The following is a 72,089-nucleotide window of genomic DNA, read 5'->3' as shown; positions in this document are numbered from 1 at the left end:
ACAGCAACGTCTAAACTGTTGTTTGACCAGACACCTGGGCTCCATGGCCCAGCCAAGATGACACAAAAAATTAACCTTCAGAGCCAATAAAAAGTATCCCTTGTTCAAACACTTTTGTTGAGAGGCTATTCAGCTCAATGTCATCACCTTGGACTGGTATCAGGCATCAGAGTAATGTGGGCTTCATAAGAGGAGAGCTATAAGTCAAAGTGAATTTTACTTTGGGCTATGTTCAGTTTTATCACTACATAGATGAAAAAGGCAGTTCAGAGAAGTATTACTAGAGAAGGAAACAAAAAGAATAAAAATATCCTATTATAACACTGCATAGGAAGAAACATATTATTGCTATTTTTTTATTAAATATAGGTGATATCTACTTAATTAGGCCTTTTGTGTTTGTTTTCCTTTCCTTTAAAAGTTTTACATTTATATACCTTAATATAGCCTACGAGATTTAAATATCCAATAAAGAGCTGAAATATATTGCTCTATCAGAGGACCAAAAGAAACATTACAAAATAGTTTTATTTTCTCACATATATTATTTGTTTAATTAGTGCACCTACTAATTACAGTCAGCCCTCCACATCTGTGGGTTGTGCAGCTGCGGATTCAACCAACAGTGCAGATTGAAAATATTTTTTTTAAAATTCCAGAAAGTTTCAAAAAGCAAAACCTGAATTTGCTGCACTCAGGCAACTATTCACATAGCATTTACATTACGTTTACAACTGCTTACATAGCATTTACATTGTATTAGGTATAATAAGTAATCTAGAGATGATTTAAAGTAGACAGGAGGAGGGAATTCCCTAGCGATCCAGTGGTTAGGACTCAGTGCTTTCACTGCCATGGCCTGAGTTCAATCCCTGGTTGAGGAACTAAGATCCCACAGGGCTCGGCCAAAGAAAATAAATTAATTAATTAATTAAATTAAAATAAAATAAAGTACACAAGAGGATATGTATAGGTTATATGCAAATATGACACCATTTTATATAATGGGCTTGGGCATCAGAGCATTTTGGTAAGGGGCGGGGGTCCCCCCATGCATATCAAGTGACAGCCGTACTACTAATTGCCATTGTTAACTAGTCCTAGTGCTATTTTGTTTAAATAATAGCATTTATATAGCAGAGAAGTAAGTAATATAGAATAATATATCATTTTGGATAAATACCTATTTTTCATATTTTCCTGTTAAAGGAATAAAACACATGTATCTGAGTATTGATTATATATTATATTACTACAGGTAGTGGTGGTTGTTTTTTAGTCTTATATGGCCATGTCTCAGGTCAACTTTCAAAAAAGTTGGTCACCCTGCCCATTGACCAAGCACTGCCAGGACCCAGAGGGCAGGGGAGCCTGTGGATGTAACCCCCACCAATCCAGGGCCCAGAGCAGAGTAGAGGTGATTGGGGGGTGGATTTGGAGGAGGAAACAGACACCCTCCCAGTTTCCCAGAGTGTATTGTTGAGGTACATGATGCTGGGGTACTCTCAAGCACCCAAGACCACCAGTAGCATAGCTACATTGACAGCCATGTAACAACTAGGAAATGGACAATGCTGATTTCCATGAAGGAAACAGGGTTTTCTTAGGGCTGCTTCCTAATCTCTTTTCAAGAAATGATGGCACTGCTGGTGCCCCAGAGCATCAACTGAGTGTGACTTTTCATTCACGTGCCTATGGTCAGTCAGAAGGGTACAGCGATCCTGTGGTTCAATTTTCTCATCCATAAAATGGGAAAAACAAAGCACAGATTTGTCTTGGGACTATGGTTAATAGATAGGAAAGCACCTCGACAAATTTAGTGATTCAATCATTTCTTGGCATTTAGCTCTTCTGCCTTTCAGGCCACTGGAGCTTTTCAAAAAATAATAATTCTCTGAATTGACTAAGGAATAATAACCACCATAATAATAGCAGACATTTACTGAGGGCTGACTATGTGCCAGAATCTGTGGGAAGTGCTTTTACACAGATTATCTTATTTAATCCTCATAATATCCTTAGGAAGTTGGACTACTGATGTATTTCACAGAAGAGGCTTAAAGCATTAAACAACTTGGCCCAAGTTTCCAAAACTAGTAAATAGTAGATCTAAGGTTTGAACCCAGGCAGTCCGACTCAGCCCCTACTTTTGACTACTAATACAGTGCTTTGTAAAGCCAAGATAACAATCAGGAACTATTCCCTGTAGAGAGATTTTTGATAAAGTATTGCAGAATGGTGATGAGATGTGTGTACTGAAGAGAGTATTAAACTCCATCAAGATTCAGGCTTTGAGCCTTCCATCGGCACCAACACAGAGTAATGATAGATTTTAAAAATTGCCATGCTCAAAAAAAGATAACATCTTCATCAGCCAGCGAACCTAAAGTGAAAGCAGGACTGAAGCTACCAGCCTCCTGGACTGTGGGCCTGGAAGCAGTTAAAGGAAGCAGGGAGCTTGTTTCCTACACAGTGGTTGAGACTACAAATGGCTCATACAAGGCAGGGAACAGAGCCAAGGATGGGCTGCAGCTCCCTCCTTATAAAGAGGATAAAAGTGCTTCTATCAACCACTGCCTAGACTCAAGATACATACCTATTAAGATGAGGAAAAGCATATAACAACTTGAAGCCAAGAAAGATCTGGTCAACTTATCAAATGGCTCAGTGACTGGGATTGCAATATTCCCAGTTACCTCCTTAGGATGAACACTCTGAAAACCCACTATAAGATGTGATTCTGGCGCTTCCCTGGTGGCACAGTGGTTGAGAGTCTGCCTGCCGATGCAGGGGACACAGGTTCGTGCCCCCGTCCAGGAAGATCCCACATGCCGCGGAGCGGCTGGGCCCGTGAGCCATGGCCGCTGAGCCTGCGTGTCCGGAGCCTGTGCTCCACAATGGGAAAGGCCACAACAGTGAGAGGTTCACGTACCTCAAAAAAAAAAAAAAAAGATGTGGTTCTGAACTGGAGACTCTAAGGGGGCTGATAGAGACAACAAAACCCCCAGAAAGGGAATGGTGAGTACAGAGCCATGCAACTACAACAAAATGAAACAGAACAAAAATAAACTAACTCTTTTTTTTTTTTGGAATACTTACACCTGGAAATGTTTTTTTTAAAAAAATATTTATTTATTTATTTGGTTATGCCAGGTCTTAGCTGTGGTACGTGAGCTCCTTAGTTGTGGCACGTGAACACTTAGTTGCAGCATGCATGTGGGATCTAGTTCCCTGACCCTGACCAGGGATCGAACCTGGGCCCCCTGCATTGGGAGCGCGGAGTCTTAACCACTGTGCCACCAAGGAAATAACAAAATAAACTAACTCTTGATGAACTCACACTAAATCAACAAAATCAGCAATCAGGAGATGAAATCACTTTAGAGAAAAATTTACTATGCTGAGTATCTTCTAAGAGTTAAAGGCAGGAGTAATAGAGATTTAAAAAAAAAAGAGTAAAAAAAACACAACTAAGGAGTTGAACCCGGTGGAGATGAAAAAAAGAAGAGATGGGTCTGAAAAAGAACCACTTAGAAATCCTGGAGATAAAGCAGCTTATCACTAAGATTTACAAAGCTTGATAGAATTGATCAAAGTTTAAATTGGAAGGCTAAAGAGAGAATTGATGGGCTGGAAGATCATTAGGGAGGAATTCATCTAGAATGTAGCACAGAGTGATAAGTTATCCAAATGACCAACAACATGAGCAAGTATTTGACATCAATATTCTCAGATTGCATTTTTAAAAATAGCTAGATATTGGTTACAAGTCCTAAAACAAAATGAAACAGAAATGTTGAAAATATGAGACATAAAAATTTACCATGTATAAAAGCTAAATGAACTGCTATATTAGTCAGGATTCTCCAGAGAAACAGAACCAGTAGGATGTAATGTACAAAGAGATTTATTATAAGGAACGAGCTCACATGATTATGGAGGCTGACAAGTCTCAAGATCTGCAGAGTGTGTTGGCAAGTTGGAGACACAGGAGAGCCAGCAGTATTGTTCCAATCTGACGGTTTGTGCAATCTGAAAATGAGACCCAGGAAGAGCCAGCATTTCAGTTTGAGTCCAAAGACAGGAAAAAGCCAATGTCCCAGTTCCAAGGCCATCAGGCAGGAAGAATCCTCTCTTACTTGGGGGAGGCTCAGCTTTTTATTCTATTCATACCTTCAACTGACTGGGTGAGGCCCACCCACATTAGGGAGGGCAATCTGCTTTACTCAGTCTACAGATTCAAATGTTAATCTCATCCAGAAACACCTGCACAGACATACCCAGAATAATGTTGACCAAATATCTAGGCATTCTGTTGCCCAGTCATGTTGACCTATAAAATGAACCATCACATGTGCCCATGGGAAACTTACCAGGCACAGCACCCTGGTCAGCCAGGGAGATAAAGGGAGGAATTGCCCCTTCTTTTTGGAAAGAGAGGTGAATGGATCATAAGGCTGGGGATCTCTGGGTGCAGATGTCTGGGATTCTGGGTGCTATTGTAGAAAACACATGTACTTTGAAACTAGAGAGACCTGGGTGAGACTCTCTCCCCCCCACTAGCTGTGTGACCTTGGACATGTTACTTAATTCCTCTGAGCCTCATTTTCCTCATCTCTTAAAAGAGAGCAATAATAGTACCTACCTCAAAGGGATATTGAGAAGATTTTACAAGATGATATGTAAAACCCTTAGCAAAATATTTCAATCTACAATAGCTCTGCAATGGTCAGCACTGGGGATGTGGACAGCAGACCCACCTCTGGTCACAGCCAGATCCATCCTTATCGTGACCAGGGAGGACTGTGCAAAGGAATGAGATCTGATGGACTTGCGTCTAAATCCCGCTCTGCCTGCTCTGTACTACCTGCAAGAGTTTGAGTTCTCCCTTTATGCTCTGTTTGCTTCTCATCTACAAACTGCGGGTGGCACACCTGTCTCTAGAGCAGTGTTTCTGAACTGGGGACCACTTTTCCCCCAGGAGACTTTTTTTTTTTTTTTTTTTGGTACGTGGGCCTCTCACTGTTGTGGCCTCTCCCGTTGCTCCGGACGCGCAGGCTCAGTGGCCATGGCTCACCGGCCTAGCCCCTCCGTGGCATGTGGAATCTTCCCAGACCGGGGCATGAACCTGTGTCCCTTGCATTGGCAGGCAGATTCTCAACCACTGCGCCACCAGGGAAGCCCCCCAGGAGACATTTTTGACTCTCACAATTGGGTGGGGGTTGCTTCTGGAGTCTAGGGGGTGGAGCCTAGGGATGCTGCTCAACATCCTACCATGCATAGGACAGGCCCCCACCCATCTGATCTGGCCCCAGATGTCAACTGTGTTGAAGTTGAAAAACCCTAGGAGAGAAAACTTAAGTGAGATCATCTTTATAAAAGGCTTGACTTAAGAAATACAGATAAAGGCTGTCATCATCATCATCACCATGATCCTCATCACATGAAGTGGGCAGATAGACAGTGGGTGGGTTTCTGCTCTTCTTGCCCTCCCTCCCCCAGCCCTCCCCTATGGCTGGGGGCACTAACGAGGAGAGGAAGTGTGACTGCTCAGCTGGCGGCATTCCCCCTGCTCAGCACCTACTTGCGACCTCCCATAGAGAAAGCCTGCCGGCTGCAGGTTCTATGTGCCAAGTTCTGGAATGCGGCTTCCGGGCAGCCGCATCTGCAATGCTTTCTGGCTCACTCTGCAGACCTCCAGCCTCCTGCAGCTCCTCCGCTGACTCAGGGGGAGCCTCAGGCCAGGCAGGACCCTGCAGCTCACCCCAGCCCCTAGATGAGCCTCTTCTCCAAGGGCTCCCACACACCTCCCAGCTGCTTTGGGGGATTTGGGCTGACTCTGCCCAGCCCTTAGCTGCGATCCTTTCCTGAAATCTTAAAGAAGCCTTTTCTTTATGATCCTGTTTGTGCTTGTTTTGTGTGCAGGCATCGAAGGAAGATACAGCTAGGGAGAAAAGCAGAGGGGATAGAAGAGCCATGGGCAGCCCGTCTGCAGGAGCGCCGTGCCCGCGCTCCAGACTCAGTGCCCTGAAATTTCCCAGAACGGAAGTTCTTCCTCCCACCTCTGCAAGGGAGTCCAGGCGGAAAGACCCAACCCCGCACTCCCAGACGAAAAACATAAACAAAAGCAGCGTCCCCCTGCCAACGTGCATATGAGAGCTCTGGCCGTCCCTCCGAGCCTTCCCAGGGAGCCCAGCGTCCCCAGGTCTGTCCTCAGCTGGCTTCAAAAGACAGGGACAACAGACCACACTCAAATCCCTCCAGTGGAGCATTGCTGCTTCTCATCTGTTTAGCCACAGTCGAGAAAAGTCTAGTCGCAAAACCTTCCCCCCAGGCTGCAGAAGATTTCTCCTTTGAGGTAGTTCCCAGCGATAACACTGTAATGGAAACAAAGCCTGCTTTCCTGGAGAACCACAACTGGGATTACAGGGAGAGAACAAGCCTTCTTCCCCAGAACATGCTTTCCTGGCCCGCGATGGGTCCAACTTTTTTCTCTTTTTCCACAAGAGAGCCATAAACACAGAGATACCAAAGAGTTAATTTGCGTTTTTTAAACCTCCTTCCCAATGCCCGCTCTCATTCCTGCATAAAATCCTCATGTCCAGACATCAAATCAGTAAGCCCTGTTGCCTGTCAGAGAATACAATGTCAGGCCATTAGTATGTTAATAAGTCCGGAGGGCGACAGGTGGCCTACTAGACAGCTCAATTAAGCTGCTCATTAAACACACGCTAACGAACAGCCCAGGCAGGGCCTGAACAGCACCATTCTGTAATGACATGATGTCAGAGTGAACAAATGAGGAAAAATAACAAAAACATTACAGCAGGGACAGACGCCACTAATAAGGACCCCTCGCACTACATCAGCCCGCAAATCAATGAGCCACAGGGATCAAAAAACTCGACCCAACATTCTCAGGAGACTGAATGCAGCAAGATTTTTTTTGGTCAGTGCTGAAAAAAAAATCCAACCCCCCAGCGGAAAATTATCGCAGAATATCCCAAATTAGCTGCTAAAAAAAATTAAAAAGAGCAAAAGTTTGACACGGAGCTAATCACAAAGTCTGAGAAATTTGTATTGTTGAGTTTGAATGAAAATCATTATTTAATGGGATCATCATTTACATTTGATTGGCATCTTTTTTTTTTTTTTTAAAGCCCACAGGTTGGAACCATTTGCCTGTTCTTCTCCTCGGCCAGCATAAGGGCGCAGCGGAATGTAAAAGAGCATGGAGCCAAGTTTCTTAGGTGAAGATCCTACTTGTTATTATTTGAAAGGAAGAGATTTCCAGAGGTTGCTAGAGGTTTTTCTCATTTTCAAGTAAGGGGCTTCCTGAATAATAAAAAACCAAATCTCCACCAGACATGGCTCTGACGTTGGAGACACATATTGCTAAACTAATAGGCTGGTTCACCATTAGAAGGTCATGACCTTGGCTCTTATCTTTGTCAAGTTAGCAGCTGACGCCTCCTCTGTGAGTAGCTTTCTTCAGGCCTCAGGGAGGTGCTGCTCCTCTCAAGGGCGAGGATGGTAAGCCGAAGACAGGCAGGAAACTCCTAACCATGGCTGTCGGGTTTGCTTTTGTGAGCTGGAGCAGGGATCCTTGGAAGCATAGTCCTTTCCACGTTGGTTGAACTTCCTCTGCGCAAATTTATGGTCCCAATCTATGATGGGGCTGGCAAAGCTCTCGCCTAGGAGTAGGTCACTTTGCCTCCCTGACTCTATTTATCTCCGTTATTTATAAAATGCAATTAGATTGGGTGTTCTCTCTGCCCTTCCGCTCTAAGAGGGTCTTTAGTACAAAATAACTGTAAGATGTTCACGGAATTGGCCATTTGGTTGGAAAGACAAAGCTAGTACAGTAACTGAAAATAATCCAAATTCAAGAACAAAGTGCAGTGTGTTACCTGAAGATACACTAAGAATTTAAAACTAGAAGACACCAGCAGTTCGTAAGGCTCTATGTCAATTCCCTGAAAATCAGCTGGGCCTCAGTAGACTCAGAGGATACAGGGGGTAGGGGTTCTGCTCACTCCTCAGACACAAGCAGGACCAGAAATTGGAAGGGCAGGAGGTATTCCAAGGCAATGCCTTTTTCACACGTACTCCTATCAATAAAAATAAGTTAGAGTACACCTCAAATATGTGCATTTAATCTATAAATAAGCATCTATTACTATACTAATATATTATTAAAATATTAAAACATACAGCAGAACAAGATAATTTTTCTTTTTTTGGCCACACCACGCGGCTTGTGGGGTCTTAGCTCCCTGACCAGGGATTGAACCCAGGGCCCCACCAGTGAGGGTGACAAGCCCTAACCTCTGGACCACCAGGGAATTCCCCAAACAAGACAATTTTAAAAGATGAGATTAAAAAAAAACCCAGGGGCTTCCCTGGTGGCGCAGTGGTTGAGAGTGTGCCTGCCGATGCAGGGGACACGGGTTTGTGCCCCGGTCCGGGAAGATCCCACATGCCGCGTAGCGGCTGGGCCCGTGAGCCATGGCCGCTGAGCCTGCGTGTCTGGAGCCTGTGCTCCACAATGGGAGAGGACACAACAGTGAGAGGCCCGCGTATCATGAAAAAAAAAAAAAAAAAAAAAAACCCAAACAGGGAATTCCCTGGTGGTCCAGTGGTTAGGACTGGGCACTTTCACTGCCAAAGGCGCAGGTGCCCAACATTGAGGCAGGACAACAACGTGCCTGTTCCCGATTTGCATATTAGATAAAACCCCCCGAGCAGAAGTCCAAACATTTCCTCTCTATACTCCAGAAGATCATAGTGGGCAACTCCTGGGGATGCACACACCCCAATTTAGAGACCACTCTTCCAGGTGCGAGGAGGGAGGACAAAGGATGTCAAAGAACAAGCATGGAGGGCATGTGTGTGTGTGTGTGTGTCTGTGTGTGTGAGTGTGTCTGTGTGTGTGTGTAAGGTGTGTAGGGATGATGGTGACCAGACCTCATGGGGAAGCAACGAGAAAGTAGGCGGGATGTGGCAAAGCCTCAGGAGACATTATGTGTGAGGACAGAGGTGAGGGGGAGTTTGGTGAGTCTGGGGAGCACAGCAGTCCAGCTTTTTGTCGTAGTGGGTGCTAAGTCCGTCCTCAGGCTGACAGTGCTCAGAGCATGTGACAATCCAGCAGACATTTACTACGGTTCCTCCTCTGCTCAAGGAACTGTGGGGAACACAAAAATGAGAACATTTCATTCCTGCCCTCAGGAAGTTTATAATCAAGCCACTCATTCAGCTAACATTTATTCAGGAACTTCGCTTTGCCTGTTTCTACTCTGGGGGTTGGGAATAATAGCAGATGGCACAAGCTTGGTCCCAGCCCTCATGAGCTTATTATGGTCAAGTGGGAGAGACAGGCGTATTATCTAACTAACTCCATTTCAAGTCGGATTGTAGTAGATGTGGCGGCAGAGGTGGGAACAAAGACTTGTAGGAACATGGGTGAGGTTGTGGTAGATTCTGTCTGTGAGAATCGTCCAGGTACCAGTAGGAGCTCTGGGTCAGTGCTGTCCAATAGAACTTTCTGCAGCAAAGGAAAGGTTCTCCATCTGTGCTGTGTGATATGGTAGTCACATGTGGCTATCAAGCACCTGATATGTGGCTAGAGTGACTGAGAAACTGAATTTCTAATTTTAATAAATTGACCTTTAAACAGTCACACATGGCTAGTGGCTACCGTATTGGACAACGCAGCTGCAGAAGATCGTGGGGTGAAATGACTGGAGGTGAGTTTCATGTGGATGACATGTCTTCTTTCTTAAAACTTGTACTTTTCCTTTTGTACAGGGTAGTGACAGCCTAGAAGTCAGGAAAATAGTTTTCCCACCATAATGCTAAATCCCCAGTGATAGTTACAAGGCCACAGACAGTGGGTGTACTGATTGATGCTGGCCTGGACATACTGATTGATAAGAAATGAAAAAGAAGTTTCAATTTAGAACACATTTTCCCCTCTTCTCTTCTGGTCTGAGTTCAAATCTCACCTCCTCTGGCAGTAGTATCTTGACCTCACATCATCATCTTGGAAAGAATGGAGAGGACCTGAAAAGCAGTACCAGCTTGCCCACCAGGAGGCAGTGCATGTGCATCAAGATCACACAGATCAAGATCTCTTGGACCTTTAGACAATTGTTTTCCAGAAAATGGGGAGAACTACTTAAGTCCAATTTTAGATATTTTTTCTCTCTTCTCTATTGTGTTAGGTGCTCTAACAAGCACAAGTGGAGAAGTAGAGAAATAAATTTCTGCTCATATGTTAAAGCAAAGTTAATCAGAAGGCAATGGATACTGGAATGGGCTTTTGTTTTCTTACTTGATTGTTGCTATGATAAAGACAGGAAAAGTTCCAAAGCCAAGGCCATTGAGAGGAGATTGGGGGAACCTCTATTCAAAGGTGGTAAGTTGAATGCAAGGGTTATTCTCCAGTCCCTCCTGAAACCCCACTACAACAACAGCAGAGGAGATATTTTGGAGAACACACAAACCTACAGGCTGAAGAGAACAAGAGTGCGATAATAACAATAAACTTTGGAAGCTGGAAAGTAAATGTATGTTTGGTAACTGATGTAACAGAACTGAGAAAGCTGAATCATAGCCGCCAAGGGGGGAAGCCAAAAGCAACCCAACTGCTCAGGAGTTGGTGGCATTAGGGATGAATGGAAGTGGGAATAAAGGTGACTCTATAAGCAGGATGACTGACTAACAGTCCTTTTGAGAAGTGGTTAGATCTCCTACCTTCCTTTCCTATTCTTCAAAACCAGGCCAGACAAATGTTCACATTCTGAATGTTGACATCTCCAGCCAGGTTCTCCATCTTGTTTCCAGAATAATGATAGTAAGGACTATAGCTTCCACATGAGAGATAGTAAGAGCTGTCACTACAGTTCTTCTAAAAATGCAAGAGAAAAGACTTAAAAATAGTGATACCCAGGGTTCCCCAAGAAAATGACCCAAGAAGGTCACCCTACTGAATCCCGTAGTTGCCAACCCTATGCATGTGCACAGAGCTTACCATCAGCTCTTAGCGTCCCATTTGTAAATATAGAGAGACACTTAAGGATCACTTGACATTTGAGAATGGCCTCTAACAGAAAAGGCAGAACCAAAGAGGAGGGGGAGTCATTTGGAGGCAACAGAAGCTATAGAAGTTATATAGGGAGAAGAAAAAGTTTAAAAATCATTATTAATATTCTCAGAGAGCAAGAAGAAAATGTTGTTTTCATGAAATAAGAATACAATTCTATTATGCTATATACCTTAAACTTATATAGTGATGTATATCAATTCAATCTCAATAAAACTAGAAAAAAAGAAAATAGGATTCTAATTTTTTAAAAAAATTCAGAGAAAAAACAAAAGTGCTTGGAAAGAGCAGAAATGAAAAAGGCAAGGATAGCAATCAGAATGCGTAGCAAAAACACAAAGAAAAAAATAGAGAGAAGTAATGCAATTATAGAATGTCTAAACCCGAATTTGGAAAGCAGATCCAGAGACAATGAGAGAAAATTCTCAAAGAAATAATTCATGAAAACTTCCCAGATATCAAGAGCCTAAATTTCCCAATTATACCCAGCAACATGGATGAAAATTGATTCACCAAGACATATCATCATGCAATTTCATCACACTGGGTCAGAGAGAAGATACTAAGCGTTTCCAGGAAGAAAAAAGAAAACATGCTTTATGCAAAGGGTCAAGAATCAGAATGGCTTTGGACTTCTCAACAACAATATTATAGAAAACAATGGATAAATGTTTCAATATCCTGGAGGAAAGTATTTCCAAAGGTAGAATTCTATACCCAGCAAAACTATTAATTAAAAATGAGGGTATAATAAATATGTTTTCAGATATGCAAGGCCTTATTGAGGAAGCTGCTGGAAATATTTTTACTTTAAAAGGATTAAAATTTTTAAAAATTTTAAAAAAGGAAGATGTGGGGTCTGGGAAACAGGGGCTCCATCACAAAAGAGAAGTAAAGGTACCTCTAATACAACAGCTGCTAGTAGACGTAGAGGGTAACCAATCCAGAAGGTTCTGGAAAAGACTTCTTCAAAAAGATGGAATTAGTGTGTGAACACATTGAAAGGAGGGCAGAGTTTCATGATAAATTATTAAAACTGATCAAAAATATAAGAAAATTGTTAACTTCAGGAAAAGCATAAGTTGTTGAGGAATACAAAAAGAAACATAATATTTAGGGTTCCACTATTCACAGCATTTACAGAATTATAATAATGTAAAAGCTTAGTATCAGTCTCCAAAATTTCAGTGAAACTATAGAGGGAGAATGGAGGAAAGGCATCTGTGTGTGTGTGCACGTGTGTGCATGTGTGTGTACGTGTGCTCTATGTGAAAGAGTAAAATCCTTTTCTTCTGTAGAGAAGTTAGTAGGCAATGCCTAAAACCAAAAAACCAAGAAATAGCAATAAAATCATGTTATTACAGATATATAGGATGTAAGTATCAAAAGAATCTGTTAAAATGAAAGTGATTGCCTCGGATTAGGACATGGTAGAGGGGAAACGGAGAGTTGAGGAACTCCATTTTATTATAAGCTTTTCAAACCTACTTGACTCTCTAAATTCTGTGAATTTATAACTTTGATTTTAAAAAACCAAATTACAATAAATTTGACATAAAAGAAAGAGATAAAAGGCCCAGAGCAGGGAACAGAGTAGGTTTTTCTGGAGACCTCTCATTCTGGATCAACACACTGGTTCTGGGAGGAGATCACACCCACCTCCATGCTGCCAGGCTGCTTGCGTGGGGTACAGGGGAACAACTCTGGTGCTGCACGGCCTGCGTTTAAATCTCCATGCTGTGACATCACAGCTGTGTAACCTTGGGCAAGTCCCTTAACCTCTTTGTGCCTTGGTTTCCTCATTCATAAAATAGGTAGAATGATAATCGTACCTAGTTCTCAGGGCAATATTTGGAACATCCTTCTCTAAAAAATTATTCATTGTCCAAAATTCAAATTTAACCAAGCTTCCTGTATTTATCTGGTACTTCCCCAAGGGAAGGTAGACCCTTGAAGAACCCAGCTCAGGGGCTGTTGTCTGTGCCGGCACCAAGTTTGCCTGGGTCAGCTCATTCCACGTGGTTCCTCCGGTCCTGGGCTCCAAGGCAGTATCGGGGGATGCAATGGCCTCTGGGCTCCAGGTAGGCACAGACATGCTTGCTTTGATCACCAAGGTGCCCAAGCACTCTGCGTAGAGTAGCACACAGACCAGGCGCTTTATAAAGAATTGACAAATATGCAATTAATGAATCTAGATAGACTCTTAGAAAAATAAACTGGAAAGAAAAAAGTCAAGTATTTTCTCGGGTATAAGCCTTTCTTAGAGGGTGTTTTCCTAAAATCCTATTTTAGAAACTGTCATAGAAAAATTAATTTCACCCAGAAATGATTGTAAATTGTGTGCTTTGTCAGGAATTTAATTGCAAGAGGAAATTTGGGGTAGACACTTGTTTCATCAGGCAATGTTCCCCCAGGGAGTTGTTGGGGATCAACTCTGTGCCCGAAAAAGGTGCTAAGACAGCCTCTGCAATGGGAAAGGCCAGAGCTCATGCAAAGCAGAAACCGGGCCCCAGGATTCCCATCAACCAAGTCCTCCTGCTCATTCAGCTGGGCTTCAGAACATTTACAAGAAGATTAATTCTATGGGTCCCTGAGCCTGGGCCTTAATCTTTCTATACCTTTGTGAGGCTCCTGAATGGAATAATCTAGACAAAGGATAGTTTGCACCATTTTGTAAAGGTGGTAATGATTTTATGCAGATTAAGATGCTATAAGTCTGGGACAAGGCAAGACAAAAAGGGATCAGAAGCCAAAGGTCTAAAAGAGTAGCCTTCACACTTTGGTGAGCTTTTAAATTACTTGGACTTTACCTGAAACCTAGTGTATCCAACACCAGAGGATGGGTCCATGGATCTGTCCTGGGCTACTGCCCTAGAGTAATCTGAGGCAGCTCATGGTATTTATATTCCAGACAGAAGTGTGGGTCTTCAGGCTTGGTTTCCTGAGACAACCAGAGGCATCCTATCTCTGTCTGTCTCTGTCTCTCCTTTCAAATGTGAATGTCATATGATATTTGTCTTTCTCTATCTGAGATCACTTATATGTGGAATCTAACAAAACAGGAACAGACTCACAGGCATAGAAAACTTACGGTTACCAAAGGGAAAAGTGGCAGGGAGGGATAAATTAGGAATTTGGGATTGGCAGATACAAACTACTATATATAAAACAGGTAAACAGGGCTTCCCTGGTGGCGCAGTGGTTGAGCGTTCACCTGCCGATGCAGGGGACACGGGTTCGTGCCCCGGTCTGGGAGGATCCCACATGCCGCGGAGCGGCTGGGCCCGTGAGCCATGGCCGCTGAGCCTGCACGTCCGGAGCCTGTGCTCCGCAACAGGAGAGGCCACAACAGTGAGAGGCCCGCATACCACACACACACACAAAAAAAAACCCAAAACAAAACAGGTAAACAACAAGGTCTTACTGTGTAGTACAGGGAACTATATTCAATCTCTTGTAATAACCTATAATGCAAAAGAACCTGAAAAAGAATAGACATACATGTATATGTATAACTGAATCACTTTGCTGTACACCTGAGACATTGTAAATCAACTATATTTCAACTAGAAAAAAAGTGACTGTCCCCTTTCACATCCAATGCTTGATTGCTACCTGGGCTGAACCAGAAAAGTAAAGTCTAGTTAGTCTGGGTGTAGGTGGAACCATAAAACATTAGAGCTGGAAAGAGTATTAGAGGTAACTGATCCAACCAGATGAAGAACCAGAGACCTGGAGACGGAATGTGCCTTGCCCAGATCTCCAACCTCACACCCAGGCGCCATCCCATCCACCCATCTCTCAGGGCAGCATCCTGTTAAAGGAGATTCCAGGCCCTGTGGCACGGGCTGTGGCCAAGAGGGTGCTGTTCATTCCACCTGACGTGACCACGCTCAAGATGCTTGTGTTTGTGGTTGTAGCATTTTGCCTTTGCCTGCTTTGGGGGATCCCCAAATCCCACTTCCTTCCACCTTCACACCCTTATCAGTAATAAAGAAGTGAAGGGACTCATGGTCTGCTCAGCATCTGCAGCACTGGGCCTTGGGAATGCTAGGTTTCCTCATGGTGTCGGGTGGGCTGAACCCTTGCCGTGACCTCTCAGAGCAGGCTGCCCCCAAGGGGCAGGAATCCAGCCCACAGCAGGGTACTCTCGCAGGCTCTGTGGCCCCTCTTCTTTGCCCCCGTCAGGTGGTGCCATGTGTGGGTTTGCTGGCCTTGCTTCTAGTCTCCAGCCTTGCAAGGAAGTGGGTGAGGATGGTGTAAAAATCCAGACCCCTTTGCAGGCCCACAGGGAGAACTCTGTGGCTACATGAAAGCGCCTGCTTCCTTCTGAAAAAGGATTAGGTGCGACAAAGTGCTTGAGCCCTCAGCTCTTTTGAAAAGAAACTCAGTCTTAAGTGCTAAGCTCAGATTCCGGGAAACCAGGCCTGTGGCCTCTGCAGCTGCTCAGATTCCAGCGCCACCGGCTCCCGCATGGGGGGATTTGCACCAGCTCTTGGGGGGGGGGAGGGGGCAGACCAGATGTTTTAAGGGGATTATTGACTGAAAGAAAAGTCCAGATTTCCTGTATGTCACCCACTTCTTAAAGGCGCTTTTTCCACTTAGTGCCACCAAAGTGGGAGGGAATGGAAAATAAGGGTTTGCAACTCCTGATCTCATCCAACACCCTCAGCGTCATGTGTCTTATCTTATTAATCCTCACGATGACCATATTACCTCCATTAAGGGCTGAATTGTGGGCCTCCCCAAATTCCTCTGTTGAAGTCCTAAACCCCCAGGACCTCAGAATGGGCCTGTATTTGGACATTGGGCCTTTAAAGAGGTAATTAAGTTAAAATGAGATTATTGGGGTGGGCCCTAATCCAATATGACTGGTTTCCTCATAGGAAAAGGAAACTAAGACACAGACACATGCAGAGGGGAGACCATATGAGGACACAGGGAGAAGGCAGGTAGCTATAATCCAAGGAGGGAGGCCTCAGCAGAAACTAACCTTGCCAACACCTTGATCTTGGACTTCTGGCTTCCAGGACTGTCGGAAAATAAATTTCTGCGGTTTAAGTCATTCAGTCTGCGGTATTTTATTATGGCAACCCTAGCAAACTAATACAAGCCCCATTTTACAGAAGGGGAAAGCAAGGCGTAGCCAGGTTCAATAACTGGCCCAAAGGTAGATAGCTCCTAAGTAGCCCATCTTGGGCCCAGATTTGGTTTCTAAACTTATTTTCAAATTAAAATCTTGGGAGCAGTTTGAAAAAACAAGAACCACCTTTCTGGGCTTGGCTAAGAGCCACTTGAGGTGAGCACCTGAAATCGGCATTTTTGACAGATTTCCAAGATGATTCTAATGTATAGTCTAGTTGGAGAATCAGTTCAGGAGAGAAAGTGCTCACAAGGCATAGCTCCTGGTGGAGAATGATTTTCATATGTGAAGGACCATTTATTTAAGACAATTTCACAGCCATGTCCCCTCCCCCATGACTGTGGAGGGACATCCGGAACTCATGGCGGCCTCTGCTGGCCTTTTAAGCCTCCTACGAGCATCGGGGTCACCCCAGCACAGAGGTGGATCCACCACAGCCCCGGGAGTGGGATCCGTGCTTTCCACCTTCCAGGCAGCAAACAAGTCTCCCTTGAAAGGTCTCCTGCTGCAGGTACTGCCGTTCTCCCTTGAAGAACCTCAGTGGAGATACAGCATGCATTGGTCATGACCCTCACAATGTGCCTCTGAATCATTAACATAATTACTAGGCTGTAGGCCAAGCTTCTCTGATGGGCCCGGGTGCAGCTTCTTCAGCTCAGAAGTTGCAGTTGGCCACTTACTTAGAATTCAGAGAAAAACTTGTTGCTTGGGGCCCTGAAACCTCACAGCCTCCTAGGGAAGGGATTCTGCTCCCCTGAAGTCCTTTAGATTGGAAAGGACCCATCAGGTTCCAGCCATGAGGGGTATTTTCTCAGTCGTAAACTCTGTCGTACCTGCCTTATGGGTTGTGGGGAAGACCCGCTGTATTAGTTAGCCATTGCTGTGTAACAAAACACCCTAAAACTTAGCAGCTTAAAATAAGGAGAAACACTTCTCGCCTCACAGTTCCAGTGCACCAGGAATTCAGGAGCAGCTTAGCTGGGTGGTTCTTGCTCAGAGCCTCTCACCTGGCTGCAGCCGAGATGTCTGGGGTTGCAGTCATCTGAAGACTAGATTAGGGCCAGAGGACCTGCTTCCAAGGTGGCCCGTCACATGCCTGGCAAATGATGCTGGTGGTTGGTGGGAGGTCTCAGTTCCTCCCCTGTGGGCTGTCCACAAGCTACTTGAGTGTCCTCAGAGTATGGCAGCTGGCTCCCCCTCCCCGAGAGATAGTGACCCAAGAGGGAACCAGGCAGAAGCTGCAAAAACTTTTATGACCTGGCCACAGATGCCACGCTGAAATATCCTACGGGTTACACATGTCAGCCCGATTCATATGGGAGGACACTACAGAGAGTGTGAACGCTGGGAGGTGAGAATCCCTGAGGCAGCCGCCACACCACTGAGATGGGCTGGCTGAGAGATTTTGCCATCGAGCAGTACAGACGGTCAAGGCATGATGGTGCAGCTGTCAAAGGCTGTGCTCTGTGGTGAATGGTCCTGGCCCAGCTGTGAAGAGCCTTCCTCCATTTTGCAATCGCCATTTGTGACTGAGTCTTGTTTGCCTCTGGGGAGCATCCAGGAGAGCAGTGGTTCTCTGAAAGAAGCAGCCAGACATTGCAGAATAGACACAGTGTGTCTATCTTGTATCCAGTTCCCAGAAAAAAAAAATTCACAAGCATGTACCCCCTGATGTACATTTGACAATACCTGGAAACATCTTTGGTCATCACATGTTGGGGAGGAAATGCTAGTGGCGTTTAGTGGGTGGAGGCCAGGGGTGCTGTTAAACAGTGGCGAGATACAGGACGCCTCCACAGCAAGGATGACCAGGACTGAATGTCACCAGTGCCAAGGTTCAGAAGCTGCCTTAGAGACGAACCCAACTCTCCCAATGGGTCCAAGACAGTGGAGTCAGAGTCACATTCGTTTTTCTTGGCACGGCTTGATGTGAGGGTGGGGGCAAAGTTAGTGCAACTTGGACAGGCTTCGTACATCCAGTAGCAACATTAGAGATTAGAAGGAGCGCTGGGAACAGTAAGAAAGTAAACCTAAGATCTGAGTTCAGAATTGCTACCTCTGTTGTCCTTGGAGAGTTGGAAGATGCTAAACTCGGCAAATGAGTTCCCCCAAAGGACTCCTCCAGCTTTCTAAACGAAGAAACTGCGAGTGACTTCAGACCCCTTTGGACTCGGTGAATGAGTCCTGTTGTCATTACCTCAGAACACCAGAGGGCGCTCAAGAGAGGAAGAGGTGATGAGGTGCCCGCCAAGGTTCTCTCGTGTGTCTTTAGATGGCGCATCCCAGGTGCTGGGGAAGAAGCTAGAGATTCAGCCCTGCCCCTTTCATCTCAGTCACCTCACGGACCAACACTGGGTCCTCCCATTCTTCTGCCCAAAGCGGCTCAGCAAAACTTCCTGACATCAAAGCTAAAGAAACCACAGTGAAACCTGCTGGCTGAGGGGCTGAACCTTGGGCACTTTCATATTCTCAGCCCCTTGGTGCTACAGAGGGAGATTTTAATTGAAAAAGAAGCCTTGGAAAGTGATGCTACAATGATCTTTCAATGCAAGGACTAGGATTATTTCCTTGACCGTGAGACTGATGGTACAGTGGTGGAAACATCATTGACTGCAACTCAGGATCGAAGAAGGCTCCATTTTACCCTTACTGCTTATTTCTATGGGACCCTCAAGACTCAGAGGCTCATCTGTAGACGTGGGTGGATTGGACGGTGGACTGATTTCCCAGGGTTGCTGTAACAAAGTACTCCCGACTGGGTGGTTTAAGCAACAGAAAGGTATTCTCTCACAATTCTGGAGGCTAGAAGTTCAAGATCAAGATGTTGGCAGGGTTGGTTCCTTCTGAGGCTGTGAGGGAGAAGCTGTCCCCAGCCTCTCCTTTAGCTTCTGGTGGTTTTCTGGCAATCTTTGGCAGCCCTTGGCTTGTAGGAGCATCACCTTGGTGCCTGCCATCATCATCACATGATGTTCTCTCTGTATGCGTCTGTCCTGTATCCAAATTTCCCCTTTTTATAAGGACACTAGTCACATCGAACATCCTTTTAGCTTGATCATCTGCAAAGACCCTATTTCCAAGTAAGTTCACATTCCCAGGTACTGGGGGTTACCCTTCAGCATCCTTTGGAGGAACATAATTCAATCTACAACAGATGACTTCTGAAGTCTCCGCCGACTTCTTGCCCTGACAGCTATGGAGTCCTGAGAATAGGACCGACTCCATGCTGTGCTAACCATGTGTCCAGCGAATGCTTCCCAAGAGGAAGGGGTAGTGGTTCCAGGCAGGGAAAACTGATTCCAGCTAGGCAGCGGCTGGAATGTTCAAGCTGATCGGTGACGATCCTTCCCAAGGGGCGGTTCCCACTGTTTATTGCCGCCCTCAGTGTTTCAGAATCACTTTGTTGCCAGTTGGAATAAATGGAAAACGTGTTTAACTTAAAAAGCAAAGCATACAATGCTATTGTATTGCACAAGCAAACGTGCAGCGGGCCAGGGGCAACGGCCGTTTCAAGATGATTGAAGAATTTGATCCAGTGTCTGGCTGCACAACTGCATCCTTTGAAAGGCACCTCACAGATGGGTTTCATAATTGAGAAATGCATTTGTTCTTTGTTCGCGTATAAAAATAACGTGATTCAAAGCTTAGGGTCGGATGTCTTTCTGAAAGTGATTTCCTTCTATCATGCACACAAGTACTAGTATGTTTTCACAGAAATGACAGGCAGGTGGAAAGGTAGGGTTATTACTGCACTCTTTAGGAAAGAGTGCATGTCCATCAAAAAAAAAAAAAAAAAGTCCAAGGGTTTGTAAGCAGACAGTGCAAAGGGGAAATGATAACCAAATAGAGCATCTTGCAAGCCTTGCTTTGTGTTTAGAACACTAGTTGCAGAAAACGAAAGGCATGGCATACGCTTGGTGCCAAGTGCTTTACAGAGGGTGGGGAGTCACAGGCTTGATAAATTTTCAGGTTCTGAGACATACAATATAGAGCAACCTTCTCCAGTAATTAATTATTCCCTACTCAGCATTTTCCAAAGCCCACAGTACATGACCAACTTCACATAATATTTCAGTCTCTCCATCAGCCAGTGAAAACAAATGATTTACTTTAAAAAGGAAGAAGTAAGCCTGTCCAAGAATCACACGATTAGAACTTCCTACTGGTACCTGGAAAGTGGGACATTTTCCAAAGCCCGATGACTCTGATTCCATCCTGTTTGGCTGGTTTTGGACCCCAAGACATCACAGAGCTATTCAGTGTTCCCAGGATCACTGACTTTTTTTGTAGAATAAAAAGGAAACCTGTCCGATGTTTTCTTTCTTGAAAGACCTACATACAAGAAGGCTCTGAGGGTTTTTCTGGAGTGGGAAACACATGGGTTCTGGTTTTCAAACACCTTCATTTGGTCTGAGCAAGTTCCTCAAATCATAATTTGTGAATCGATGTGTTCATAATGGGCCCTGCCTGAACCCTTTTCAATTCAAGACACAGGACCCCCTTGGTTACTGACTCACAGCAGGATACAGAGAACGGAAAGGGCACTGCTGATTCAATTACCCACAGCAGAGGTTCTCCAAAGCCAGGGAGCAGGAGAATCATGTCAGGGCTTATGAAAGCACAGACTGCCTCCGTGGGTCTCCCATCCCACCCTGGGAGCGAGGCTAGCGTGCGGGATGCAGGAAAATGACCCAGTGACAGCTACCATACCTGCATGACCTGAAAACAGACACAGTCACCCCTGGTTAATTGCAAGCTGGCTCGGCATCTGATTAGGAGAGCGTAACAGAGACAGACCCTCCAGGAAGGACCGTGGCCTGTGCGTCCGACGTCATCAGAGGGTGGGATGTGAGTTGGGGATGTCTCTGGCTGAGTCAGCTCAGCTGCTGCAGGCTGAACAGTGGGAGCAGGGAGGGGAGTTCCCGAACCCCTCCTTGACAAGGGGATTTCAAAGACTGTCTGAACAGCAGACTTATTTAAAAATATACAAAACATGGAGATAGAGCTTCTCTGGTTGAAGTGGGAAGCGAGTGAGTGAGGAGTCTGGAGGCAGGAGAGGGTGGGGAGAAGGACCCCCCCCCTTGGCATCGCCCTTCTCTTGATCCCCCAGTGCTGGACCTTGTAGTACCTCCAGGGAACCCCCCACCCGGGTTCCTCGGAACACAGTTTGGAAACCACTTCGTGGTTCTTTCCCTTCTCCTTCAACCACACATCCTCCAAAAGCTTTCCAAGCTCCTCTGTAGGAGGGAAGTCTGAGGTGCTATGAGACACACAGATGCCCACAGCACCCTTTCCACCTTCAACAAAGTAGAGACTGTCTAGAAAAGATTGGACAGAATTTTGTTGGAGAATTGCTGGATGATACAAAAGAATGAGTATGTCTGGGGCATCAGCAGGTAAGAGTTGTTCTGTGTGGGTTTGCCCAGTAACGGCAGCGCTATCAGAGACTGAGAAGCTTAACCAGAGAGGAGTAATCCCAGGTCCTGGTAGAAGCGCGCATGAGTGAGTGTGTATGTGTGCTCATGCACGGTAATGGGGGTCCTTTCGGACAACTGGACTTCTGCACGTAGCAGGCCCTCAGGGAATAAGGCTGGGACTGTTCGTTTTGCCTACTCATAAGACCACTCCATCCGTTACATTATGGGGAGACGGGATAGCCTCACAGTTAAGAACAGAGACTGCAGAGCCACACTAACCAAGTTCAAACCCCAGCTCCACTGCTTTCTGCCTGGGTGAACTTGGGCAAGTTACTTAAGGTCTCTGACCTTGTTGCTTCATTTGTAAAAACGGGGATGATGGTGATGACAGAGCTTGCTTCACAGGGTTGTTGAGAAGATCAAATGAATTAATATATTTCACACCTTAGTGTGTGACAAGGACTATACAAATGTTTGATATTTTTATTTGATTACAAGACACTTTTTATACTTACCTATTAAACTCTCAATAAATATTTTATTTTTATTTTTAGGGAACAGGGCTGGGAAAGCGTTTGAAGCTGGATTCTTAGAGGACTAAATCCTCAGCTTCTCCTCTCAAACCTTAAAAATCTTTTTTAATGGCACGTGGCACCTTCAAGGCCAGATGTGAACATTTTTGCATGATGAGAGCAGGGATTATCTGATATAAGAGCTGGGTAGCTCTTAAGAGAAGCCAACGGGGGTGGGACCCAAGATTGACCCCTGATCTCTAGTTTTTTGTTCTCCCCACCTCTTTCTCGTAATTCAAGAATTAGTGCTAAAACTGAGGGGCAAGTAGGAGAAGAGAAGGGCATCCTTCAGAAGCTTTGGTCACCAGAACAGCAAAGCTCATAACGGGGGCTGTTTAATGAGCACATACTACGTGCTCTGGGCTGTGTTCAGTGCTTGACATATGTTCTGGCCTAGGCTAGGTTTCCCAGGAGACCCAGAAACAAAGGTTCACGTGCAAGTGATTTATCAAGGATAAAAATCCTTGATAAATCAAGGGAAATCCTTGATAAATCAAGGAAATCAGTAAGGAGGTGAGGAAGCAGGACAAGGTTAAGGGAGGAAACCAAGCAGAGATGTCATCTCAGGCAGAATTGTTCGGAGGCAGTTTCCACCTGATTCTGCAGGAGACTGTGGAGTGTCAGTTACACCTCAGAGTCAGTTACACCCAGTAGAGGCAGGGAAGCTGGGGCTTTCTTTTTTTGTTTGTTTTTTTTTTGTTCTTTTTGTTTTTTGTTTTTGCGGTACGCGGGCCTCTCACTGCTGTGGCCTCTCCCGTTGCGGAGCACAGGCTCCGGACGCACAGGCTCAGCGGCCATGGCTCACGGGCCCAGCCGCTCCGCGGCACGTGGGATCTTCCCGGACCGGGGCACGAACCCGTGTCCCCTGCATCGGCAGGCGGACTCTCAACCACTGCGCCACCAGGGAAGCCCTGGGGCTTTCTTAATCACACTTCAGCAGTTAGACAATAAGCACCACGTTGGGGGAATATAAATTCCCAGGCACTTCAGCTCTACATTGTTGAGCAGGGTGGGTCTCCAGTAGCCAAGGGAGGCCACAGGTGCAGGCTAGGGGAAGCAGAACAATTGTCGGGGGAAGAGTGGAAAAATGAGAAAAAGGGATTCTAGGAGATCCCCAAGGGGAAGGACTTGAATAGTCCAGTCCTTCTGCAGCAGTGTGCCTTTGTCCCAGGAGACAAGACCTAGAGGTCACGATCTTGGCCTCCATCAACCGACTGTCAACAAGTGCCAGCTGAGGTAAAGTGGTACATGGCTGTCTCTTGAGTTTGATTCGAATCCTCCTTCTCTGCCTGTGTGCACTTGGTCATCTCTTTGACCTCATTTTCCATATCTGTCAAACTGAGGTCATATTAGAATACATGACAGCTATTACTCTGTGGATGCAGAGTAGTTCCATCAGGAATAGACACAGTGAGACAGGGGTTGGCCAGGAAACAGCGGGGTCAGGCACTAGCTAAGCAGACAGGGGCTGATGGACTGTGCAGACTGGGTAGGACACGAGTCAGAGTCCATGGAGGTCCAGTCCAGGCAGGAAGACTCAGGCACCAAGTGCAGATGGCTGGCAGGCTGTTTGGATGCACACCCAGGAGCTGAGGCAGTTAGCAACAAGAGCGCTGGAGAAAATCCCAGGTCGTGGGTAAAGACTCTTTGCTCTTGGGCCCATTTCATTTTGGTTGCCGGGTCAACCCTACTTCCCTTTTTAAAAAACATCTTTATGTTTTTTCCAAAAGTATTTTAATTAATTTATTCTATAAATTCTTTGATCGTTGAATTAAAAGGAAATAACATAATGCTGAAAATATTTTGGTAATGAAAACTCACAAATAAATATCACATGTCAGCTAAACGCCAAACAAGAAACATCTTTATTGAGATAATAATTTGCACGCTATAAAACTTCCTCATTTAAAGTAGACAATTCAGTGGTTTTACTATAGTCACAGAGTTGGATAACCATCATTTCAAACTAAGTTTAGAATATTTGCATCACCCTCCACAAAGAAATCCCATATCCTTTGGCAGTCACTCCCAATTCCCACTTCCCAGCGACACCTGGCAAACACTAATCTATTTCCTTTTTCTATAGATTCGCCTATTCTGAGCATCTCATAAAAATGGAATCATACAATGTGTGGTCTGTTGTGACTGGCTTCTTACATTTAGCATAATGGTTTCAAGATTCTCCCATGCTGGAGTATGTATCAGTACCATATTCCTTTTTATTGCTGAATAATATTCTGTTGTATGTATATGCTACTTTTATTTACCCCTTCTTTAGTTGATGAACATTTGGGTTGTCTCCACTTTTTAGCTAATATGAACGATGCTGCCGTGAACTTTCATGTATATGTTTTTGTTTGGACGTATGTTTTCATTTTTCTTAGATAGATACCAAGAAGTGGAATTATTGGGTCATATAGACCTCTGTCCTTAAGCTTTTGAGGAAAGCACCTGTAATTACATAGCTTTTTTATTCTAGTCCTTCCTAGTGGGTATGAGGCAGTATCTCACTGTGGTTTTGATTTGCATTTCCTTCGTGGACAATAATATTGAGCATCCATTTTTGTGCTTATTGGCCATTTGTATATGTTCTTTGGAGAAACGTCTATTCAAATCCTTTGTCCTCTTTTAATTGGGTTGTCTTTTATTATTGAGTTATAAGAGTTCTTTATGCAGTCTGGATACTTCCCTTATCAGATATATGACTTGCAAATATTTTCTCCCAATCTGTGTGTTGTCTTTTCACTTTCTTGAAGGCGTTATCCATAGCACAAAACTTCTAAATTTTGATGTAGTCCAACATACCTATTTTTTCCTTTGGCTGTTTGTGCTTTTGGTGTCATGTCTGAGAAGTCATTGTCTAATTCAAGGTCACAAAGATTTACTCCGATATTTTCTTCCAAGAGTTTTATAGTTTAACTCTTATATATAGATTTAGAATCCATTTTGAATTAAATTTTGTGTATGGTGTGAGGTAAGAGTCCAGTTTCATTCTTTTGCATGTGGATGTCCATTGTTGTTGCTGCATGTGGATGTTCTTATTGATTTATATATGGTACATTGGTTTATACATGTTCTTTTCACCAGTGCAGGCCTTGCATTAATTGTGGTAGAAAACATGAAATTGTAAGCAAAACTCTTAAATGTATATCCTTTCCATTTCACAAAAGAAAATTGGTGAAGCTGAAAATATTCACCATTCAGCATTTACTTTTGGAGACCTCTAGCCTCTATTATTTATTATTTACTTACTTCTTTTTCTCCAAATATATTTGAAGTATCTCTCTTCCTAGTATCTCTAGGGCCTGTGTAGCCAGTTGAAGAAGCCACACAAAGCTACAAAAACCAGCAGAAAATAAAAAACAGTTGAGAATCAATTTTCTTTATCTATACTACAATCCACCTGAAAGAACAGCATTCCTGGGTGATTTGGCTTCCTGTAGGGGCAACCTTTACTCACAAGAGCTTTCTGACCCAGCCAGCTTGTCACCTGGGACTGGATTCCCTTGGTTTTATCTTTTCATTTTGCCTTTCCAGAGACTCAGATTGAAATGCACGTTGTAGAACTTTGATCTGGACTTGGCAGGACTGAGAATCCCCTGAGTGCCTGCCTTTGTTAGAATTAGGTTCATCTGTCTGAAACCAAGGCCCTAAATAAAAGTGGCTTGAAAAAGACCTGAGATTATTTCTCTCTCATGTGTCCAGAGCTGGTGGGACGGTTCTGCTCCCTTGGTCATAGGGGGCTGCTTTGCCTCCTTAGCACAAATTTGTAGTGTGTGAGGCATCCAGCCATCCCATCTGCATTCCAGTCAGCAGGAAGAAAGGAGAGCAAAGAAGGGAATGCCCCTTCCCTTTAAGGACACTTTCCAGAAGCTGTACACCATTTCTACCTTCAGCCTTTGGCTAGAACTTAGTTACGACATCATACTTGGCTGTGAGCAATTCTGTTAAATATGGTGTTCTTTGTCTGGGCTGACATGTGCCAGGCTATGCATCGGGGTCTCCATTGCAAAGGAACCAGAACAGAACGGACATTGCAGGGGGTCTGGACTTCCCTACCAGAGTCCAAGGGCGCTCTTTCCCAAGACTCAAGGAATCTGCTTCCAATTGCAATTCTGCAAATGATTTGTCAGCCCCTTTGGGGAGCTGGCTGGGGCAGTGTGCGCTGCTGCTGTCTTGCTTGATTTAACACTTCTTCATTCCTGCATTTTCATTTCATATATTTGGATTTAGTACAGAGCGGGAGACTAGAGTTCTAGACACTGAAGGAAAGGAAACCCCCAAGTGGCTCCGAGGGCAGTGGTTTCGCTGCTTGAAATACGGTTGTACTCTGCACTTTCAAATGAAAATGCTGACATTGTTTTTCAGAACAATTGCACCACCCAGACTAAGGGACCCACAAAAGTGTCAATTCACCACATGTTAGCTTTTTTTTTTTTTTTTTTTTTTATAACTAATTGTAACAAGTGGTTGCTGTGAAAGTGGCAGGCTCCCTAAGGCTGCCCTTTCAATGACCCATACCCTGACCTGGACAGACCACCTTCTGTCCAAGGGAGGAAAAGTTTTGTTCCTAGATCAGATGAAACCCTGGCTTTACCCCTGGTGACCAGTAGGATTAATCAGACACCAGTAAAACAGCTGACAGAGACACTGAACCAACGGGCAATAATTAGAACACACACCAGGCAACATCCGTCCGAGGGGTTCAACTTGTCCCTTTCTTTGCCCTAAGATGCAATACCTGCTCTGTGGCTGGGCTGTCCGCGCTCCATAAAGGGAGCACTTGTAAGCTAAGAAGCTGCACGTTTTTAGGATCAATATGGTATTCACCCGAGCTGGTTAGGAAACACAATGCCAGGGACAGAGCTTGCTGTGGGAGCTTGTGTGGGATTAGGCTATTTCCCCAGGATTTACCCCCCAGCGCACAGCCGGCGCTGAAACCTGTATGGACAGCCCTGTGGTTTAAGATGGGCCGAAAGCGTTCTCTTCAGTTTTGGGCTTTTTCAAAGTACAATCTCCCCAACATGCAAAAAGCAACCACTAAAACTGAAGCACATTCAGATGCAGAGAAAGAGTAAAAGTCAGCAAAAGGAAAACAAATTTCTGAAATTTTACTTGGGAGGTTCCTGTAAGAGTCTTTCTTGGAGAAACCATCAGGCTTGATACCTCTGCAGCAGTGTAAGTGTCAGAACTTAACTTGCCAATGCAAATTTCTTCTTCACCTTACTACCTACAGAGCCACTTTCTTCACTCAATAATTGTTTGGGTTCTGTTTTACTTTTTTCTCTCATTCTGTTTTCAAGGGCAAAGAAGAGAGGAGATAAAGTCTCACTTGTGCTAAGAACTTAATATCAAATTGACTTTATTTCCAAGTGATTTCCCTCCAATTTTATTTTAAAACATGTTTGAGAAGAAAGCAAACTTAGATTTTATTTCTGTTCCTAAATACGGCTATCTCAGAATTGCTATGGAAACCCTGGGGGTGGCATGGAGGGATGAGCGTGATGCTTTAAAAAAAAAAGGTGACTAACAGACACAGAAAGAAAAATATCATATGATATCGCTTATATGTGGAATCTAAAAAAATGGTACAAATGAACTTATTTACAAAACAGAAATAGAGGCACAAATGTAGAGAACAAACTTATGGTTATGGGGGGAAAAGTGGGGGATGGATAAATTGGGAGATTGGGATTGACATATACACACTACTGTATATATTAAGGACCTACTGTATAGCACAGGGAACTCGACTCAGTACTCTGTAATGACCTGTATAGGAAAAGAATCTAAAAAAGAGTGGATATATGTATATGTATAACTGATTCACTTTGCTGTACACCTGAAACTTACACAATATTGTAAGTCAACTATATTCCAATTAAGAAAAATAGGAGATGAAATTCTCCAGATCAAGAAAGACAAAGTCAAAAAAAAAAAATAAATAAGGTGACTTAGAAGGGTGGGCAAAATATCACCCAGTGACTGTTTTTGAAAGTGTTATACTGGGGACAGGAGAAACAGTTAAGAACCAGCCGTATTTGAGGCATAAAGACTAGACGTGGGGAAACGTGGTTATATGGGGGAAGGGATTTAGTGAATTTAAATCAGATGCCAAAAAAAAATCTTCCTTGGGGAATAAAATAAATAAATAAATAAATATGTGCTTAGGAGGAAGTGTTTCAAAGCAAGACAATCTCTATTTCCAAAAGCCTTCTGGGGGCTCTCCCCCAAGGACACAACACCAGTGCTATTAATCTTGATTTAGTGAATGAAAATATTACACAGATTTCAATCCAGACCTTCCAGCGTTAAAGAGCTCTGAAGAGCATGGATAAAGCGACCCGTTTTTCGCTTTGGCGATTCCACAGGGGTAACTCACTTTAATTTCCCTTTCATCTCTTTGGGAGGGACTCGAGACTTTAAAAGCAAACAGGTTTCCTTTTCTCAGCCCTGGAGAGAAGTCTTCTGTTGCTTTCTTACGTGGCAAGGCTGAAGGTGGGTGACTCATCTTCATTTGTTACCTTGGAAGACGTAGAGAAGCAGAAGTAAGTCCGAAATAATAGGCAAACGGGAGATTCCTCCCTTGTTCGAGAAAAGTTATTGCCCTTCCAAATGCCAGTTTGTTTTTTGATTTTCCACGGTCCAGCCCTGTATTTAGCACAGAAAGCCACGACACTGATAATAACCCCAAACATACACAAGGACAAATCAAGAAGCCCTGGCCATTTTGTTCTGTCAGGAAAATTATGATCTAAGTTTTCTGCCAACACTACTTTTCTCGGATTGTTCATGGCAACACCAGCCTGTTTGCTGAGATTCTAAAATGCAGCTAAATTTTCTGGGATTAAAAAAAAAGAGTGCGTGCTTATTATGTAGATGTAAACTGTTTCGAATGCAAACACTTCCCACTGTGAAAAAAAGAAAAGCGTCGTGGAAAAGGATACCAGGTTATCCAGGCTGAAGGAAAGATTTTATGCCTCGCTGTGCTGCTTTCCAGGGACCCGAGAGGAAAGGGTACACCTGGAATTGTATGAAAATAAGCGACTAAACCAGGATGCAGGGACAGCAGCCTCTGCTAGGTTTAGTCCAGCTTGTGCTGAAATGATAAGCACCCACCCGCCGTTGCTTTCCAACCAAGTGCCCAGGAGGAAAATAGCTCTGGGAGGGTTAAGTTTCACATAAAATAAGAAGACAGGACAAACATCAGCATTTTCCCCCCTAAGGCATTACTAAAAGACAGCAACTTGTCTAAAAATGGTATGAAAATTGAATGATGTTTTAATTGATGCCATATGTTTTATTCTTCCATGTGTCCAAATCCTGGGCTAGGCTAAGAAAAATAGAACCTGGAGCCTCAAAAAATTTTTCTTTTTTTCTTTGCACAATAGTTGTCACATGTGTGTGAGAAGATTGTAGGAATGGGAAAAAATTGGGGAAAGTGGCATTTTTAGTTATGGAAAAGAAACTTTTAAACTGTTAATGTTTCTATGAGAGTAGTATAAACCTGACGGCTAAATCACTAAATACTGATCACATCATGGGTAAACATTAAAATGAAGTCACTTAAATTAAAAGAGGGGGAAAGAAGGATCCTACTTCTCGTTGGTTAATTGTGGCTCGGCAATGTGCATATTTTTTTTTTACTCAAGTAAAGGAACTTCCCAAATGCTTGGACCACAATTATACAAGGGAATACAAAAATATAGAGATTATGCAACAACGCGAAAAGGTAGCTTTTGTCTGATTTTGTTAAACTCTAAAAGGCTTATTTTTGATGTGAATTAGTCAAACGGGTCTAAGGTGCTCTCTTTCCACCCACCAAAAATATCTGTGAATTAAATTAGGTAAACAGGGTCCTCGAAAGCTGAAGTGTTGCTACGCACCCCTCCCACACATGAATAGTCACATATGAGTTTCCAGAAGAGTCTGCAGTGTGCATTTTTGCAGTGAGCAGAGCCTTCTCTGGGCTGACTCAGAAAGCAGCCCCTTTCCAGTGGCTTCTGAGATGATGTGCCAGAGACCAACACATCTGACCAAGAGGTCTCTGAAGTTGTAGCCTTTTGTATTTACACTTTTGAAATATCTCTATTGTGATGCAAATCTTGATTTTCAATCAAAATTGGCTGGAAAAAAAAATCTTTCTCTGGAAACTGTGGTAGGAAGTAAGTAAGCCTAAATCTCAATTTTCTCTCTCTTGGATTCCTATTAAGCCAGAAAACAATGATACTAAACACAAGCATCTTTTGCAAATGCTGATGGAAAACTCCACTGTGTCAACCAGTACTTCAACTGCCTGGTGTGAGTCTCCAAAGGCACCAAGTTTATCCATTTTAAATGACCAGTTTGTGTTTTTTTTAATCTTTTTGTAATTTGGGTGCCGATGTAAAAAACATCTAAGAACAGTGGCTTTTGTTGACTGTTCAAAATCAAATCCATTTTAGAGAGTTTGCCCTTCTGGGCATGGATCCTTTCTTTAAGTCTAAACAAATAAAATAAAATGGAAACAAAAGGAAAGCGTCATCAAAGGCACGAAGGCTTCCCACTTTTAGTTTATTTTAAAAGCTGCGTGTTGAAATATGGAATCCTCTGAACCTCCACAGCAAGTTTGAAGACTTTTAGGGCTGAGGACCTGGGCTCCTCGCAGAAGCCTTTCTTTCATCCGCTCAGGTTAAAGAGGTTTGTGTGTGTCCGTGTGCGCGCCTGTGTCTCTTACGGTACCCTTCGAGATGGAGTTCTGAGGGAGGGTTTCTCCGACCAAAATACACACAGCCTGGGATTAAAAGGGCTGAAACCTACCAGCAAGTTCTTAACGCCCTCCCACAATCATTAGACCAAATCCACCATCATTCTAGATTCATTTTTCCCTTATTCATCTGTCCAACTAATTCCTGCCGCATTCACCAGGCTTATATCTTAATCTTTTCTGTTACATAGAGAATACATAATGAAAAGCTGCATTTTCTGGGTACATGCACACATTTGGAGCGGATGAACCATATGTGAAGTGACATACAATGCTGAATGCGGGCTGAATGGTGTCCAGTGCGAAAAACACTGCGAAGGCAGGAACAAAAAGCAGCGAACAAGAGCCAGTGCAGGGCTGGTCTCCGCTACAACACCAGGGGATTCGCCGCTAAAACATGGGTATAATTTCACTGTTTTCACTCACACAAGCTGTGGGAAAGGAGTCACCATCTGATGTTTGATTGTGTGGGATATGTTTTTGGCAGCGGCCTTGTATTCCGCATTGACAAAAAAGAAAAAGAAAAAAGAAAGAAAGGAAAAAGGAAAAAAGGAGGCGGGGGGAGGAAAATAAAAAAGAATAGAGGTACATTGGCTGTTTTTAATTTGCCGTCTGGGAGACTGGCACAGCCGACGGAGTTCTGACCAGTGGCCACCTGAAAAGTAGGGCCGGGGCCTGGCTAGTGGCCCCTCTTATGCTGATGCTACCGCAAGGGGACTTTTATCTGTCCACCTCTGTTGTCTGGTTAATGTATTCCTGAGCAGCGGGGTTGACGTTTGCCTGATTTAATAAAGCCTTTTGCCCAAGATAGTGACTGGGGAAACATGCCCAGGGAAGCAGGGTCCTGCCCGCATCGACACCGACGTGGCACTCAGGTAGCACTCAGGTTGCACTCAGGTAGCACCAAGGCAGAGAGGCCCACACTTCACAAGGAGGCATTTCCTGGAGCCTCAGAGGGCCCCTGGGAAGTGCATCTGGGTTGCCAACCCAACTGCCAGGTGGCTACAGGTGTCTCACAGGAGGACCACGGCTTGAAGGTTTCTCCTGTGGTTTGTGGCTGCAAGCAGGCAGGGTCCCCACCCCAAACAGAGATTTTAGAAAGAAATGCATTGTCTTTTGTCCCTTCTCCATCCTCCCCTCATCCAGGAATGCCAGATGGAGCAAATAAAGAAGGATGCCCAATGCAGGTCAACAACAAATACTAAAAAGTTATGTGAGGTTTACCTGCAATCCACATTTAACCGATGTCCTGTATTTTATCTGGCAACCCTCTCCCTACCCCTCTGGGCCCCCTGGGCTGCCCACTTCCTCCTCTCCCCAACCTCCTGCCCCTCACCTGTCAGGGCGGCAGCCTCCTCTGCCTGCATCTCAGAGTGTTAAGAGGATAATGAGAATATAGATGGGTAGCTGCTTTCCAGAAAGATCGCTAATTAGCCTGGCTGGTTAACATGTGGTTCCCACACCCCAGGTGTGCTAAAAGACATTCCTCTTAACTTCAGCTTCAACTAGGAGACATCACCAGTGCTGCTGGACAGAGAGAGTTTGGTGTCCTCACCTTCCGCTCCCCATGGCCTCTCCTCCAATGGTTTTGTATCATTTTATTTGGACCACGTTTTTAAGCCAAACCAAAATCCCCAGAGGCAGATACTGTGCTTAATGGAAGATCTGTCGATAGAGCCACCTGTTCCCCACCAGAGTATGTGCATACTCTTCAACTACCCTGCTCCCACCATGTGCCCTGTCCCCACCCCTGCCAAGTCCCCTACCTTCAGTGGCAATTGTGGCTACAGCTCCTGTTTGTTGGGATATTGGATCGCTATTTTTGATCACTGGTGTTTGTTCATAAGCTGCTTCCAGGGTTTGTCCTGAGTGAGCGCACTGCTCTGAGTTGCCCATGTGTAGGCCTATGAAGCATATCTGACTAAGGGTAGCAGGAAAGAAGGAGCTTCCCCCGCGAGCGGCGGGTGGGCAGGTTAGGGAAGGCAAATCTTGTGGTCAGCCACTGCTGGGGTCCACGCTGTCCTTTGTCTGCAGGTGGGCAGGTGGAAGTGGGCAGGGGCTTAAAAGCTGGTGACTCTGCAGTAACCTGTCCCAAGCTCTGATCCTCAGAAGTGCAGCTGAAAAGATTTCCAAAGGAGCACTGCTGTTTTGAATGCTTCCGTGATTGGAGACGGTAGTGGCTGCATGTATTGGCCGGGACTGGAAGTGTGGTTTTCTCCGTGTGGCGGAATTGGTCTCATTTCCAAACTTGATGCAGGGGCATAATGGCGGTCGGTAATGACCACGTGAGCATCCTATGGAGCAATATATCTACAATAAATTAAGACTGCATTGCAATTAGTACTGATGATCACAGCTGTGGAGACAAATGGCATATGTGCTAATTAAATAATTTGTCACTTGACTGCTAAACAAACAATTCAGCCTCTTTACATTACAAACTGCCATCTCCAGAGCCCCACGATGGGCCATTAACCCCAGGAAGGAACGGCGTGCTGTGCCCACAGGGCTGGGGAGCCGGGTCTCGATAGCAGGATAAAACGGACAGAGGAAAACTCACTTGGATTAAAAATCTGCTCATCGGATTGGTGGGAATCAACAAACACGGCGTCACATCGTGTCTCGACTTAGTCTAGTGTCTTCGGCCACAACATCCTCCCCGTCGGCAACACCTTTTTTATGGTTTCTCTTTTTTTTTTTTCCCCACCAGCCCACCTCCATCCCCAAATGCTAATCCATAAAGCTGAATTGTGGAATATGCCTTTAACAGGGGCCCCTGCTAGCCCATATAATGGCTTTGTGTGAACTAAGGGGGACTCAGCCCTGTGCAGAGTGCAGGTAAGCAAGGTGCAGGCTGGATTTCAGTCTCTGCTCACCTCCTTGGTCCAGGGCTCTTGTGCAGTGAACAGCCTGCCCAACCATACGGGCAGTCCTGTTCTCAGCTGCTTCTGAAAGCAAGAGAAGTTTGGGTAACTTCAAGCCCAAGAAAATCCCAAAACCAATTGTCCTTTCTTCCTCGCTCTTTTATCAGTTGTTAACTAAAGGAACTTGATTTCGCCTTCTTATTCCTACCCTTGCTCACGTTCAAGCAGCACTTTGGTCAGACAAGAGGAGAAAGGCAAAGCAATGAGGATTTTGTGTCGTTATCCATTGATCAAATCTCTCCTCGGGTGCCACATTTCTAAGGAGCTTTCAGCACTGGTGTGGTGCTGAGTGTAAGGCATCGTGTGATGTAACGGTTTGGGGCAAAATACTCCAGCATGTAAGTTTCATGCAAAGTGATTCTATTGCAGTAAATTTCCAAAAGGCTGGGAAAATACTCAAAGCTGGAATGTTGAGTCTTCTGTAGGAAATTGAATCCCTGGATAATTTCAGATTAGGCTTTAATAACTACTTTTGGGTAGGCTATGGGAACAGAAAGGAACCCAAACCGTGTTTTATCTTTTTGCGAACCTGAGTGTTTGGACATAAAAGTCTGTAATGGAGGCAAGTTTGTCAGCAAGATGATGCCTCATGCACCAAAAAACACCATTCTGTTTCTTTTATAAGGTGAAATCTAGCTTTATCCCAGAAGGATTGGGCACAGAGAATCTCAGCTAGCATCACATAGGAGCGAGCTGGGCACGTGGAAAGTGCTCAATAAAAACCAGCTCTTGTTATTGTTATTATTATTAATATTATTACTGTTACCGTTTATAACTGAATTTTGTATCATTGAGTGTCTTCTTCAGCACTTGTTAATGTTGCCTATCTGGTGCATGCAGAGTGGGAGAAGCAGATTACTATGAAGCAATATTTTGTTTTGTTTTGCTTTGTTTTCTCACATCTTTATTGGAGTATAATTGCTTTACAATGTTGTGTTAGTTTCTGCTGTACAACAAAGTGAATCAGCTATACATATACATATGTCCCCGTATCCCTCCCTCTTGTGTCTCCCTGCCACCCTCCCTACCGCACCCCTCTAGGTCATCACAAAGCATCAAGTTGATCTCCCTGTGCTATGCAGCAGTTTCCTACTAGCCGTCCACTTTACATTTGGTAGTGTATATATGTCAATGCTACTTTCTCACTTCGTGCCAACTTCCCCTTCTCCTGCTGTGTCCTCAAGTCCATTCTCTAAGTCTGCGTCTTTATTCCTGCCCTGCCACTAGGTTCATCAGTACCACTTTTTTAGATTCCATATATATGCGTTAACATACAGTATTTGTTTTTCTCTTTCTGACCTACTTCACTGTTTTTATTTCTATTTATTTTTTCACGTCTTTATTGGAGTATAATTGCTTTACAATGGTATGTTAGTTTCTGCTGTGTAACAAACTGAATCAGCTATACATATACATATATCCCCATATCTCCTCCCTCTTGCGTCTCTCTCCCACCCTCCCTATCCCACCCCTCTAGGTCACAAAGCACCGAGCTGATCTCCCTGTGCTGTGCAGCTGCTTCCCACTAGCTATCTGTTTTACATTTGGTAGTGTACATATGTCCATGTCACTCTCTCACTCCGTCCCAGCTTACCCTTTCCCCTCCCCATGTCCTCAAGTCCATTCTCTACATCTGAGTCTTTATTCCTGTCCTGCCCCTAGGTTCTTCAGAACCTGTCTTTTTTTAGATTCCGTATATATGTGTTAGCATACGGTATTTGTCTTCCTCTTTCTACTTCACTGTTTTTTGTTTGTTCGCTTGTTTGTTTTTGCAGTACGCGGGCCTCTCACTGCTGTGGCCTCTCTCGTTGTGGAGCACAGGCTCTGGACGCGCAGGCTCAGCTGCCATGGCTCATGGGCCCAGCCGCTCCGCGGCATGTGGGATCCTCCCGGACCGGGGCACGAACCCGTGTCCCCTGCATCGGCAGGCGGACTCTCAACCACTGCGCCACCAGAAAAGCCCTACTTCACTGTTTTTAAAAGAACTTTTTCCTGAAGGCTGTTCACACATCAGGAAATGCGGGGGAGTTCAGGGGAAGTCAAGAGGCCTTTGAAGCGCTACCAGGACACAAGATGCTTTTGCTACAGTCACAAGATACATTACTCTCTTCTCTGTTTTCTTGGCAGCGTCCCACGTTCTGGGACTGACTTTCATCTGCTCAGATGGGACTGAGATGCGAGTTGGGAAGCACCCAGACCAGCCATCACCCTGCAAGTGGTGGCAAATCCCTAAAGCTTCAAGAGACCCTACTCATCCAGCCTCTGTTTTCGCCAGAGAGAAGAAATGGAAGTAAGTGTGAGAAAACAATGTCCCTAAATCATGCTGTTCGCATCCTTCTCTCTGTGTGTGGTGTGCCCCTTCCACCCACGCCCGCTCTATTTGCTGATATAAGATGAAGAGGTCCAAAGACTGTCCTTTCCTCTTGATGTTAATCAGGGCTCAGAGATTCCACCAGCCATTTTCTTCTTTCTGGTGTAAGGTATTTTTGACCATGTAATCTTTTTGCCTCTTAAAGGAGGTGTGTGGTGAGAAACCTGTCTGGGCAGGCTCTTGTGTAGCCCCAGTGAGAACAATGCTGGAGTCTGAAAAGGTCATTAGGAAATAAAAGCTTAGATTCTTGAATAGCTTCTTGACCATTGTCCAAGGACGTGCAATCTGGGACACAGGGGATACCAGCTAGCCCCTCACCCACTGGCCTACCCAGTTAGATCACATCCTGTCTTTTAGGAAAATTCACTAAGTTTTGTACCATTCACTTTGAGAATCAAGTTAAGGATTTTAATCTTCAGTGTCATTTATTTATACTGAGTCCCTAAAGCATATACAATAAGTGTATGTTTAACTTAGGTTATGTTAAATTTTTTTGCCATACATTTTTAGAATCTTGAAAAATATTGCCAGCACTTTAAAAAGATAACTTATTTTTACCAATATATATTCTCTCATTTGAAAATCAAATAGTACTTAAATGGATTATAAGGAATAAACACAATACTGTGTTCCACTTCTGGAATCTCACTTTCATGCCCTTGCAAGGAATTTCAACTATTTGATCTGTTTTTTTTTTTTTTTTTCTCAAATTTACCTCCATATTTCTAGATGGTATGCTTCTAGGAGATTTCCTTGATTATATTTTCTAACACTTCATTATATTTTATTTTTAATTCAGTTATTCTTTTTTAATTTTCAAGAACTCTGGTTCTCTGACTGATCCATTTTTATATCTTCCTGTTCTTGTTTCATGAATGAATAGCCTCTTTTGTATTTCTGAAAAAGTCAGTATTATTTTTTAAAAAGTCTACTTGGTTAGAAAAGTTTACTGAATTGTCTCTATTTCCTCTGAGTTTATCTGTGCTCATTTTTGTCTTCATCTTTCCCTTTGGAGCTTTCCTTGGACATAAGAGGGAGGCAGTAAGCAGCTCACTGGATCTCTGGGTACGTGATGAGGTGGAAGCCAGATTTTATATCAAGAGCAGTTGTTAAAGCTTTCCAGCACTGGATCAACACCTGACAGAGCTACATAATTATTTCTTTGTTGTGCAGCTCATCCTGGTCTTGTGTAAGTGCCATGAGAACAAAAGTTGGTTTATGTGTTAACTACTGCAGTCCCAGTGCCTAGGACCGTGCCTGGCACATAATACATGCTCAAAAAATACTTGTTGGATGAATGGAGAAATGTGAAAAAATGCTGTACAGAGCACAAAGTGAATGAGACACTAGGAGAGGGAGAAATTCATTTTGCCCTAGAGCATGAGAGAGGCTTTTTGGAAGACAAGGGATTTGACCAGAAACCTGAAGAATGGATAGATCAACGTCAGGCGGGGCTGAGGGGGCAGAGGAGAGAAAATGGTCTGAAAGGAAGCACAGGGCACTTGACTTCCCAGGGCCTTAAAGATCATCCATGCAGTGCTCTTCAAACTTACCTCTCATAGATCATGAGATCAGTTTAATGGGTCTTGACTAGCATTTTAAAAAATGGAAATATCAGACTGCATCATAGATAGCTTGGTGAGTTTGGTGAAATTTATTTCAGAAGTGAATGTATATGTGTGTTATATATATGTGTATATATGTGTTATATATATGTGTGTATATGTTGTTTTACTATTGTTGCTTTTAATCAGACATTGCACTAGGCTATGGAGACACAGCGTTGGATAAAACCTGGTTCTGCCCTCAAAGTTTCATAGTTTAGTAGGCTGTCTCTAGATTCTTTACTCTTTTTAAAAAAATATTTGTTTGTTTATTTCTTTATTTAATTTTCCTTATTATTGTTATTATTTTTTTGGTTGTGTCAGGTCTTAGTTGCAGCACGTGGGATATAAAGCTAATCTAATCTAAAACTTTTTTCAAAAAAGTTTGAAAAACACTGTTCTAGAATGATCCTCCCTTCAAATCTAGGCCCTTCCTCTCTGGGGAATATACATCCCTGCCACATAGTCACCGGCCCCCTCTTCTCCAGGACTACTGATGAACGCTCACTGCCTCACAGGGAGCCTACTAGCAGCACCAACTGCTAGAATCCACCCTGTGTCCTTCGTTCAGTCCAAGAAATTATGTAAATCAGCCCACTGTGTCTTTTTTTATTTTGATAATTTTAAAGACACAGAAAAGTCCATAGAATAACATATAATCATCCAGAATTCACAACAGTTAACATAGTTTCAAGTTAGCTTTCAGTGTTTTTTTTTTAAAGGAAAAAAAACATTCCTTTCCTCATTCCCCTGTTTGTTGGTATCCTTCTTGTCCAGTTTTAATACTTTCATATGCATCCAGGAACATAAGGTATAATTATTTGGTTTTTGGATTTGAGTTTCTATCAATGTGTAAAAGTATCAGTCTGGGTCTTGCTTTCTTCACTGAGACTTAAAGTCTTGAGATCACAGGGGAAGTTCTCAATCCAAAGGAACTAAACCCAGATTTCAAGGACATCATCTGCCCAAGGATTCTGCTTAAGGGGATGATCTTCTGTTGCTAAACTTGCAGATGAAGCATCTGCTTGCTTGCACAGAATGAGATTTCCTTCTTATTCCCTGGAATTTCAAGGTTGCTCCCAGTAACCAGGCAGGGAAAGGAACTGTTGAATTGCCCTTGATATGCCCTGAGGGAACATGGGCATCCTCCCAGCCTGAGGGTTTGCACAGCTCCAGTCCTACTGTTAACATCTCAGTGGGAAAATCTGGGGTCTGGCCCTGAAAGACTAAAGACCAGTTTTGGCAAAGAAGGAAGTGTAGCTCTAGGATGAGATAACATAAGTCTGAGTTTCTTTCACAACCTAGACTGAGAGCATTCCAATAGTGCCAAGACACTTGCCCAGGTGTTTTCCAGACGTTCTTTTATTCATGTCACCAACATCTGTTGAGCACCTACTATGTGCTCTGAAGCAATGTAGCCAGGTGGTTAAGGGAATGGGGTTTGACATTGAGATCTGAATTCTAGCTCTGGCTGTGTGTCTTTGGGCAAGTTACTCACCTCTCTGAGCTTTAGTTCCTTTACCTCTATAAGGAAAGTTATCATAGTACTTACTTACAGGATTGCTTTAAGGATTAAGCGAGTTGATGCATGTAAAGAGAGCTGGGCACAGAGAAAGAACTCACCTATTAGTTGTTTTGTTTTACTATTGTTGCCTTTAATCAGACATTGCACTGGGCTATGGAGACACAGCGTTGGATAAAACCTGGTTCTGCCCTCAAAGTTTCATAGTTTAGTAGGCTGCCTCTAGATTCCTTTCTCTTTTTTAAAAAATATTTGTTTGTTTATTTCTTTATTTAATTTTCCTTATTTTCTTGGGCTGTGTCTGGTCTTAGTTGCAGCACGTGGGATCTTTTTGTTGAGGCATGCAGGATCTTTTCATTACGGCATGCGGTCTATTTGGGTTTCTCTCTAGTTGTGGTGTGTGAGCTCCAGGTGTGTGGGCTCTGAGGTTTGCATCCCGGCAGCCTCTCTCTTTGAGGCGTGCGAACTCAGTAGTTGTGGCACAGGCTTAGTTGCCCCACGGCATGTGGGATCTTAGTTCCCTGACCAGGGATCGAACCTGCGTCCCCTGCATTGGAAGGCAGATTCCTTACCACTGGACCGCCAGGGAAGTCCCTAGATTCCTTTCTTCCTTAATATCTCATGAAATTTTTTTAAAAATAGAAAGTACAAATTACCTCCATAGGCCAACAAAATGATTCTTGAAGGTTTTTTTGTTTGTTTGTTTTTCTTTTGAGGGAGGGACCAAGGATTCACATTAAACTGGCTTACCATCACCTCAGGAGAAGGCAAAGACCAGCAAAGGGAGAGGAAAATAACAAGTCTACAGCCTTTTCCCCAGGGGCTCTGGCTGCACTGGGGCTATAAATAGCGGAGACTTGCTCAGGATTAAGACAACATTTCAATCACAAATCTGGGAAGTTGTGATTTTCCTCAGTGACAAACCCTATTGCTCCTGGTGGAAAAAGAAAAAAAAAGACATTGCAACTTTCTCCTACATTTGATTAGAACTTTGGCAAAGTTGAGAAGAACACTTCATTTTCTCCAGACTCCTACTTGTTCCCACCCTGACCTTGTCTAAATATTGCTTTATTATTCTGCAAAAGGATATTTTGAAAGATAGAATTGCTGACTTTAAAATTTACTAAAACGTCCATTTTCTTGGTTGTTTGGTTTCCTTGGTTGTTGTGGTAATATCTACATTTTTAAATGCAGCCCATTTTCATTTGCATCTGTACCCGACCTCTATAAAATCTATAGCACGTATATTCATCCAGGAAGGCAGCACAGAAATCCCCAGACAAGGAGAATGGTAAAGGATCAATTATAATTATTAGCTATGGAAATAAAATGTATAGTATTATGTCTTCTTTACGAGTTTTACAGTTAATTTTACAACTTACTATTTAAAATAGATCGGTGCCAGAATTTGCTTGTTGGGATGTCTGTTTTGTAAATGAAATGGGCCCAAATATTCATGTCAATGGTAGACAAACCAAATCAAACCAAAAAAGGTTCGGGTGTCAGGGGAACATCCTCCCCAAACTTTGAATCAAATCTTTGGCCCGGATTCCAGCTCCATGCAGAGTTTCCTTGGCAGTCAGACACCTTCTGAGGAAGGTACCGGGAGGGAAGGGATCTTTTAATGACACCCATGGGTCACTTTTAAATGAGGTCAGGACCCAAGCACAGGAGGAAGGAGGAAAACCAAAAACGTTAGGATATTCTGATGGAAGCGACCACTAAATTCTTATTCCCAGTGTTATTTTTACTTAAAATGTTTTCACTTTTGAAAAGAAAACTTAAAAAAAAATCATTGTTATAAGGCTGGAAAATAGGGCTTCCCTGGTGGCGCAGTGGTTGAGAGTCTGCCTGCTGATGCACGGGACACGGGTTCGTGTCCCGGTCCAGGAGGATCCCACATGCCGTGGAGCGGCTGGGCCCGTGAGCCATGGCCGCTGAGCCTGCGCGTCCGGAGCCTGTGCTCCACAACGGGAGAGGCCACAACAGTGAGAGGCCCATGTACTGCGCAAAAAAAAAAAAAAAGCTGGAAAATAGAGGGGGAGAAAATCACCCATTAAAACCCATTATAACATAACGGAAATACAACCATTGTAATGTTTCTGTATTCCCTTTCGTTTGCTGGCCCACAAGCATTTATAATTTTACAGTTATAATTATATTGTGCATAACAGTTTATGATCTACTTTTCCCCTGAGCATTGCCAGGCAGCTCCAGAGTCTTCCAAGTCATTATTTTAATGGGTGCATAATGTTTTATTGAGTGGATATATCATCATTTAACCACTTCCCTATTGATGGGCTTGTAAAAGAGGAAAAATAATCTCCTTCTACCTTTCCGAGTTGTTAGCTGAGGCTTCTATAATAAAAGATAGATTAGCAAGAGAAAAACAAACAGAAGTTTATTCATGTGTCTACCTCATGATACATGGGAGATACCAGGGAAAAATGAGTCACTCCTGAGGTGGCTTAGAATTCAGGATTAAATACCATCTTTTTTTTTTTTTTTTTTTTTTTTTTTTTTTTTTGTGGTACGTGGGCCTCTCACTGTTGTGGCCTCTCCCGTTGCAGAGCACAGGCTCCGGACGTGCAGGCTCAGTGGCCATGGCTCACGGGCCCAGCTGCTCCGCGGCATGTGGGATCTTCCCGGACTGGAGCATGAACCCATGTCCCCCGCATCGGCAGGCAGACTCTCAACCACTGCGCCACCAGGGAAGCCCTAAATACCATCTTAATAAGGAAAGGGAAGGAGGGAGGCAGGCCTCTTAGGGGAGAGTAAATGGTTTTTAGGAAAGATGAAGGGACCCTTAGAAGACGAGATGGAAGGTATGATATTTGTGACAGTTTGTCTGGGTGTGGTCCTGACTTCTAGTCTCCTCTCCTGTGATATGGGTCAGTCTTCCCTGGTTGATGAAACCCCCCAGGAAGAGACTGATGTGTTGTGTTCCTTTTGGAGGATCTGTCTGGATAAATGGAGTTCAGAGAAAGCCTCTTCCTGCATTTGCTGTTTTTCAAGTGCCTATAAAACCAAGTCCCCTTGAAATCGAGTTATCTCACTCAGGTTAGGATTTATCTCTTGATCCAAAACTTTATTCCTTTTCTTGTCTGCTCTGACCTCAATTGTGTGCTAATTGAACACTAATCACCCAGAGTCAGATGACTAAAATTGCTGTTGTCGATAACATGGTTAATGTACTAAAATTGCTAGTATTGGTATCATCACAAAGGTACAAACTCAGATTGTATCTCCAGGACAAAATAGGCTCACAGACCGCCGAGTCATGGACCACCTGACCTGAGAATCATAAACCAGAGACATCCTGACTCCTGAAGCTACGATTAAAACATGTCACAAGGCAACGATTAATCCCAGCCTCTTTGTTCTTCCCCTTGGAAAGAAACCTCAGAGACCAGGTGGGAGTGGATCTGAGGCTTGTCTCCCACTCCCTTGCTTGACGCCCTGCAATAAACGCTGTACTCTTCCTTCACCACAGCCCCACATCAGTAGATAGGCTTTGCTGCACTTTGGGTGAGTAGAACTCAGTTCAGTTCAGTAATACCTACAGCTCAAAATAATCAGTATACCGAAGTGGCATATTTGGGGGTGACATGTCCTGAACTCCTAGTCACATTTTGGGGTGGCACATTCTGCTACCACTCAGCACTGAGATTGCTTCTAGTTTTCCCCCATTATAAATAAATATACTGAAGATTATATATATATATGTATATGTATATATATATACACACACACACACATATACAGAAGTAACCTAGACACGTATGTGTATATACATATATTTACACACATATATTTGCCTATCTTTGCATATATTTACATATATATGTATACACACACACTTTTTAACTAAGATAGGAAATTTCTTAGCTTTCAATAGTCATCCTTCCACGATTAACGCTTATATGGATTTGCTCATTTAATCTTGATAACAGCTGTAAAGATAGGTATAACTAACATCCTCTTTTCACAGCTAAGAGGACAGAGACCCAGAGAGTTTAAATAATTCACTAGTGGTCGATAGCAGTGAAGCAATGCTTCAAACCCCAGTCTGACTGCTGAGCCCTTTCTCCTTGACCACAGACTATGCTGCCTCTCACTCTCCATTATGTGAAATTCTATACTTAGTGCAGTCAAATAAAAATGTGGCAGAGAATTCACACCTTCCTCCTGTCTTCTCTACACACACACACACACACATACACACACCCATCCACCCCACATACAGTGTTAATACTCACACCCCTGAATTTCTTCCCTACAACTGGGCTGTGACAGGACTTTAAAATAAACAGAATGCAGGGGGAGAAAGCCAGGTCTGTATTTTCATTTTTGTTCAAATCTGTGAACCAGGAGTCCCCATTTTCCCATCCTGGTCATGGAGTAGTCCCAAATGGTCCCCGAGTAGAAGAAGAGAGAGATTTATGGACTGAATCCTGGTCCAAGTCAGAGAGAAAAGTATTCTTTAGAAAGACATCTTCTGATGATTATTTTGAGAGACTTTCTGGTAATCTCCAGCAAATCTGCATGTTAATAGGAATCATTTACTCAAAGCAGGGGTCCAAGGAAATAGCTTTACATAATAACAGTAGCTTGATTTGATTACTTCAATTTGGTTCTTCTACTGAATTAAACGTAAAGCCAAGCTTTTGGAAGTTTTACAGGACGATAAACAAAGCGGGAATAGTAAATTAAGACTAACTCTGGTTTCAACCTGCACATCTTTATTACTTCTAATGAGCAGGGAGATGTAAACAGGGTCGGGGAGTAAAAACCATTGATAATCTCCTTAGCATTCTGGATAATTTATTGGTTTCTTTCCCACACTGAGGGCTCTAAGCCTGCCTAACATTCGTTAAGGCTTCTTGGCAGTTTCTTCATAAAAGAAGCAATTTTCTTTCTTATAAGCTCGATGTCATTTTGTTCACTTGCTCCCAAAAATGCTGATAGACGTTTCCAGTTGCACTTGGCCATTTTGTGTCACAACAGTATTTTTTTTTTAAGTTTTTTTTTGTTATTGGTTGCACCGGGTCTTAGTTGCAGCAGGAAGTCTCCTTAGTTGCTGCTCACTGGCTCCTTAGTTGTGGCATATGAATTCTTAGTTGTGGCATGCATGTGGGATCTAGTTCCCTGACCAGGGATCAAACCCGGGTCCCCTGCATTGGGAGCACAGAGTCTTAACCACTGCACCACCAGGGAAGTCCCTCAGAGCAGTTTTTTTTTTAAAAAACAATGTTATACTTACAGAAGAGTTGCAAAAATAGACCAGAGAGTCCTATATGCCTTTCATGCAGTTTCCCTTTAACATCTGACATAACCTTAGAGCATTTATCAAAATTAAGAAATTAACCTCTACATGATACTATTCACTAAAGTACAGAACTTATCACATGTCATCAGTTTTACACTGAAGTCCTTCTTCTGTTCCAGGGTCTGATCAAGGGCACCACATTGCATTTAGTCATCATGTCTTCTTAACCTCCTCCAATCTATGACAGTTCCATAGTCTTTCCTTGATTTCATGACCTTGGCCCTTTTGAAGAGTACTGGTCAGTTATTTTATAGAATGCCCCTGTATTAGCTCGGGCTGCTCTAACAAAGTACCATAGACTGGGTGGCTTACACAACAAACATCTATTTCTCACAGTCCTGGAGGCTAGAAGTTCTTGGTGAGGACCCTCTTCTGGTTTACAGACACTCACCTTCCTCTTGTATCCTCATATGTGGAGAGAGGTATCATCTCTTTCTTAGCTCTTCTTATAAGGGCACAAATCTCATTCATGAGGGTACCACCCTCATGACCAAATCACCCCCAAAGGCCCTACCTCCAAATACCATCACACTGAGGACTAGGGCTTCAACATATGACCACTGGGGGGACATACATATTCAATCCATAGCATGCCTCCATTTGGGTTTGTCTGATGTGTTCTCATGGTTAGACTGGGGTTATGCCTCATTGGAAGGGAAACTGAAGGTGACTGATGTGTCCTTCTCAGCTTGCCATGTCCACCCTGATGACTTGGCCAAGGTGCTATCTGCCAGGTTGTCCACTGTAAACTTACTCTTTTTTCTCTTCGTGATTATTAAATACTTTGAGACTATGTAAGTACCCTATTTCTGCTTAAACATTCACAGCACTATTTTTTTTCCTCCACAGCGACAGTTTAACCTCAGCTAAATGGCAAAATGACGGCAGTGGGGACTTTGGACTTTGTGGAGGGCACAGGAGCCTCACAGCCATTCACTCCTCCTAGAAACCCAATGTTCCAGGAAAGGGCTGACAGAGCTCCTGATTTCCTCCACCAGCTGTCTGATAGATGGATACTGTGACTTGGGGTTTTCCGAGCCAGGAGTGGAACCTTGTTTCCTACTGTAGCATGACTTAGTTTTCTCTCCAGAATCACAGCCATGTTCCCGTGTGACTTAAGAATAACATATGATTGCTGAGGGAGGGAGAGACGTGGGCCTAAGTAATGAAATAAACTGTGTTAAAAGACTGAGGGTGGGATGAACTGGGAGAGTAGAATTGACATACATACACTACCATGTGTAAAATAGATAGCTAGTGGGAACCTGCTGTATAGCCCAGGGAGCTCAGCTCACTGCTCTGAGATGACCTAGATGGGTGGAATGGTGTGGGGGATGGGGGGGGGTCCAAGAGGGAGGGGATATATGTATACATATAGCTGATTCACTTCGCTGTATAGCAGAAACTAACACAACATTGTAAAGCAACTATACTCCAAAAAAAAAAAAAAAGACTGACCGATTAATGCCACTCTTGGGCAGTCACAGATACTGATGTCTGCAGGTGTTCCTGAAGAATTTAATTGCACAATAGATCTGCAACTCAGAAAGATGGTGGTTGGGGATATCTCCTTTGGGAGGATATTTTTCTCCTTTTTTGTTGTCTTTTTAAAAACAAGTATATTCGCAATGGATTAGAATTAGAAATGAAGGATGAGGGAAATTAAAACAAATGGGGAAAATGGGAGACCCAGTGCCCCCATGGCTATGCAACTGGGGGCTGATGGTGCCAGGCCTGGGAAGCTCCTTGTTTGAGATCCATATAACGAGAGAAGGAAATAGGAAAGATGCCTTTCCTCTCTCTCCCTCATTTTTGTTTCTATTTTGGGGCAATACAGTTTTCAGGGTTCTTCAAAAACCCTTCTCAGGGTTCTGAAAAAGGAGGATACTAGTATTTTTTTGTTTAGCCTCAGAATTGACTCTTGCATGTCTGCTAATATGGCTGTATCCTTATTTACCAGGGGTACCCAACTAGAATCTGATGATGAGGTGTAGAAGGAAGAAGAAGAGAAAAAGAGGAAGAAGAGAAGGACCCAATCTAGAAAAATTAACAGATATTTGTACAGAAGGTAGCAATATATACATATGTATATACATATATATGTATACATATATACACATCATAGCATATACATCATATATATGTGTGTATATATATCATATATACATCACTATCTGGCTAAAACCTCTTTACATTTTCTCTGATCTCTGCCTTTTACTTGTACCCGAGCAGCAATACCACATATCAAGTATCTGTTTCTCTATTCAGAAATAAAACACACAAACCAGAAGGTGGGTGAGGCCCATGGTACTGAACAAGTGTTGCTAGTTGGCCGCTCTGACCTATAACTGACCTTCACGAAGTGCAAGGGTCTGAGCCATGGAGTCCAGCTATGACCTCCCAGCCAATCCATCGGTGATGTGGGTGGGCAGGGAGCTAAATAAATATTCAGCTTCTATGAGTTCTCTTCATGGTTAAGATCTCACATTATACCTAAGTCCTTGACCGGTGGGTTCAATCACTGGTGCCGCTTTTGAGTAAATAAAAAGCAGTTTTTCTTCTGAAAATATGAAAGGATAGGTCCAGGTACTATAAGAAAGAATAGTTGATAATGAGAGAGGGAAGCATAAAATAGAAAAAAAAAAAACAAATAGTAAAACTATACCATAAAACAGAAATCTAGCTATTCACATATGAACAAATAATTTTAAAATTCTAATGAAAAGCCATCAGGAGAAGTTGAATCTGTGTTTATAAAACTCTGATTAAGAAGGCAGGGATGGGCTTCCCTGGTGGCGCAGTGGTTAAGAATCCACCTGCCGAAGCAGAGGACACGGTTAAAGCCCTGGTCCGCGAAGATCCCACATGCCGCGGAGCAACTAAGCCCGTGTGCTACAACGACTGAGCCCACGCACCTCATCTACTGAAGCCTGAGCACTCTAGAGCCCGTGCTCCACAACAAGAGAAGCCACCGCAGTGAGAAGCCCGTGCTCCGCAATGAAGAGTAGCCCCTGCTTGCGGCAACTAGAGAAAGCCCGCGCACAGCAACGAAGATCCAACACAGCCAAAACTAATAAATTTTTTTTAAAAAAGGCAGGGATGTGTACAAATGTTTTAGATTAGTTTTTGCCTAAAATTGTTAGTTTTAAAACAAATTTTGGCACCATATGAAATAAGTATTAGTAATTTAGAAATGTAATTAATGTGAAGCTCCATTTGCTTTTTTTTTTTTTCTCCCCTTTCCTTTCTTTTTTTTGGCTGTGCCGCATGTGGGATCTTAGTTCCCTGACCATGGATCCAACCCGCACCTCCTGCAGTGGAAGCGCAGAGTCTTGACCACTGGACCGCCATGGAATTCCCAAACTCCTTTTGCTTTTATTATGCCAGATAATCAGGTATTATTTGGGGTTCCCCACAAAGTCCACTGACCAAAAGGCAGTGAGCCCTCTCCACTTACCGGAGCAAAGTAGGGGAAGATATTTCCGTTGATAGTCTAGCTGGGAGCACACGGTTAGAAGAGGCTCCCAGCAGCATCTGGCCCCGTCCCCCATCACACACACACATCTGTGCCCCCCACTTTGCAGGGACCGACACAGACGTCTCCACAGCAGCTGGTGGGCTGGATCCAACCGGCCAGTGTGGAGCAAACAGAATGCGTGATTGATGAGGAACCCTCGGAGAACAGACCCTGGGTCTGGGAGGCAAGCGGTTCCTTGCACAGAGCAAAGGATAAGGGTGGCCAATCAGTCTGGGGGCAAGAAGCCATATCCCACCGACAGGCGATGCCTTTTCTTTCCCTACACAGTCCCGGTATTGTCTGTGTTATAAAGGTGTTCAGTGTCCTTCGCTGCAACATACAAGGCCTGGTCCTGTCCTCTGTGAGCAGCTCAAATATGAATTTTGAGAGCAGTGGGTGTCCTTCACCCACAGACTGAACAGATTCCCCATTCGCTGTGCAGAGGAAGGAATAGAGAGTGATAGTTTGATGCTTTTTGTTTGCTTGCTTTAAATTTGGTGGCTGGGTCTTCTTGCTCTTAAAGCAAGCTTGTTTGGGAATATTGAAAACCAAGACCCACAGTCCCTCTCTGGGTGAAGGCCACAAAGTCCAAGAAGTCACACAGGTCAGGCTGCCAGGATGTGCCATGATCTGGGCGTAGAGGAAGCAGGGCTGGAAGGGGCATGGCTTTTACTCCCTTCATCCCGGTTTATGGTCCTTCAGTATCAAGATGAGCTATTTTTACACATAGGCCAACCCTATTTTGTTCTGATTGGAGTCTCTTTATTAAAATAATCATTTAATTTCAAATTAAGAATCCCAGTTACTTGACAAGGTATAAAGATTAACAGATAGGTAGGTGAACGGGGTAACAGAATGCTTAATACTGTAGCAGTGCTATAGAAGGTCTCTCCCAAATTAAAACTAATGTTTCTTCAAAGTTATGGTTACTGGGGGTAAGGTGGGTGGAAGTGATAAACTGGGAGATTGGGATTGACATGTACACACTACTATATATAAAATAGATTACTAATAAGAACCTACTGTATAGCACAGGGAACTCTACTCAATACTCTGTAATGGCCTGTGTCGGAAAAGAATCTAAAAAAAGAGTGGATATATGTATATGTATAACTGATTCACTTTGCTGTATACCTGAAACTAACAAAACATTGTAAATCAACTAAATTCCAATAAAAAACTAAAAAAAATAAAAATAAAAACGATCCTACGTACGGTGGTTAAAAAAAAACAAAGCTAATGTTTCTTGTTAGACAAAAGTGAAAACACAAAAAATGGCCACTTTCAATTTAAATGAATTTTTGCCCATATTTCTACTATCCTATATAATAACTACCTTCACTTCTCCATGTTCTCATTAGATTTTTACTTAACAAAAGTAATGTTTTAACATCGCTTCAATAATTCCGTAGATATGACATTGTGTTCTTTTCCATGGTCCTAAATACTTAGCAACTTTGTCATTTTTAGTAATAGGTAATATTCCATTATACGAATATTTCATAATTTGTTTATCCATCACCTATTGCTAAACCTTTAGGTTATTTTCAGGTTTTCACTGTCAGAAATAACGCTGCTATAAATATAACAATACATACGCCATTTCTTCTTCTAAATTACTTCCCTGAGGTAAATTCCAAAGAATGAGATTACGGGGTCAAAGAGTACAAGCATTTTTATGACCTTTGACCTGCATTGATTGCCAAATGCCCTCAAAAGGCATTGTACCAGTTTCCAAAGAATGAAATATCTGCTTCCCTCATGGTCTCATCAGCACTGAGTTATAGGATTTTCCTGTATTTTTATTTCTCCAATCTCAATAGATTGAGATTAAATTATATGCCCACGGGAGTATTATTATAAGTAGCTACATAACTCACTGATTACTTAAAAACACTTAGGACATAAAGAAAGGAAAAGAAAACAGAAAAAACAAGCCGAATCAAATACTTTCTTAGTAGTGCTAAATGCCTTTGTATATTGAATATCTGTGAACTCTCTAAGCTTCAGTACGAAGAACAAAGAAATTGGTCCTGAAAGAGCTAGAATCACTTGGGTACCCCAGAGTCAGATAACTCAGTTTTCATTTTATGAATACATTCACACACTCACAAAGCTCAAAACTTTGCTAAAAGATTAAGGGGAAAGAATGCTCACTTATTTTATCAATGCCTAAAGTACTAATTTTGAGCAGCGAAGATTTTACTCTCTGTGACCTCTTGCAAAGACTTCCAATTATTTCACAGTGGCTTTTCTGTTTTTGTTTTGTTTTGTTTTTTTTCACTGTGTCTCAAGAGATCTTGAATAGGGAGAGAAAAGATAAAGGGGTGAAAGTAAAATAACAGGGACAGGAGTCTTTCATTCCTTTTGTAATTTTTGCATTAGGCCTGGCCCTGTTTTATGGAAATACTCTTGCAAACACAGAAATGGGTAACTCATTTGTCAATGCACTTTGCAGTTGGAGTGGTTAAAAGAAAAATCCCTAAATATCTAATTCTTTGTAACCAGCCCAGCTCAAATACTGTTCCTTCTTAAAAATATGCCTTAGGATTTCCATGACCCAGTGGCTCCGAGTAGACATACTATTAATTATACCATTGTTATTTGAGGAATAAATCTGCTTCAGATGAATGGTCATCCCTTCTCAGCCTCTCTACATCACAGACAGTGTACTTGGTATTTGTAGCTAGGAGGGCAGGAGAAATAAGAAGATATAGATTCAGTACTTTAAGGCTCCATATTGGTAATGGAAAAATATAAAGCAAGAAGCACAGATGGTAACTCAGATCCATCCCTACCTTCCATCCCTGCTACCCAGGAGGAAGGGCTGGAACTGAGCCTGGAGCCATCGGAAGAGGAGGGGAGAGGCATTTGTATTCACTGTTAGATTCCAGGGCGGATGGACCAGCGGGACACTGCTGAACCCCGTGTGGCTGTGAATTGCCACCGTCTTGCTTATTGCTGGGCTCTGCCATTGGTGGGGTGACCCCCAGTTGGAGAAAGGCTGGGATCCAGCTGGCGGCCTTTCCAGGCACACCAGGGCTGGGTTAGGGGAGGAGTGGGAAGGTCAAGTACTGGGAAGGGTGAACTAGAGAAAGGCATGGTAATTTGCCAGAGTGGACCCTTCAGTTGGAGTGAGGGATTGTGTGACTGAGGCCCCTCGGGCTGGTAAAGAGCTTGTTCAAGGAGAGGATCCATCAGTGTCAGTGGCCGATTCAGAACATGGCAACCCACTGATTTCCATCCTCCCCGTCTTCAACAACTTCTCTCTCTGTCTCTTTCACTGCCCCCAAAACATTTTTGTAATAGGGAAGAAAATTTGTATTCTATTACAAGTTAATCACGATGGGAATGTTGCCTATAAGCTTAAATAATACATCATGGCCCGTCTCTGGGAACCCTGCCTCCCAGGTAATGAGCATTAAGCTAAAATACCTTTGTTTAGCTCACAGCAAACACCCTGACCAGGCCCACCTGTGAATGACTGCAGGGAGGAAGAAATTAACACATCCCTTCCGGAGGCTGATGGGAACCAGGAAGTGTTTGACTTTACTCCCCGCCTTTTAGCATAAAAGGAGCCTGACTTCTAACTCAAGCAAGATGGTTCTTTGGGGGCACAAGCCCACCGTCTTCTCGGTCTGCTGGCTTTCCGAATAGAGTCACTATGCTTTGCCCCAACAAGTCGTCTCTCGATTATTAGCATGTCATGGGGCGAGCAGTATGAGCTTAGACTCGGTAACATTTTCATTCCCAGCCCTCCCCTAGCCCACCGTGAATAATAAAGTCCAGGAAAATGAATACAGAAGTGGCCTGGGCTATAGAGATCACCCCCTTGGCAAGCAAGACTGGATTTCCCTGTGGTTCTCCTCCAAAATGGGGTAGAACGCATGTGAATCTCACATGCACTCTTAGACGGAAAGTTATCTAGCCCCAAAGCTATAGCCCTGGGTAAGGAGAAAATTGAAGGAGAAAAGAAACGTCTCACTCACCCCTGCTCCCCCAAATCCTCTCTCCCTGTGTCCTGCTCTGGCAGAAGCACCCACTCCATCCTCTCTCCTCAGAGAACGTGCATACATACGTACCCCTGTTGAACACTCAGCCCACTGTGTAGTAATTTGTTTCTGTGCTGTCTTCCCAGCAGGCAGACCTGGGTTCACGTTCCAACTCCAGTCTCCTCGTAGCTGCGTGACACTTACAAGTCACTTAACTTCTCCAAGACCTTTGTTTCCTCATCCACACTGGGTTGCTGTGTAGATCATATGAGCTTCTACAAAATGCTCAGCCCAAGTCGATTCTTTCATTCATGGGGCAATTCCTAGCTCCTAGCACAGGAACTAACAGATAACACACTCATGAAAATATAACTCCTCCAACCTGGTGGCTCTCGGGTGCTGTGGGTGAGCATGGACTTAAGGGCGGACATAGTCGCTGGGCACTTTGGGGATGAGGACTTTCTTTTCTCAACCTTGGAAAGTGCCACGGAAACCTTTTTGGGTCATCTCTCCCAGTACTGGCTCTTCATACCAAGTCCCTTTCCTTCCATGCCCCCCCAAACAGGGCGGGGAAGTGCAAAACTTTCCATAAGCCAGCTAAGGCTGGGGCTGTGTCACTTAGTCGTTCCTTTGTTTTCAACACGTATTTATTGACACCCGGGGGCTCATGTAGAAGAAAGAGGTCCTCCATGTCCTGCAGCAACTTACAGCCCCTGGGACCCCTATGGGGATCATGCAGTGTAAAAAGTAACCTATTGAGATTCAGGGGTTTCTTCCTGGGATATCAGGGAAGGCTTCATGGAGCAAGTGCACAGTGAAGATGATCAGGACCCAGCCATGAAGATACTGACATTGACCAAGTAACCCACGGGGGCAGAGGCCACTTTATGGTGAAGCTGATAAAACTCAAGCTTAATGGACCCTCATTTGCATAGTCCCTTCCAAGGCTTGGGAAGGGCCCTACCAACTTGTTCACATGGTCCCGTTTTCATAAAATTTGCACGTGTTAGATGTTTTAACCACAATCCATCGAGACCACTGTCTTTTTCCACTCTGCCCCTTTCCCACTTCCCTGTGTTTGTCAGTGTTGGAGTGGCTGAGAGCATTTGGAGAGGTGGCTAAGGGGCCGTTGAATTGGGAGGTATGTTTAGTTCAGTGGGATTTATTCGTGTGCTTTGCAGTCACTTCTCTATAGTGAAGTTACAAGCCATCGGGATACGGAAATGTCTTCCAGGAATACCCCTGCTGCCCACTGTGTGGATTCCCCCAGCAGGGTGACAAGAGATGGCAGGATCCGAAACCATACCGTGACACAGACGCACCCTTGGTCCCCAGCACCAGAATCTGGTTGGTGGTGGAGGAGAGACAAGGTTTGAAATGTATCAGGCTAGAAGCAGTCTATGGAAAAGTATCACAGAGGGTGTCCTAAGCTTGTGTTCATATTTTGTGCAGTCTTTTTCTTATCGTGCTGCACAAGCTAGATTTGCCTAGCCTGGTCAGCACTTATCCTGGAGGGTCCAGTAGGGAAGCACGCACCCAGAATTCCATCTTTGTGCTTCATCCCAAAGTGCTGTTATAGAGACACCTCCCTGGCCCGCTGGGACCCTGGCTCTGGCGTCTTAGCAGGAGACATTCCCAGGGGGGCAGCAGCTGCTCCATCCCTAGGGGGCACTGGGACCCAAGAGCCTGATTCCTGGGAGCCAGGGCTTGCCCAGTAGCCTTCCTTCCTGGCCACATGGCTGCTTTTGGCCAACAGCTGCCGTGTGCAGCCCCTCTCGCGAGAATCTGTGTGGCCATTCATCTCAGGCCTCCTCTTGGAAAGGCAAAGAAGGTTGCATTATATTAGGTAAAGCTTATCTTTCGCATCTGCCAAGATCCACGCATTTCCCCTCCCTCTCTGCCCCAGCCCTCCCCCCTCCCCTCCCCTCTTCCTTTACCCTCTCTGGTGGGTTTTCAATAGTGTGTGCTTTTTTTTTTTCCTTTCTCCTTTCTTTCTGGTCAAGACAGGGTTGTCTCTCTGGGGGAAAAAGGCAGCGTGTTTGTGGAGTGCAGCTGCATTTCAAAGGTACTTTGTTGGCGAGTTATGAATTTGCCTTTGCTAATGTGGGGAAACAGGGAGATTCTTTGGCTTTTTTTTCCCCCAAACTGAAATTGATGTTATTTCTTTGCCAGTGGTACCCAAGGAAATGTTTTGTCCCATTTCCTCCCCTTTCAGGCTGAGCCCTATTTATGTTCGGAGCTGGGGCACTGCCATTAAGAATCATTGTCATTACCACCAGGGGCTGAGGCTGGCCAAATCCAGCAGCTGTGGTTTCATGCCTACCCTCACCAAGGTTTATTTCCTTGACAACTTGTTCTTGTTTGGACCAACTTTCTTAGTCTTTCTCTTGTTTTTTTTTTTCCCCCTTCCAAAATCCTCCTTACAGTTTCGTGGGGCTTAAAATTAGAAAAGAAAAAGCATGTGTATCTGTGTGTGTATGTATCTGTGTGTGTGAGTGTTTGTGTGTTTTAGGGGTAATGGGCAGAGGACTGGAAAGGAGATAAAGACCCTGGGAGTTGAAGAAAGGGTACAGGGGGCCAGAGCAAGGGGCGAACGGTGGGAAGTCTTCACCGTAAATAACGGCATTAAATTTGTTATTATTTTGATGGTCACCACTCTTCTCCACCCCCAAGCTGAGTGAGATTCACCCTTGGCTTCACCCACCCTAGCCTTTCAAATGGAATACCTAGGTGGCCCATGGGACCCCTGACCCCTATATCCTGTTCCTTTCTCCCTGCTTTGCTACTTTTCTCCTCGATAAAAGGAGAGAGTGAGAGATAATTAACAAAAAACATGGCCCCAGGACAATGAAACAACTGGCCTTGGCCGGCAAGAAATTTATCCTGGTTTTCTAGGTGAACTTTCTCCCATCAATCTTCCCTTTAACCTCCATGTTAGTGGAAGCAATAGGAACACCGCTCCCCTCCCCTGAGCAAATGCTTTCTTTTGACTGGGAACAAAAAAGGGGGCTCTGCGAAGGCCGAGGTGAAATCTGGGTGGTATGGGGCGCCGCACAATGGGGCCGCTGTTCCTTGGCCAGGCTGGTGTTTTACAACAGGGGAGGGGCGGGCGTGACTGGTCTGATGATGGAAACAGTCTCCCTGATTCAGGCTACAAACGCATCTTCTGTTCCACACCGAGACGGACAGAATAGAGAAAAGTGACAAAGAAAAGAGGAGGAGGCAGAATTCAAACAAAACACGTGAGGCTGAAAAATCTCCCCTCTCCTACGCATCCTAGAAAGGAAACGCGTCGGAGAGGCTTCAGGACTTCTTGGCTACATCTGAATAGCTCTAGCTGGACTCTGATTTATCGATGAAGCTTAAGCGACTCGCTAGAGAAAGGCTTGGGGGCTTCTTTGTCTTTGGGAGAAAGTACAATAGGCCACAAGGGCCCAGATCTCTTGGGATGCTCTCAGGGCCTGCCTTCCTCTTGCCCTCTTCTCCCTGCAAATGCCAGCAGCAGTAAAAACGATTGGTGGTGTGTCTGGAAGAGCTGGTGACAAGGCCAGGCCACTTGAGGTCTCCTTAAGAGGGTATTATGGTCAGGGAAAATATTTGCGCTGTGAAGATGGCACACTCCATTTTGTTAATGGCTCTCGTCCGTGTGGGATAATGGTCCCCCTGCTCGGCTGTCAGGGACGCAGCCGTGGCCAATTCATGGTGCCCTCAGAGAAAGCCCCTCTTCTGCGGTGACCAAGATGGAAACATTGTGTTCACCTCCTTGAGCGGAGGGGAAGGTGACCACGAGGGCAGCCTGTGTTGTAAATTACCATTAAAACAAAAACAGACAGTGCCTTCTCCGCCCCGGGACCCCCTCCAATAAATTATGGCTGGACCATGGGGGAGAGACTGGGTGCTGGGGAGTCCCTCCCCTCCGGGGCTGGGAGTGAGCTGCTGGGGAATCAGGAGTCTGAGAGGATGGGCTGGAGCATCCATGAGGGTCTATTGTTTGCCTTCAAGGAGAGGCAACAGGGAGAGCCTAACATCTCACACGGTTGCTAAGCCACTTAACTCTGCAGTCCAACACCCACCTCTTCTTGCACGTCTCCATCTGCCAGCTTCCAGCCTCAGGCAACTTCCAAAGGAAAGGAGGGAGGGAGGGAGGGAGGAGGGAAGGAAGGCCAAAAAGAGAAGGAGAGAGAGAGAGAGGAAAAGAGAGAATGCATGATAAAGGAAATGTGGCAAAATGTTAACAGTTGGTCAATCTGGGTGAAAGATACAAAGAAAGTGATGAAAGAAATGTTCAGGTATTGAGGTGTGAGGAAGTCATTCTGGCTTATACATGGGTTAATTTGAATGTTATGCTAACTAAACCAGCCCCTTTGTGGCCTATCAAGCGTACATCGTACATGTGCTTTAATCGTTAAAGAAAAGGGAACGGAAGTAAAACATGTCCGTGTTAAAAATAAAGGTTAGCTTCCCTGGTGGCGCAGTGGTTGAGAGTCCGCCTGCCGATGCAGGGGACACGGGTTCGTGCCCCGGTCCGGGAAGATCCCACATGCCGCGGAGCAGCTGGGCCCGTGAGCCATGGCTGCTGAGCCTGCGCGTCCGGAGCCTGTGCTCCGCAACGGGAGAGGCCACAACAGTGAGAGGCCCGAGTACCGCAAAAACAAACAAACAAACAAACAAAAAAAAAGTACAGAAAAAATAAAGGTTAAATGCCTCTCTTCCTGGGACACCAGTGCTGGTTCTCCTTTGATGATAAGACTCCCTTCCCAGGTGCCAAGGCCATGCTGACTTGCTGTGTACGTGCTGATCTGTTGTTTTTTTAAACCCTAAAGGAAAGTATCCCTGACTTGTTTGATAGTCTTTGTTCTGACAACATAGAAAACTGTGCTGAAAACCATGCTTCTTGGAGCAGTTCCTCAGAGTTATCTGAGAGGCTGTCTTCCAGGCTATAGTCCTCAGTTTGGCTCAAATAAAAGTCTTTTCTATTCCTATTATAGATGGTTTATTGATTATTTTTGTTGACAGAAGAAAGGAAGGAAGAGAGAGACAGAGAGAGAGAAGGAAAGGAAGGAGGGGAGGGAGAGAGGGAGAGAGGGAGGGATGCCACTCTTAGCTAAGAATGAGGGAGAAGCAATTTTTACTAAAATGAGTTCCTCACCCTTGATCTGAGGTCTGAAGATGTGAGCTTTCTCTCTATAACATGCTAATACCAAACGGATGCTGGCTATCAACCAGGACTGGCATCACCATGTACATGTCAGGCTCCTCATAACCTGGCACCTGCATTATGTTGTTTATCTAAATTAACTTCCGGAGTAATGGATAACTTTTTTCACACTGTTAAAACAACAAGTTCTCAAAACTATCAATCTCCCTTCCTTGATTGTATTGCGCACATCCTTGGTTTTATACAGAAGATACCAAATTGAATTGAACTTTGTTGACTCAGGGTCGAATGAAACAGAATGAAAAGGTTCAGTAAAGGTTCACCAGCTTCCCTGGTGGCGCAGTGGTTGAGAGTCCGCCTGCTGATGCGGGGGACACGGGTTCGTGTCCCAGTCCGGGAAGATCCCACATGCCAGGGAGTGGCTAGGCCCGTGAGCTGTGGCCGCTGAGCCTGCGCGTCCGGAGCCTGTGCTCCACAACGGGAGAGGACACAACAGTGAGAGGCCCGCATACCACAAAAAAACCCCATACAGCACAAGATAGCCATGGGCCAGTTTTCCTCTCAGTGACTGTGTCCCCATGCTGCACGACCCAGGCCATGCTGGTTTGGAAGGTGTGGTGTCTACTTTTTATAGCTTCTCTGTGTCCTTCAGCCGTCACTTTTTCTTATGGGAGCAAGCTCCCTTCATTCTGCTTTGCTGTCTCTGTTGGCTTGTGAAACCAGATTACCATGCCTGTTGACAAGATCCCTGAGTGAGTGTCAAAACTCTTTGGCTTTGTGACTCTGGACAAGTTATGTAATGTCTCTGTGCCTCAGTTTCCTCACCTGTAACATGGAAATGGAAACAGTATTTACTTCGGGGCATTGTTGAGAAGATGAAATAAAATAACGCATATCAAGTGCTCAGAACAGGGGCTGAAATACAGTAAATACACACTAAAGATTAGTTATTATTAAAATGATAATTTAGCATGATTAGGAAGGAAGGAATTGTCCTGTGAATACAGGCATGAATTTCAGTACTTGCATTTTGTACAATAGGAAGGTCTTTAGTATTTTCTGGCTCATTTCCAGTTTCTTGGTGTGGTTCTCTACCGTACGGTTACCTATGTAGTGGGCTCCAGAAAATTCATATCCTGAGTCTCAGTCCTCGAGGGCTGGACTAGCCTCATCAGCTGAGGATATTTTCTAAAGTGCCCGAACCCCAGAACTGTACCCCTCCTGTGCTCCACCTGCCCTCACCCTCACATCCGCGTTTCAGCGAGAGGTAAGAATAACAACTAACAGTGACGACAATGACTGTTACTCATCTAGCACCTGCGCCACACCAGGCATGGTGCTCAATGCTTTATCTACATACTAAGTTTTGTAGCCTCACTAGTGAGGTTTTTTTGAGAGTCCATAAGATCCTGGAGACCCATTCATTTTCCCATAAGAAGCTGATTTCCAGGAGGTAAAGGGAGGTGTGGGGCATCACCCAGCCAGCTAAGAGCACCCACATCTCCTGACTCCCTATTTGGTGCTGTGCTACCACATTATGTCATACTCTTGGTTGGCCTCCTGGCCAGTCTCACCTAAGGCATGTCTTTTCTGAGCACCTTGGCAAAACAAAGCACAGGGCACATGGAGATGGCACAGGGTTGAGAGGGGCTGGCGGAAAGGTGGGAGCTAGATTGTAAGGGGCTCACTGGCCCAGCACATGACACAGACCTGCCTGCCTGTGAGCACCTGAAGGATATTTCTCAGAGGAGCGGAGTGAACTTCACTCTTCCTCAAGCTTATTTTTCAATTAGTTGAATAATTTGGTTTTACTGATAATACATGAACAATGTAAGCTAATCTTGAGTTCTAGAAAGAACCACCATTGAAAGCTTCATAGATTTCATTCTATATATATTTTAAAAAATCACACATATACATACATGTGAATGGGGTCATGCACTTGAAAATGCTTTGTCTGTTTTGTTTTGTTTCATTAACAGCAGGCTGTGATGTTCAATAACATGGACCCTGGAGTTTTTTATGCCCCCATAGGGCTGTTATAAAGAGTGAATGAGGGGCTTCCCTGGTGGCACAGTGCTTGAGATTCCACCTGCCAATGCAGGGGACACGGGTTCGTGCCCCGGTCCGGGAACATCCCACATGCCATGGAGCGGCTGGGCCCGTGAGCCATGGCCGCTGAGCCTGCGTGTCTGGAGCCCGTGCTCTGCAACGGGAGAGGCCACAACAGTAAGAGGCCCGCATATCACAAAAAAAAAAAAGAGTGAATGAGTTAATATCTGTAATATATTTATTGATACATAGCATCTAGCACATTGATATTATTATACAAGTGGGAGTTCTGTCATGAATAAAACAAAATATGGTTTTATGTATCAACACATAAGTTTCCAGCTTTGCTTGATCAAGAGTTGCATTATATTCCATCTTATTATTTATTGGATTAATTTCCTAATGATGGACATTTTGGTTTTTCCAACTTTTGATGTTATAAACAATGATTCAATGAACATCCTTATATATATACCTGTTTTAATACCTGTCATTATTTCCTTTAAGTAACTTCCTAAGAGATAGAGATACTGAATCAAAAGACACACAATATTGCTAGATTGCAATCCAGAAAGGTTAGGTGAAATGTTATTCCCACTATAGAGTATGAGACCATTTCCCCAAACCCTCACTGGTCATGTCAACATCATTCTTTGTCATCACTGGTATCCTACAAGAAAAAAATTAAGGTCTCATTCTGATATACATTCAGTTGATTAAAAGAGAAGATGAGTGTATTTTCGCATGTTTTGTTCATATCCTCTGCCCATTATTCTATTGAGGTGACTTACTAAAATTACTATCACTTTGTCCCATATGTTGAAAGAATTTTTTCTAGTTGGTAGTTTGTGTTTTAACTTTGTTTCTGGCTCCTTCTGCCATGTAAAGCAAGGGTGATGGGGCAAAGCAGAGAAAGCACCATTTCAGCAGTGATAAATAAGCCAAGTCTTGATTCATGACTAAGCGTCCTCTGAGCAGAGAGCATGGGGGATGGATGTCTTTCCAAGCAAATGGAAAATCGGGTTAGGTCTCAAGTAGATTACAAAATAAACTGAAACTATCCATTTTTTTCCTGTCACTGAAAGCCAGATGAAACTTACACCTGAGTCCTTGTACAGAGGACACTAGGTCCCTTTCTGTTCCATCCTCTTCCCTGCCCACCTTCCCTTCCCTTCCCACGTGGAGGTGTCAGCAGCAATGAGCCTGGTGTCCAAGACACCGGGTACTTGTAGGGGCAGATGGTGACGGTAGGCGGGAAAAGTAGTCAAAGTGATTTAGAGATGGGTTACATTAAACAAATACGTTAAATGATTGAGCAAATAAGTAAATATATTGAGGATAGTGGGAAGGTGGTTTCTCACTGTCAGAGAATGGACTTAGAAAGAACCCTTGGGTATTGGATTAGAACTAGAGCTATCATTTTAAACTAATTTTAATATGCATATTTATGTACTTTATTAATGTATATATAATATAAACATATAATAGGTATGTATATTATATGTACACATACTGATAGATATGGAAATTCTTATAGATGTATGTGTACCCTTACACATTCATATATTTACTAACTCTTTCCCCTGAGATAGGGACACCCTAGTAACAATGAACCCACTGAGCAGCCAGATCCTGGTTTGTAAATACTCCTACACCAAAAAGGAACTAAAGCTCTGTGGAATGATTCAGGGCTGGGACAGAGGAAGTCCCAGCCTGGCATACCTTATTGTGCCACAGAGTAATGAAATGCTCAAAAAATGATGAAGACCGAAGTCAACTTGAACCAGCTCCCACTGGCCAAAGCTACGACAACTGAGGGTCAAAATAAGTAATGAGAATATCAGATTACTATCCATTGAATAAAATGCATTAACTGGTATAAATAAATGAGTAACTAAACAAATGAAGAAGAGAAAGATTTTTCTTTACAATAGATGCCAACTAACAAATGTAGAAGGAACAAATCATATATCTGGCAAGGGACTTATATCTAGAACATACAAAGAACTATTGCAACTTATTAATAAAAAGATAAATAACTCAATTAAAAAATAGGCAGGGCTTCCCTGGTGGCGCAGTGGTTGAGAGTCCACCTGCCAATGCAGGGGACACGGGTTCGTGCCCCGGTCCGGGAAGATCCCACCTGCCATGGAGCGGCTGGGCCCGTGAGCCATGGCCACTGAGCCTGCATGTCCGGAGCCTGTGCTCCGCAACAGGAGAGGCCACAACAGTGAGAGGCCCACATACCGCAAAAATAATAATAATAATAATAAAATAGGTAAAGGACCCAAACAAACATTTGTTATAGGTTGAATTGTATCCCTCCAAAAATATATTTTGAAATTCTACCCGCCAGTACCTCAAAATGTGACCTTATTTGGTAATAGGGTCATTACAGATGCAATTAGTTAAGATGAGGTCAAACAAGAGTAGGGTGGGCCTTAATCCAATATGATTGATGTCCTTATAAGAAGACAGCCATGTAAAGACATAAACACAGGGAGAAGACCATGTGAAGATGGAGGCAAAGATGGGAGTGACAAGCCAAGGAATGCCAAGAATTGCCAGCCATCACTAGAGCTCAGAGAAAGACAGGGGACACATTCTCCTTCAGAGTCCTCAGAAGGAACCAACCTGGCTGACTCCTTGATTCAAGCACACTGTCACTCTTAACTCTCACAAGCGCTCTATGGGATGGATATGTTACTATCCTTGTTTCATATATACATAAAATGAGCCTCAGAAAAGCCAAGAAACTTGGCCAAGGTCCCACAACTAATGACTGATGGAACTGAGATTCTAAGCCAAGTCACCTTGGTCCAGAAGCCAAGTTCATTACCACCACCACAAAGCTCTTGATGCAGCAGTTCAAGAAATTACTTTCATCTGTAGAAGACTCTGCTGATTATTAACTATGTACTCAGAGCCACGCTAGGATCAAAGAGTATTATGATGGTCCCAGCCCAAACTAGAGATCTAACTTTCTAGTTGGAGAGAACAGTCAAGGGTCAAAAGGACTTCAGGGCTCACTTCCCACCACTCCCTGCAACTACGTCACTGAGGTACTCTGTCTGGGCAGCTCTTCCCAGTTACATCTGTAGCCTCACCCCTTCCTCCAGCCCCTGTTGGAAGGTCTTTAGAGTTCTCAGGCTGGAAGGGGAGAGGGTGGTAACTCCATGATTTTCACAAAGTGGTCGATTCTGTGGCAATGACAAGCCATAAGCTTGGTTTTAAACCATCTCCTACAGAGTAGTATGATGGCTGGAACCTTCCTGGAGCAGCTGGCTTCTTGGAAAAAGCCTCCTGGGGCTGTGGGTGTGGTTTGGGAGGAATAATACAAGAGACTTCAAGAGGAACAATACAGCCAAAGTGTGGGCAAAGAAAGATGACATCAGAAGCCTTATTAGGGAAATGAGCGAGGGAAGAGGTGAGAATGTAAAGAAGGGGCGGGGCAAAGAGTTCAGATTTCAGGCAAGGGGACCCTGGGTTTCCAAATGAGCACCTAGATGAAATCCTCAGATTCCCTACTTCAAAGACAAGGTCCTCTTGACATGTGCTTTTGGTGCCTCATACCTGCCTCTGTTTCATCACACACGCTTGGGTTTTTGCTCTTTTATTCATTTCTCACCATCTAGTCTTCCCCCCTATTTTAAAATAATATGTTATATTCCAAACACAGGAAAAAAAACCTCATAAGATAAAATAACAAACACCTGTGGACTTGACATTGACATTTTAAAAATAGCGACATTTTGTCTCATTGCTTGGGATCTGTTCTTTTTAAGACAGGGAACATTCTAGATCCTGTGGGTGCATCCTTGGAACCACTCCCTGATGTCGTTCTTGATCTCTCCCAGCCACCAGTCCAACAAGCAGACTAACTGCTATGTTTCCTCACTACCTTCGAGATATTCCTCTATTATCTCCTGACATCCACTTCTGCTAATGTGATGTCTGTTTTCAGTCTAAGTTTTACTCATGTTCATCTTCTTTCTAAAATCTTGTAAGACTCTCCTCTTTATCTTTGCGTCTCATTACATTATGCCTAAGCAGGGATTTCCTGATGGATGGACACTGGCACAGCATTTACTGTACACTTGCTGGCCAAGGGTTTATGTCTCTCTTTAACTGTGAACATTCTCATCTGAATTTTCCATCTATCTCCTTCTGAAACACCTATGTGATACATGCTGGATCCTCTCAATCAGGTTTTCAGATCGCTTAACTGCTCTCACATTTTTTTATTCTTTTCATCTCTCTGAGATGCATTTTTCTCTGACTGCCCACAGTTGTAGTTTGAATTTGTTGATTAAGAATAACATGGGAGGTGGTTTAATCCTCATGCGATGTGTTGTGGCAGTTGTTATATAGCAATTGCTATAATTTATATAGTCAGATAAAGCATCTCTCACAGGAAACAAGAACACTAAATAACAATCAAGACACTTTCAACATTGGATATCTAAGAATATTTCATTTATATATGCCAAATGCCATATTAGCAAGATGTATAAAAGGAAAATAAAAATAAATATAAGAAAAACATAAACTGAAATATACCTACAGTGGACTGAAACATCCCAAGAAAATAAAAACAATTAGGCACATAATTATTTTAGAAATCATAGAGAATAAGACAAAATTGACACATATAGAGAGAAAGAACCAAATGGGAAAACAAGGCAACACGTTTCCCTCAGCTTTGTTAATAAAAAAAAATGTTTTCACAAAAGCTGAAACATTCTTCCAATTAAATACTTAGTAAATGCCAAAAGGTAGAAATTCTATATATTGTCATATTAGATTTCAAAGCAGTCAAATTAGAAAATTTTAAACTATATCAGAAAGTAAAGTAATTTAAACATAATACCTGAGTAGCAAAGAAACTCTGAACACAATAACCAGATAAAATATCAAGTCAAGATAAAGTAGATGTTACTTACCCTCAGACAGTTCAGAATTTATTTAAAGAGAAAAGAAAATGATTAAGAAAATGTGATCAAATGGGTTTTTTTTAAAGATTTTTTTTTATGTGGACCATTTCTAAAGTCTTTATTGAATTTGTTCAATATTGCTTCTGTTTTATGTTTTGGTTTTTTGATCATGAGGCATGTGGCATCTTAGCTCCCTGACCAGGGATTGAACCCATACCCCCTGCACTGGAAGGCAAAGTCTTAACCACTGGACCACCTGGGAAGTCCCAATCCAATGTCAATATTTGGGGAACCTGAATGAAGTGTATATAGAAACTCATTGACATTATTCAGTTTGATATTCATTTATGATTTTTTTCCCTATAGAATTTCTTTACCTTCTTTAAAAAAAGATTTATTTAAAGCCCAGAAATATGGGGCATCAAAGTTATTCCATTTCTCTCTCCCTCTCTCTCTCTCCTTTCTTCTTCCTTTCTACAAAAGTTTTTTAAGCATATAACTGGAATCCAGATGCTGCATTAAGTACCGAGGATACAAAGATGAGAAGATCGATATCTTGCCCTCAAAGTGTTTATATGCCTTTATCTTCTGAAATTATAAATCCACCTCAAAGTCTATATTTTTATACATATAACCTGTTTCCCAGTTAAGAATCATTTCTGCTGCAAAATGATTGCAATGCGCGTATGAGCTTCACCTGGGGCTGAATTCACACAATTGTGTTTTATTTTGGATTCTGTGAAGTGTTCTTACATATATTATTTTGTATGAGTCTCCTAATGGTCCATCATAATCTCCATTTTACTGGTGAGGCAATTGCCAATAAAGAATGTGAAGGCTCAGAGTTAATGAAAAGAACAGCCAAAATTAGGACCCTGGGTTTCTGTCTCTCCAAACTTGATTATTCCCTCTTCCCCAATATGTTGTTCCTCATTTCTCCAAATGCATATCCCTTCATTTCTGATTGGGAAACCAGGCTCCAAACTCTGGAATTTAATCTCTTTTTGACAACATGTAAACTTAATAGTGAGCATTGTAACCTGAGACTGAACTGGGTATCACCCAAGAAACTCAACGAAAGTATCAACACTGTGCCATCTAAATTTGGGGTAAATCAGAATTCATAGAAATAGCCTGAGACCAAGAGAGTTTGGTAGAAATGCAATTTCAGGCAGAAGCAGAAACTAAAGTCCTTTCTTCTGGCAAAAGTTGAAAGAATCATTCTGGATCAAATGGGAGGGAGACACAAGAGGGAGGGGATATGGGGATATATATATACATATAGCTGCTTCACTTTGTTATACAGCAGAAAATAACACAACACTGTAAAGCAATTATACTCCAATAAAGATGTTAAAAAAAAAAGATACAAAGCAAAAAACCCAAAAAATACAAAAAAACAAAAAACAGAAAAACCCCACAATGATCCTAACTGGGTCTGAGTTGATCAGTAAACAAGGTGTTGAAGGTTCCAATATATCATCATACATTCAGGTGGACTGGTTAATCATCTCTGTTTTATAGACCAGGAAACAGAACCCCCCCAGAGGTATGGTCCTTTGTCACATTACACAGCAAATCATTTGGAAAAGGGAGATAGAAGCTGCATTCTTACGTGGCTCAAGGGCCAGCATCAGGTGAAAAAAGTCCTTCACCAGTGTGAGTGAGGCCCATTTTACTTAAAGGACAGAAAGGAGTTGCCTTAAATTTATACATATATATTAAATTAATTAAGGTACTCTCTCAGTATACATTTGAATTATATATAGAAGTTACATATTACATAATATGATATCTATCTATATATCTATCGATTATCTATCTATATTTAACTACAGAGAATTAAAAATGTAGCCACGGACATGGATATACAAAACCTAAGGTGAATCCACAGCTATTTTAAATATTAACCTTGTTTAATAGAGGAGAAATGGAACAGCTCATGAAGTTTATTTAGCTTGTTTACCAGTCTGGCTTCTCTAGTCAATTATCCAGTTAGTAAGCTCACAACTCTTAACTCCACCACTCAGAGCCTTCATTCTCACCTGGCAGAGATCTTATAAAAGACAGGCATGAACAGTGCTACACCTTGTGCTTAAAAACACACCACCACCTGGACCTGCAGATCTCCAGAGGGGATGATGCTTTGCTCTCAGCTCTCTTCTGGAGGATACCTCATTGGGCAGGGCAGCGGCAGCCAGATTTTTCTCCCACTGTGGGTTTGGATCCTAGAGGACCAGAAGCTCCACTGAAGCTGCATAACTGGCAAATCTGTCTCTATGGAGCTAGTGTTTTATTCCCCCAGCCCTTGATGTCTGCTTCTTCACAAGCCTGGTTTCTATGAGCTTATATTTCTCAGGGTGTAGTATTGATTGCTTGCTTCAGCTGGCCCCCAAATCTCTTTCCTTTTTTTTTTTTTTTTTTTTGTAGACCTGATAAATCTCCCTGATTCTACTCTGTCAGTGGAATCTACAAAGTCACCTCCCTTCAGTTTAGTAAGTTCTAAGGACCAACTGGTATCTGATTTGTCTTAAGGAATGCCAGCCCCAGGGACACATTTGCCCAGAGCCACACTCTGGAGAGGTTTGCTGTTCGTAGGTTGGTAGGGAGAAAGCAAGGGACACAGAGGAGGGACGTCTTAACTCAGGCTCACATCCAAACAGATTTTTTAAATGGCAAGTAACATCCATTCAGTTTCTCTAATCAGTTTCAAAGGCCTCGCAAGGCTCCCTCTACCATTGTGGGGCTGGCAATTCTGTGTCACAACTAATTACCGATTAAAAGCTGTCATGGGTGCAAAGTCTCCAGTTTAGAAGCAAAGTCGATTTCTTCCTGCATTCAGAGCTCAGCTGCCCCTAAATGGAGATTTACAGGAGGTATTACCGGCAGTTACTTCTACCTGCTGCAGTCCATCAGCTCCATCTCCAGCTGAGCTAGCTGCCCCCTCCTCCTTGGACAAAGATTACTTGTCATTAAAATGCTCAGGCTCACTCCGGCTCTCTTTTTACAATCTGGATGTTGCCTACACTTTGAGAAAGGTTTTTGAAGACAGATTAGCAGGATTAGGAAAGGTTCACATATGTTCAGCCTCACTCTTGGTATTCAAGACATCACAACTCTGCACCACCCAGGAAGCACAAGAAAACGGAGTGAGCACAGGCAGAGTTGGGGGAGGGAGGGAGCAAAGGGAGGGGAGGCGGGGAGGGAAGCCCTGCCGTTCTCCCCCAACAATTCAAAGCTGGAGTCAGATGCAAATCTGGGAAGGTTGAATATTGGGGAATTCCCAGTTCACTAGAATTTTTGTTTTTAGCGCTGTTTTCCCTTCAGTTCCTGTGTGATTTTTTTCTCTCGTTGAGAACCTAGCCAGAGGAGGGGAGGTGTCAGAGGCAGAACTCAACACTTCGGCCTTTAAGCAGGTTCTAAGAGCTATGCCCAGCCCAGTTGCTGTCCCTCAGCATCCCCCGTCCACTTTTTCTCACGCTACCTACTTTCCCAAAAGCACTAAGTGAAGCAGGAGTCATGGCTCCTGTGAGAAAACCCATCCCCAAGTTGGAATGTTTCATTGAGTTAAACTCTAATTAATCCGAACTGATGACCTATCTACTCCCTTGGGATGTCACACTGGGTACTAAGAGGAAGTAAAAAGGAAATGAGAAATAGCTGGGTAGTTTTAGAATCTTCCCAAATGTCCCCATAAGCAACTAGACTAGCAGAGCGAAAGAGCCATGGACAGTATCTACAACAGTGATGAGGGAATCCCCCCAGCACCAATACTAACAGGTCTGGGCAAAGCATCTAAAGGTCAAGAACTGTGTGGTAACAGCATCAGTGCTAGAAGAAAGAAGGGAAGAAAACTGTGGTTCTGAAGATGCCGAGAATGGGGGAATCACAAAATCACCAGTAGGTATTTACTGGAGGGCATAGCAAGCCAATCTGAGCACAGCAGCTGAAACTTGGAGAGGGTTCTACCAACCTAATACATGGTTAAGTGCAATGGGACTATGACCCAATAAGCCCGATGGTGCTGGAGGGTTTGGGCCGTCTATACTCTCAAAGTGAATAAATTTCCTTCTAATACAAAGCCCTGTACTGAGGAACATTTGAGCAGAATGACCGAGGAAAGGAAAAAAGATCTAGATAAATGGGGGTGGGCATGCAGAGCAGAGAAGGCAGCTCTCAAAGAGCTGGAAGATTTTTATTTCTTTGTGAAAACAACAGAAGAGAGAGGTCTAGAGCCTTTAAGTTAGAAAGGCTGTCCTCGCATACCCTTTGCTCCTAAAAGTAGAGAAAAGTTTATTTCATTTAGCAAATGAACAACAGAAAAACACTGCGGTGGAAATCCATAAAAAGTTAATTTAAGAGAAAGAAAAAGAAAAGAAGATGTAGGATAAAATTCCTACAGTGAAAGCCTGCTAGGAAGAAATGTTCATATGACGTTTCGAATATTCCAAAACAAGTTACAGGAAATTAAGAAAATGAGAGAAGCTATGAAAAGACAACATACCTCAGAGTTAGGGAAAAAACTCAGAATGAAGGTGATTCAAAAAAAGGAATCTTGAAAAAAGAGGTGACAGAATTTAGAAAATAACTAGGAATAAAAGAAAAAATGACCAGAGAGACATTGACATACAAACTGGCAGAAATACAAGGGACAGAGGAAGACATTAAATGACACCATAGGATGAAATAAAATCCAGACTGTGGGAAACGCTATAGGACAAATGATCCAATTTCTTCAACAGAAACAATAAGAATTTTGGAAAAAGAAAAAAAGAGGAAGAAATTGATATAGATAAAAGAGATTCATAAGTCATTTCAGAAATTGCAAAGTACAGAACTTATTTGGATGCTGATTCAAACAATCTAAAAATTGTAAGACAACTAGGAAAATATGAACATGACAATATTTAAAGATATTAAGGAATTACTGTTATTTTTAAGTATGACATAATATTGTGGTAATTGTTATTAAAATAACAATTATCTATTAGAGGCGTATACTGAAGTGTGTGCAAATAAAGGTGTTTAATGTCACTATAAAATTATCCAGAAAAAGAGGATGGGTAGAGGTATAGATGAAGCAAGATTGTACTGTATTGGCATATATTGAAGCTGGTTGATGAGTACTTAGTAGTTCTTTATATTACACTCTCTACTTTTATATGATTATTACTGTTATACAAAGCTTAATGAACAAACAAACAGTAAAGGAAGCCTTACAGCTTAGCACCCATCAGGCAGGAGCATCCCATGATTCTATCATGAGAGGGCTGTGACACCTGTAGAGGATTTCAGTAGATACAGACACACTGCATAACCTGTCCCCTCAGACTTTCTTCCCTTTTGAGTTTTGCAGTGTCTTTGTCCCTAAATTGACCTAGAGGTGTTACTCCATCACTTGCTAGAATGTAAGGTCTATGGGAGCAAGGATTTTGTCAAATTTATTACCCTTGTAATGAACTTAGAATAGTACCTAGCATGTAGTAGGCTTTCAGGAAATAATTTGTTGGTTAATTGAACGAATTCCTACATGTAATTCCAGTACATAATTCCAGGCTCTAATTACACTTGTGGTAATTAAGAAGTAATTTCTTGGAGAGAGGACAAGGATTCTTCACTTCATAATGGCCTAAGCTTGGACTAGCTCCTGAATTGGCCTCCAAAGTGTGAGATAATCGATATCTGACCTTGCCACCATGGAGGACTTTGGGCAGCTGCTGAGCTGCTGAGGGTACCACAGAGAGCAGAAGGACTGAGGACCATGGATAGTGACTGTTTTCACTTTGCTGGGTATCTAGTATCCGGTCATCAGCCAATGGGCATTACTCAGAATTAGCATTATATATGTTGGTAACTGATGGGAATAATTAAATGTAAATCTTTATATTATTTATTTGCATTGTTATTTAGTTTATTTATTTCATCAATGAAGATACTTAAAAACTACGTGCAACCCTTTTGTCTTTTCAGTTGAGAAGCAGTAAATTGTTGTGGAAGCATGAAACTTTTCATAATACACAGACCCAAGTTGACATCCTGGCCCTAAAAGTTAGCTATTCACACTGTGGAATATGTTAATTAATCATTAACAATAAAATAGGGTTAATGATATCTCCCCACAGGGACTTCCCCCGTGGTCCAGTGGTAAAAAATCCGCCTTCCAATGCAGGTTCAATCCCTGGTCGTGGAACTAAGATCCGACATGCCAAGGGGCAACTAAGCGCGCACTAAGCGCGCACGCCACAACTTCTGAGCTCACATGCCTCAGTTAGAGCTCGTGTGCTGCAAACTACAGAGCCCACACATTCAGGAGCCCACGCGCCACAATGAAGAGCCAGTGCGCTGCAGCGAAGACCCCGTGTGCCGCAACTAAGACCCGACGCAGCCAAATAAAAAATAAAATCTCTCCACAGACCAATATCCCTCCTGAATAACAAACACACAAAAAAACTTACCAAAATTTTAGCAAATTGAATTCAGTAATACATAGAAAAGATAATACACCATGATCAAGTGGAATGCAAGCCTGGTTTGAATTTTGAAATAAATCGATGTAATTCATATTAACAGATTAAAAAGGAAAAATCATATTATCATTTTAATAGATGCAGGAAAAGCATCTGGAAAATACAGATGCATTCTTGATAGAAACTCTGAGACAACTAGAAATAGAAGGAAAATTCTTCAACCTGATAAGTAGAATTTCTGAAAAAATAATAGCTAACGTTATATTTAATGGTTAAAGAATGAATACCTCCTCCCTAAGATCAAGAATCAGGCAAAGATGTCTGCTTTCACCACTCCCATTCAACAATGTACTGGAGATTCTACACAGAACAATAAGGCAAGAAATAGAAATAAAAAACATTCATATTGGAAAGAGAGAAAGAAATGTCATTACAGATGGCATGATCATCTTCATAGAAAATCCTAAGGAATCTACAAAAAGGCTACTAAAATTAACAAGTGAGTTTAGTAAAGTTGCAAGATATAAGGTCAATATACAAAAATCAATTATATTTCTATATACTAGCAACAAAAAATTAAAAATGGAAATAAGAATACCTTCTATAATATCAAAAAAGTAAATGTTTAGGGATAAATCTGACAAAATGCGTAGGACCTGTTCGCTGAAATTACAAAACATTGTTGAGAGAAATTAAAGAAGTCCCAAACAAGTGGAGAGATGCACAATAGTCATGGATCAGAAGACTCAATATTGTTCAGATATAAATTCTCCCCATTGAACTATAGACTCCACACAATCCTAATACCAGCAGCTTAAAAAAATAAAATAAAATTGGCAAGCTGATTCCTTCTCCACCCGCCACCTCTCTCCTTCTCTCTCTCTCTCTCTCTCTCTCACACACACACACACACACACACACCTTTTCTGTCCATATGCATAAAGAGAGGCCTGGACTTATCTATAGCAAATATTAACTGGTTATTTCTAATGGCAGAATTTTGGATGATTTGCTGTTTTCTTTTTCTATTTTAATCAACCTTAGAATGACAAATAAGTAAATATTGAACTGAAGATGCCCCCAGGGAACTCTATGCAATGTACTTATGGTGGTCATTTAAACCCTAATCTCTTTCCTTATACTGAGCCATTTGGGATGGAATCAACCTGTGATTTCCCTCATTGAAAAGATCAAGCCATGTTGCTAAATAAACTAAACACCTGGATAATAGAAATCAAAT

This window comes from Mesoplodon bidens (genome assembly GCF_964165515.1).
Source record: "Mesoplodon bidens genome assembly, chromosome: 5".
NCBI classification, from domain to species: domain Eukaryota; kingdom Metazoa; phylum Chordata; class Mammalia; order Artiodactyla; family Ziphiidae; genus Mesoplodon; species Mesoplodon bidens.
Note: the sequence above shows the minus strand (reverse complement) of the source record.